We start from the raw sequence: 71,278 nt of genomic DNA, 5'->3' as shown, positions 1-71,278 counted from the left end.
GAGAGGGCCCGGGTGTCCCACTGTCCACAGGGAACAGTGCTGGGGGGTGGGGGGAGTCCGCGTGAGGGGGGAACAGCCACAGCGCCATGGCTGGCTCGACCCGGGAGACGAAGTGTGGTCCTCCCGGGCCAGCAGGTGCCCTGGGCAGTGAATGGCCCTGACTCTGAGATTAGCACCCATGGGCATCGCTCACCGGCCAGGGGGCTGTGCTCCACCTCTCTCGGGGTCGGTGTCCTCAGGGCAAAAATGGGGTTCATCAAAGCACCAGTCCTCTAGGGCAATTCTGAATGAGCCTGAAATAATTCTTCTCAAAGAACGGTGCCCGGTCACACCTGCAAGTCCTCAGTAAATGACCATTTGTAATGAGTGATTGATTTCTTCTTGCTGCTCTCACAAATGACCACAAGCCCAGTGGCTTAAAACAATGAAAATTTATCATCTTACAGCCCTGGGGGTCCTAAAGCAAAGTCCTAAAATCAGAGTGTCTGCAGGGCTGTGCTCCTTCTGGAGACGGCGGAGATGATCTGTTTTCTTGTCCTTTCCAGCCCCCGGGGTTGCCTGATTTCCTTGGCTTGTGGCCTCGTCATTTGCAAAGCCAGCAATGTTGTCATGCGGTCTCCCCTGGGCCCCTCCTCCACTTCTGTCATGGCATCTTCCCCTCTGACTCCGATCTCTGACCCTCTTGCCCCCACTTAGAGCCCACCGTGATTCCACTGGGCTCACGCAAACAACCCAGAAGAATCTCCTCCAGACCCTTCATCACATCTGCAAAGTTCCTTTTTCCATTGAAGTTAGGATTTGTGCAGGTGCCTGACCTTAGGATGTAGGCATGTTCGGGGGGACACTGTCCCGCCAACGACAGAACCCAAGGGGCACACAGTGACTGGAAACTGCTCTAAATTAGGACAATGGTCAGCAGTCGACAAATTCCCGCAGCCCTTCCTTACCCGTCGGCCCACACACGCCGCCATCGTCAGAAACAAGATCCCAACTCACATTTGGTGTCAAACTAGAGAAAACTGATTAAAACCACATCGGTCCTCATGTAAAGCTCTGCCCGACTGCCCGTGGCAGCTTTGTAAAAGCCAAGCCCGGAGGGAGTCCCGATGTCCTGCACCAGGTAAGTGGTTAAACCACCTCCATATCTCCGCCACACATTGTCTGTCTCTCTCAAAAATAAATAAACAAACTTAAAAAAAAGGATTTAAGTGTCCATGCCTCCACATTTGTGAAACGTGGGCACGTGTGAGACCTACCAGGAGTGTTAATAAACCCAACCAAAGTCTGAGGGGCTTGTAGATGCCTGTATTTCTGTCACATGCAACGTGCCTCCCAGGGATTGGGTGGGGGTCCTGCGCTGTGTCCCCTGGGCTGACCCAGGACCCCCTCTCAATTCTGCTGGGATCACCACGCGGGAGAAAAGAAGAGCTCCGTCAGTTGTGTGTGTTCTTGGTTTTTCAGTCATACAGATGCAGCTGATTTTTTAAAATCTTATTTTTCCTAAAAGAATAAAATTTCAGGAGCACCTGAGTGGCTCATTTGGTTAAGCACCAAGTCTTGATTTTGGCTCAGGTCGTGATCTCATGGTTTGTGGGGTCGAGCCCCGCATTGAGCTCTGAGCTGACAGCATAGAGCCTGCTTGGGATTCTCTCTCCCTCCCTCTCTCTCTGCCCCTCCCCTGCTTGCATGCTTTCTCTCTTTCTCTCAAAATAAATAAATACACTTTTTAAAAAAATGAAATGGTTTTATTATTGAATAAGCATTAAAGTCACTGATGACCCACAAAAGCGACATAAAGACAGGAAGGACGTCTCTCACTTTTCGGGAGTCAGACACGAGCCGTTATGTATGTGTGAACTGTCTTTATCCAGAGGAAATGCAGACCAGCCCACACCTTTGCAGGAAGGCACCCAGGACAGACTCCTAGCCGAACGGGGAGACAGACGGGCCACAACCCTCCTCCTTGACGTAAGGGGAAGCGAAGCCTCCAAGGCCTCCGAAGGATATTCCCTGCTGAAAACTCAGCAAGAGACTTCTTTAGAAGATTCGCCTCTAAATCTTTTTAAGGGATTTACATATGTCTGGAAAAGACAGGGGAAGGATTTACAAACGTGAGCTTTCTAAAGGAAATACTGACAGAAAAGGGGGACTCCTTTTCCCTTCTGGCATCAGGAGAAGTTCATTATTATTTTGTTTGTATTTACCCCACCGGAAGCTGCATCACACCAGGAATCATTCGTGGAAAGGGATTCAATGACGATCGAGGCTGTGGGAGCAGTGAGAAAAGATGAACCAGGGGTGCCTGGGGTGGGGGGCTCAGGTGGTGGAGCATCCGACTTTGGCTCAGGTCGTGATCTCTGTTTGTGAGTTTGAGCCCTGCCTTGGGCTCTCTGCTTTGAGCACAGATACTGCTTTGGATCCTCTGTCCTCCTCTCTCTCTGCCCATACCCAGCTCATTCTCTCTCTCTCTCTCTCTCTTTCTCTCGGAAATAAATAAACATGAAAAAGAAAAGAAAGATGCACTCAAATCAGCAATCATCACTCCCCCCCCCCCCCCAGGCTGCGCACGGAGAGAGGGAGCATGTCTAAAACCCATGAGTCCCCCGGAGCGTCTTTTCCTGGCTCTTACAAAAAATAATCCACAACACTGTAAACCTGGGAGCCCCACTCGAGTTACCTATGAGGCATCGGACGGGGGTGAAGCAAAAGGCTTTTTCTGCCCCTGCGGATACGCACCCGGGACGGCGGACGGAGGCCACACCAGAGAGGGGTGGCCTGGACCAGATGCAGACGCCCTCCGTCCTTCCTGAGCCCGCGTGTAGCAGCAGGGAAGCGTCCCCACCCCCGGACCTCCCCCCTTGGGAGACCAAGGGTTCCTCTGCAGCTACGGTGGTCCCAGACCTACTGGAGACACACAAGCTCTGCCAGGAGGCTTCGGGCGAAACCAGGTGACAAGAACGTCTACTTGTATCCTCACTGCTGTCTCGTTTGTGACATAGTTATGGGGACGTGCTGCCCGGTGCTTCTTCCGCTCACATGTCACCATGGGCAGCAGCCCCAAGAATGAGGAACCCACGCTCAGGGCACAAGAGAGCGGCCAAGAGGAAGAAAAATTGGAAGGGATAGTCCAAGTGGGATTTTCTTCTCTTATTCTTTCATTTTAGTTAAATCCAGGTTACCTAACATATAGTGTAGTATTTTTTTGAGTTTATTTATTTTGAGAGAGAGAGAGAGAGAGAGAGAGCAGGGGAGGGGGAGAGAGAGAGGGAGAGAGAGAATCCCACGCAGGCCGCATGCAGGGCTCGAACGCACGAACCATGAGATCATGACCTGGGCTGAAATCAAGAGTCGGACACTTAACCAATTGAGCCACCCAGGCGCCCATACACATACCGTGTAGTCTTGGCTTCAGGAGCAGAACCCAGTGCCCATCCCCCACCTAGCCCATCCCCCATCCACCTCCCCTCCAGCAGCCCTCAGTTTGTTCTCTGTATTTAAGAGTCTCTTAGGGTTTGCCTCTCTCTCTCTGTTTATCTTAGTTTCCCTTCCTGTCCCCTACGTCCATCTGTCGGTCGTGTTTCTTCAATTCCACCCATGCGTGAAATCCTACGGTATTTATCTTTTAACCATGCTTGTTGCCAAACCATTGAAAAATACCAAAAGAAAGGGAAAATGAAACGATTCACTTGCAACCCGGGGATGAGGCTTTGTTTTGCTCCTGAAACTTCAGGCTTCACGTCTAAGATCCTTTCCTATGGCAGAACCAGGGAGCCCACTGAGCTTTCGGTCTTTCCCCCACACCTCCCACCCCCCTACCCCCCGCCCTCCAATTCCCAAACCAGAAAAATCATCAAGTCCAAGTAACTTCAAATGCTTAACTTCCCAAGCTCTCTTCGCATGGCCGGCCGACCACGTGATGCTGTTTCCCTGGCGGTCACGGGCCGCGGGCCCTGGCAGCTGCTGGCCTCAGAATCGGGCTGGTACCCCGCGGCATCCCGTGCCCGACTCTGTATACTCACACAGTCACGCACTCGCTTATCTCTTGAGTTTGAAGCACAATCTCTTTGGAGGGTTGGCAGGCTGCAGGGACAGCCGGTTAATGCCAAGATAATCCAGCCACAATGACAAGAGAACCTTCGGTAGAACGGAAAGCATTGTGCGCACGAAGCGTGGGTTTTGAATGGTAATGAATGCACCAGCGGGAGCCTTTGCAGGGCCCCTCACAGGCCGCACAAAGAAGGCAGCCTCCGTGCGGATGAGGGGGACTTTGCTCCCAGCCGGTGCAGCTGGTAATTAAGGGGCCTTGTTGGAAGGTCTAGATGTTTACGGATGCAGCGGGAAGAGGTGATTGAAGAAAATAAATGAGGAGAGCAAAAGAATATTAAGAACTGCCTCGAAAACCTCTTTGATGTCAACAAAGTTGAAAACACGTCGCTAAAATAGGGCGCCCAATCCTTGGCTGAAGGCACCATTGTAGAAACGTGGCTGAGCTTGACGAGAGCCTACTTTTGTGAGCTTTCGGAGGCGTGTGCGTGTGCATTGTTGACTCGGTAGGTATGTAAATCTGGGCTTAGTGAGGATGTAGACTGCTTATTTTGCAAATGCCCAGACCCAGCATTAACGCCCTCAGAATGGAGAGGTGCCTGCCTAGGATGCTTCCATGGCCCCGGTGAGCGCTCTCTGACGGGAGTTCACTGGCCACTGACAAGCGCACTTAAGGCCAACACATCACCCTCTCCAAAAAATACTGGTCCTTCTGTGAAGTCTGCAATTAGCTCGTTTATTACAGGCAACGCACTGTCCCTTGTGCACATCTTTGTTAAGTGGCAAAGAAGACATCATGATCGCATTACAAGGGCAGGTGAGTTCGGGTGGGCGAGTCGGCCAGGAGAGGCCAGCTTCGTAGAGGCGGTGCGACCCGGTGGCTGAGAGCTAGGATTTTAGTGTAGAACCACCTGGGTTCCAATCCTAGCTTGGTAGCTACTAGCCACACAAACGTGAGCACGTTTGTTCCTCCACCGCTGCTCTCTCTGCCCTACGATGGGGTTGATAAGCAAGAGACTGGACTTAAAAACAGACGTTGGAGAGACCACAGATGCCAAAAGAACTCTGGCCCCCCACGTCCCCAACAGCCAGCCCAGGACGCCACACCCGGCCTGGGCAGCAATCAGCCCGCAGCCGTCAGGACCCAATGTTTATAGCAGCACCTTCGACAAGAGCCAAATTATGAAAAGAACCCAAATGTCCATCAACTGATGAATGGTGGTTCATATACATAATGGAATACTACTTGACAATGAGAAAGAATGAAATCCTGCCACGTTGGCAGCAACGTGGATGGACCTGGAAGGTATTATGCTGAGTGAAATAAGTCAGCCAGAGAAAGAAAGATCGTATGTTTTCACTCATATGTGGATCTTGAGAAACTTAACAGAAGACCATGGAAGAAGGGAAGGGGAAAAAAAGTTACAAACAGAGAGGGAGGGAGGCAAAGCATAAGAGACTCTTAAATACAAGAGAACAAACTGAGGGGAGATGGGGAAAAGTGGGGGATGGGCACTCAGGAGGGCACCTGTGGGGATGAGCACTGGGTGTTGTATGTAAGCGATGAACCACGGGAATCTGCCCCCAAACCAAGAGCACACTTCACACGTTGTATGTTAGCCAATTTGACAATAAATTATAATAAAAAAAATAATTAGTCTCCCCTGTATTCCCCTCCGCCTCACATTCTCTGGAAGCCATGGGCTGACAATTCCGTTTCTGCTTGAAGGAGGGGAAGGGAAACACAAACTAAGCCACAGGAAATTAGCACCTCAGAGTATTATTTCGGGCGCCCACAGGAAAATAGCTTGAGGGCATTTCTACCTTCTGCACAGACATCATCACCCTCAGAGCCAGACCTGCTAACAAGGTTCCTCATGTGGCCTGCTTTTTTATTTATGAAAACAGGGGAACATGTTCCTGTTGGGGGGTGAGTGGCGGGAGTGAGCAGCATGGGGCGGGAGGAGAGGGGGCTTCTCTCCCTGTTATCATGCGACCTTCCTCTAGAATCGGCCAGCCTCAGGATGCTGTCCGCATGTACAGAAATAAATTTCCTCAAATGGGTTTTTTTTGGCCCACGAGATGATAAATTGCATTGCTCGCCTCTGTGCAAATCAGGAATTGAAACGTCGTGGCAAACAAGTACAGATGTCTTGAGGAGCGCCCGTGGGCGCTTGTGAGAAGGGGGGAGGGGGAGACGTGTCCTCAGGAAGGGGCTGGGGTTTGCATGTCTGTGGTGACGGGGCAAATACGGGGAATTTCTTCCTAATAACGTCACCATCACCCAAGCCTGAATTTTTTCACTGATCTGCACACCCTTCCGAAGAGGCTGTCCTGTAATTCTGGTGAAAAGCGATCAATCGAGCTCGTTCCAGGGATGCCCCAAAGAGTCAAACTTCTTCCTTAGAGAACAAACCAAAAATTAGTTTCCAAGTGTTTAGGGGATTTTTTGGGACAAATATAGGTGCCTAAACAATTTTGGAGGAGAACACTGCAGAAATGCCAGGACCCACTGGAAGAGACCACTCAAGACAGAGGGCAGCCGTGCTCCCTGAGGACCGTCTGGTCTATTGCGGGGTCAACACTGATACGTACTGAAATGTTTCCAGGAGTCACCGCATCCCTTAAAGACACGCCCACCTCTTTCACTGCTTTGTCGTTTCTTGGAACTGGTAGGAAATGTGAAAAAGCAATTGATGTGTTGTATGGAAAAACAAACAAGTTAGCGGCTGAACTCAAAGGTCCTTCAACACTGACAGCAAAAGCTTGAATACCATTGCCAGTGTTTTGGGACTTCATAAAATCTAAGGAAAAATTAGATGCTACAGCCAACAATCCCAACGTGTATACACCATATGTATACAAATGTGCATACGTATAAAATATTCAATAGGCAGCACCAACAGGTTAGAGAAAGAGATGATGTTTACAGATGCCCAGCAGGGCCAAACTGGCCAGCTCTCTCTGGAGAAACATGACCCTTGTCAGCCCCCAGACCCCAGGTCACCGTGTCCACACGGTTCAGGATGCGAGCAGCTTTCCAGCCAGGAAGCAGGTGCGTCTGGCCTTTCTGGGGGAAACGGCGAATCCGCTCGGGGACACAAGCTTCTGTCCCATCCCTGGTGCCCACTTTGGTTCCGCAGAGCAGGGCCGTGGATGGCCATCGGGAGGTCACCTTTCGGGGCTCCACCGGCCCTGGCTCCACCCTTCTCTCTGGGTCGGAAGCCTCCGACAGGCTACAGGCTGGTTTCTGCCCTCACCTGGGGGGTGAGCGTGGGCACCTGCACGGGGCAGCCAGCAGTCAACCAGGAGACACGTGTGATCAGACAGCCCCAGGCGAACAGGAGGGCCCAGAGCGTGTTGCCACAGGGACGCAGACAGACAGGGGCCAGGCTTCGCTAGTGACAAAAGTCACCGCCCCACTGTTTCTTCCTGGATTAAAGGAGCCCGTCTGTCTGACCCGTTCACCCGGCAGAGCCGAGGCTGACAGCTCCTCAGGGCTCCGTCCAGTCTGGTCCACCGGTCGCAGCCAGGGACGGGACCTAGGAATGCACTGCTCCAACTGGAAATTTCTTTCCCCACCTCCAGTCCACGGTTCGTCTTTTATCAGCGAGTTTCTTTCCTTTTGAATTGAGAAATTGTAATCTACTTAAAAATTCCAAAGGGAACTTATATAGAAAACGTCCCCACCTCACAACTTACCGGAGGTCATGAGCAAAGTACCCGGGGCGTTAGGGGGTGATGGTACAGGCGAAGGGGAAGAACCAAGGCCTGGAGCTCACCGGGAGCCACGAGCATCCCCGAGGGCATCTCGGGCTGATGGGTGCCCTGCAGGACAGTGGCCTGAGGGGTCTGGTGTCCCCGGCTTGAGAGGCAGCGCTGTGACATTGGTGTGCCCTCGCTGAGCCTTCCTGTCCACCTGGAGAGGGGCTGGGATGCGGGGGTCCATCAACGAGGCCGGCCTGTACTGACATCAGGGCTCACCGGGGCACCGAGCCAGGTTGCCCGTCTAGAAAGCTCTTTCTGCCCTTTCTCCTTACTTCCAAGTCCTTCTCCCTCCTTCGGTGGAAGCTGAAATTGCCAGATACACAACACTGCAGCCGCCTTTAGAGCTGGGACTTGGGACTGTCTCTGATTCTGGCCGGTGGGAGGGAAGGAAGCCTCCTTGGAGCCTCTGGGACTTACTGTCCTCCCAGTAGAGACAGAAACGTGGACAGAGGGTCCCCTCCCTTAGTTCTGTTTGTGCGATGTTGCAGAGGATAAGATGCTTGGAGCAGTGGCAGCCTTCTTGTGACTAAGAGGTAAAGACCTAGACAATCCCACAGAGGCCCATCCACAGGCCTGAGATGACAGAGTCACCAAACCAACCCAGGGACCAAGTGTTTCTCGGTTGCCTCTTTTAGCCAGGCGTCTGTTGTCTGAAAGCAAATGCTGTGCTTTGAAGGTGCGACATGGGCTCTTCCCTTGTGCTCGTGTCTGATCTCGTCGGCTTGGGAGACCCCTCAACGCTACCAGTTCCTCGTGGCCGAAGCCACGCCTTCCTCACGTGCCCGCGGTGTATCAGACCAGCTGAGATCAGTCCTTTCCCTCGGCTGATGGGGGAACAGGCCCGGGCTTCTCCCTGAACAAAGAGCTCACATCTGGCAGGACTCATTTCGAAGGATATTCATTCCCTGGGGCCACTGGTCAGACTCCAGTTTCAGAGAGATCCTCAACACAAGGGAGGGGACTTCGTCGCTTCCTGATGCGGTGAAAGTCCATCCAGAACAGAGACACCCGAATCCCCCCCACCCCCACCCACTGGGACGAAGACGGAGGACAGCTCGGTTTCTGGCATTGTGTGCTCGCCGTGTTCGAGGACAGTCAATCCTGCTGCGGAAAAGAGGAGGACGCGAACGAATGAGGCCGAGAGATGAAACCCACCACGGCCTGTGCCGCTCGTAGGACAAGAGGGGGAGCACTGCGAGCAGAGCATGGAGAGAAACGAGTGGGAGGACCCCACGTGGGCCAAGTATCCGTGAGGCCAGGGAGCAGGAAACGTCCCTGGTGCACTGAGTGGCTAAGGCACCGAAAGGCAACAAATACACACGACACAAAAACCACATGAAACCATAACACTTCGAAGAGAACACGGGAACAGTCTACGTGAGACACAAGACACTCCTTTAGGCTCAGTGGGTTTCTCTCATTTTCACCCAGACGAAGGGAAACGTGCTGGAGCCACGGAGGAGAGGCATTTGCTGGCACGGGACTGAGGCGAGGTCATTTCATTGCAGGGGTGGGACTGGGACAGACGACGTGCGCGAACGATGAGAAGAGGGACGTCCGGAGATAGCAGATCAAAGAGCTGAGACGTGGAGCTGGGGATGTGCCCCTTAGGTGGGGGTCCGTACCACCTGGTTCAGCCAGGCTGGGCGGCTGGGCAGCGTCTACACTCGCGGCTGGTTAACAGTGACCGCGTCCCTCTCGGGTCTGTTCTGGCTCGCACACTACAGGAAGCGATGGCCCTTTGCTCAGAGCACCCGAACGAAGCGACGTCTCCGGAGTTCTGAACACACACGGCTTGGGACTCTGGCAACACGTTCCTTAGAGCCAACGGCCTGCGCCTCCTTCTCGGGTGTTGACATTCTCCAGATCCACCCGGAAGACGGCGTGCAGCCGTCCCCGAAGGGGCCCAGGGGAGGCCAGAGAGGAGTTTCCTCCTGTACGTGTGACGCGGGGGGACGGAGGAAGCACGAGGTGACTCAGGGAGGGTCACGCACTCGGCACAGCTCAGCCTCTTCGGACTCATTACCGTCTGTAGGTAAATGTCAAGGTTCTTTAAAAACTCAGTCCAAGGGCACACGTCAGGAAGGGATTGCTTCGCATTCTGCACATCCTTCTCCACGCAGGAGGCTCTGGGAAGATCTCCTAGAGATTCTTAATGAGGGAAGGCATTGCAGACACAAAGAGGAGGGAGGGAAGGCCAGGGGCACCGGCTGGCGGACGGGGAGGCAGCAAACCGCAGTGACCCGGGAGTAGAACGTATCGCGGCACCCGGCACTCCCAGCTGGATCTCTGCTCCGACTCCTGTGCGTGCGCGCGCGTGCGTGTCCATGCGTGTGTGCGTGCGCGCGCCCGTGTGCGTGGGTGTGCGTGCACGCTTCGTGTCTCTGTGTCTGTCGCCGGGGGGTGGGGCTCCAAATTCACTGCTCTGCAGGCAGCCCTGGGGTGGGAGTCAGAAAGGCTCTCGGACCAGATTACGTCGCTCCGATTACGTGTTTTATTCAGAACACACAGCAGGAGGCGCACCAGGGACACGGGCGTTCGGAGGAATATTATTCGTAAAGAGAGGAAAGAGGACGCGTGTCCACGGCCTGAGCAACGGACAGTTGTGGCCACGCAGCGAGGTCTTGATGCGACTGGGGCGGGTGCTTTTTTGGGATTGTGTGCTTTCGTCTTTGCCTCCGGAACAGGAAGCAGTCGGGTCTCTCTCTGTGTCCTCCGTGGTGACGGTGTGGAGCGTCTTTCCGCGCTCGGTCACGGCTGAGACTCTAGGACGCAGCCCGGCTACGATGGCGACACGCAGGCGTTCACACGTCTCCCTGAGGCAGGATCAGAACTCAGATCTCCGCTTCCTGCGGCTGGTGTTGCCGTGGGACAGTCTCCAGGCTGGCTTCCCGCACGCGTGACCTGAGCCTGTGTCACTGGCCACACCAGGAGCTCGCAGGTCACAGTCGCTGAGGGACTGGCCCGAGCTCCGTGGAGGCGGACGAGGCCATGGCTGGTCGGGGCAGAACGCCCGCTTGGGCAGGGTGGCCGTGAGCGTGCGCACAGAGAGCACGGGCTCGGGGGTGACATAGCTCGGACTCTGCGGGGCCACCCGGAGCCTGTAGGACTTGGGGCGACGTATCTCCTCTCAGCCTGGGTTTCCTCCCACAAAACAGGGAACTGGGGAAAACTCAGACGTTGCCCCGGAAGCCGGTTGTGGGGGTCAGACAACTGAATGGCCCCAAAGCTTAGCCTGCTGGGGACTGCGTCAGTCGGGACCAGCCCAGATCAGAGACACTGTTGTAGGAACACGGGGCCTCGGTTACGCGGGTGCCGGGAGGATGAAAACCCAAACATATCGAGAAGCAGCGACAGATGAGCAGCTGCGGAGAGCGGCTGTCCCCTCGGGGCTGGAGGACAGAGGGAAGAGGGGCTGCCCCCGGTGCCCAGGAGCCAGGCCAGCGCTGGGGGCTGCCCGGGGGGAATCCTGGAGGAGGTGTAACCGCGGCTGGAGATGCCTCCTGAGGCCGAGAGCCTGGTCCCGGTTCTCCCTGCCCCCTGCCCCCTGCCCCCAGCCCCCAGCCCCCAGCACCTCCCCTGGGCCGGTTCCAGCCAGAAGCCACGTGGCAGGGGAGCCTGTGACTCCTTGCGACAAAGAGCCAGGCCAGAGTGGGGGAGGGAGTGGATCACAGAGCGAAAGGGCGTGGCCTCCCCAGCGGAGGAGGGTCACCTACCAACAGGAGTGCTGGGCGCGGGGTCACCCTGTGGGCCCGTGGCTCACAGGGATGTGTGGGTGCACTCTGAGCCCTGCGTCCGTGGTTTCTCGAAGCATTTGTGAGACTTACCATCTGTCTGTCCACCTGAGCTCCCGGCAGATTGCGATCATTCCCTCCTTCAGCTGCTGGAGTCAGATGTCCAATCTGTGGTGTGCAATGGGTGCTCTCTTTCTGGAAGCTTCTGGAACATTCTAGAGCATCTCTCGTTCTGAAAAGTCGCTACAATGTCCCGGAGTGTGCGTCTCTTTCTCTTTTTTAAAAAACGATTCCTGGTCCTAAGTACCTGGTGAGAGCTTTTACCTGGGAACGGATCGTTTCCCGTCTTGCAGAATCTTCTTTAACGCTCCACCTGACGGTCTCCTGTGTCCTCTCTCTGGAACCCGCAGTGACGTGCAGGCTCCCTGACCCCACGCCCCAAACTCGTCATCTGCTCTCACCTCGTTCTGTCCCCGTGTTGCGTGTGGTTGTTTGCTGGGGCCTCCCGTCGTCGAGATGCCGTGAACGTGAACATCTGATGCTGTGCTGTTTTAACTTTCTGCCCCGTTTGCATGTCCCAAAGGCTTTCTGGTTTCCTGGCGGTTCATCTTCACTGACAGAACGGCTTCCGGTTTCGGGGGCTCGAAGGAAACTTCCCGGGTGTTCAGAGATTTCCGGTTCCGGTAGGTGTCTCTGCCCTCAGAGTCTCTGCTGGACGTTTGGTCTTCATCGCGGTCTCTCCTGGGGCGTCTCTGGCGGTCACTCGCATCTCGGGTTGATGAGCTGGAGCGCCGACCGGAGTCCCCGCAGGAAGGACAGGCCTTGACGCCTGGAGGCGGGCTGAGTGCCACCCGCCCGGGCTGTCCCTGCAGCTGCCTCGCGCTCAGCGTCTGTCGTCCGGGCTTTCCTCGGGGCCCCACGGGCCCTCGGAGACGCGCCCCGAAGGGGCCTGCACAGCAGGACGGAGCTCGGGGACGCTGCCTGCACCGTGGGCGGGGGACACTCGCTGCGGCCAGGAGGCCTCCGTGGGACCCCTTTGCAGTGTGGCCCCTCCGCCTCCCCCGGGCCTGGGGACGGAGCCCAGAGCCCCTGGTGCTTCCTCCCCACGGAGTGACCGGGTCCTCCCCCCGGGAGCCAGTGGGGACACTGCCCCGCCTCCTGTGCCGCAGGAACACGGGGTTGGGGGCCTGAGCCCCCAGGGGGCGCCCCCGTTAAGGACACTGTGCTTGTATTTTGGGGGCCCTGGGGCCGGGCTGGGCTGCACCTTCCCCTGGCAGACAGTTACTGTCCTTCCACTTCCCGATTCTCCACGTTTTCTTCCTCAAATCTACCCGCCTGGCTCGCTTTGTCCTTGTGAGCTGGTGTCCCCTTCCTCCCCCTTGTCATGTCTGTAGGCTCCTCACGTGGGGCAGAGCAGGAAGGAGTAAGGTGGGCACGTCCGTGCCACTGCCTGTTTAACCTCAGTCCCGGGTGACAGTGAAGGAGGTCGTGTTAACAGGGGTTTGTCCCCATTGCTCGTCCATCGTCTCCCCGGATCTGTGCTGCACAGATGCTCTAAGGACAGCACCATGCAGGGGTTGGGGCTTCGGTTCCAGAAACATCCAGGTCCAAAGCCTGGCTCCACCCCTTCCTGCCGTGTGACTTTGGATACCTTTCTAACCCTCTCTGTCCTAAGCTTCTCAGCTATAAAAGAGGCACGGACCGAATCAGCTACTCGCAGCTTTCTGTGAGAATGAGAATGTGACGATGTGACGCGGGGGCACCGACACACGAGTGTCCTCATTCCCTTCGCCTCCAGGCGAGAGGAAGCATCCTTCCCGAAGTTTGAGTGACGCAGCTCAATGTGCATCACCAGCCGCACACAGGTGCCGACACCTGGCGAGATCAGGCTGGGTCCTCGGTTCCCGCTTTTTCCTTCTTGTCTCAGCCCCCTACCCCCGTCCCTCCGGCAACACAAGTGAGGGGAGCGGCGTCTTGAGTTTTGTGCTCTTGTTTCCCTGGGCTGGGGTCGCACAATGAATCAGGTGCACGCGCTGGCCCCTGGGATTTTGGCGAGCGGGAACTGCAATGTCCGGCAGGTGGTTGCGGGCGCCACCGTCCAGGAGGCCGGACCAGGTGAGACGCCCTTTCCAGCAGCTCAGGAGGAAAGTGACGGGAGCCCAGGGACATCAGCCAAAGGGGCCGTTAGCGTCTGCTTTGTTAGAAAGACTTCAGATGCTGTGGCCCCACGCCGGGCATTTCTGGGATGACTTCGCCTCGTGTCCTGCCTGTCGTCTGCATCCCGGCCAGGGAGGGACCAGGGAGGAGCGCTCCAGCGGCTGCATGGGGTCGAAGGTCCCGGGTCGTGTGAGGGGCTCCGGGACCCTCCCCGCAGTGAGCTTGATGCTGGGAAGCTCCAGGTTTGGCTGAAATTCCATCCGTCCGATGGACTAGCGTTCAGGAAAGCGTCCCGGTGACTTAGTGCCAGTGACTCTCGGACGCCCTCCCTCTGCCCTTGCTCGTGATTCCTTCTCTCCCCCATCCATCACCGCAGGCGGTCAACGAGGGGTCTGCCGGGTCCCCTCCTCTTCCTGGGGTTCGGCCTCTGAGTGTGTTCAGCGGGGGGAGCCGCAGTGACCGGGACACGGGTCCGGGAGGCAGGCACCCGGTGCGTAGACGGCTGTGGGCACAGGTAGCCGCCCCCCTGCGTGGAAAGCCGGCTGGAAACAGGTGCCCGAGATGTGTAAACAGGGAGCTGGGAGGAGGTAGCCCCAGGGCGAGGAAGGACGTCCGTCAGGAGAGCAGGAACCTGTATGTGACGCGAGGCGAGAGGTGGCCACCGCAGGTGGAGAAAGGGGGTGCCGGGCAGGAGGAGGAGGGAAGTAGGGACAGGCAGGTGACCTGGGCGGGGCCCCCGTGGGAGAGCCGGGGGTGAGGGGTGGGGGATGGTAGGACGGGGTGCTGGGCAGGTGGGTCCCAGCGACCAGCTCAGAGCGTCGCCGGCACCACGGGGATGTCTGTGCCGGGTGGTGACACGAGAGACAGCTGGGGACTGCGGCGGATGATGGCCTGGCTCTGCGGTAAGGGGAGCACGGGGTCAGCAACGCAACACAGGTGCAGTGGGCCACCGGCTTCTGGCTGCTCTGGGCTTTATCCTACAGACCGAAGGAGCCAAGGAGAACGATGCAGGGGACCTCACGTGTTCGTGCTTTCCGTGTTGGCCTTGTACCCGGGAGCAACTTGGGCGCTGACACCTGAGACTGATTTGAGGGCATAGGGAACAAGCACTCGGCGTCCCCGTGAGGCCTGGTCTCTTCGGGTCGGGACAGAGCGACCCCCTAGGGCTCCTGGCAGGCTCCCTCCCAACCCGGATGTTACGTCTGCACTTCAGGGAAAGGCGGACTTCCCAGCCTTCCTGCCAGGTTCATGGCTGTGGTCTCAGAACAGGGTCTCCGGCCCAGATGCCCACGCCCTGGTCCCCGAGGCTGTGAATGTGCTCTCTTGGGCGGGGGGCGGGCAGGAGGGGATTCGCAGGTGTGATTAGTTTAAGGTGCTCGGGCTGGAGGGTTCTGGATCACCCAGGTGAGTCCAGTGTAATCACTAGCGTCCTTATAAGAGGGAGGCCGAGGCCGGAGGCTCACAAGGGGTTGAGATGGTGGGAGAGGAGGTTGCACGTCCGTGGAGCCAGGAGCCTCCAGACCTAGAGAAGAGGGGAAACGGCTTGTCCCTTGACGCTCCGGGAGGAAGGCAGGTTTGCTTTTCAGCCCTGAGACTCTCTCCCACTTCCTGAGCCATAAGGTGACGACCTCTGAAACCCTGTGGCTTATGGGGCCAGTCACAGCAGCCTGAGGAGACATGGAACGGCCTCTGCCCCGGGGCCTGGGTGTCGGGTCAGCCCTCGGGGGGCTAATGCCTGCTCCTCGAGAGAAAGTGGTGTTTTCCACGGGACAGGCCGCTGCCCTCCTGGGTGTAGAAAGGCTTTACGACCTTGCTGCTCTAAGGTTTGTAAGTGTGTTTTGGGGGGGGGGGGGGTCGGACTTGACCCGGGCCGCCTGTCCTGGCCGGTGGCTGCAGGGACAAACGGGAGGACTTCTGCAGGGCTGTGAGGACGCGCCTCCATGGGGGCCCCGAGGAGGGGAGGGAGGAGGAAGCCCAGGCAGGTAAGGGGATGGGAGGGTGTCCCTGCGGGGGAGGGACCCAGACAGGGTTTCGTTCTCCTCTCTCTGCTTCTGTGTGTAAGTCTCCCGGGTGTCTGGGTAACTTTGTGTCTGGGGGATGCTCTCCAGGACGCGTCGTGAATCCCCATTTCCCTGCCGGCGTGTACGGAGCGGGGGCCTGTGTTTCATGGTCCTTCCCTGGCTTCTGGGGGCAGCATTTCTCTGTCTCCCCTGGGAGGTGACTGGGGGCGAGACACCTGAGACCCTGCTCCCCAGATGGCGTCTCTGCTCCTGCCTGTTGTCACCTGGACCCCACCCGGCAGAGGCGGGGGGGGGGGCGGCACTGAGTGATACTCTGAGCAGGTGGGCTCCAGTCCTGCCTCAGGCACCCGCCAGCCACCGCGTGACTCGGGGCTCGTGGCCCGAGTCTTCCTCAGTGTTCCCACCTGTGAAATGGGGCCGACAACAAGGTGCACCTGCTGGGGTGCGTGGGTGTCTGATGCGTGCAGGGTAGACCGTCCCGGGCAGGTACTTGAGGCCGCAGGTGTCTCCCTCACCTCACCGCTGTTCCGCGAGCCCGGGGTCAGGCTGGGCTGTGGCCCCGAGGCTGCCTGCCTGATGCCCGAAAGCTGTTCTGCACCCGGAGAGCGCTCCTGAGGGAGAAGCAGACCCCCAGTTCTGCAGCGGGTGAGGGCTTTGGTGTCCGATGGGTCCGTGTGGGGCTCCGGGCCAGTTTCTAGAATGGTCTGTGCCTCAACTATCTGGAAAGTGGGCATAACAAGGATTGCCTGTAGGAGGTCATGTGAACATGAACTTGGGGTTCCCCGACGGCCCCCACACGGGGTAGGGAACATTGTCCTTGCTGTGGGTGTGGCACAGAGGGAGTGGGGGGCTGGGAAGCCAGGCGGCGTGGGCTCATATCCTTGCTGTAAACCATGCTTGCTGTGTGGACCAGACGAGTCCTGATTTTCCTGTGTCTGGAGCTCTATCCGGAAAATGGAGGGCAGTTATCCTAACTCCCCACAGTTCTCTGTCCTGCCTAATGACCCTCCACAAGCTTGATGGCTCTAACAACCCTAATGTTGCTAATTCTAAGCGTCAGCTCAGTGTGTGGCTGTCCTCTGCAGGGCGGGTCCTGGGGGGGGGGGGGGTGCGAGGAGTTGGCCACTGGCTGCCTCCCGAGCTTGGGCTCCGAGAGTGAACCAGGTGCACGGGGTCGGCCGAGCTGCGGTCTTGAGCTGCAGAATGGAGCCCTGTCCCCTTTGCTGGCTGTCGGCCTGGGGCCCCTCTGTGTCCAGACGCCCCCCTCCCTGCCTGGCTCGTGGCTGCCTTCGAAGCAGGTGGTGGGAGGTGAGCTCCATCTGACTTTCCCTTCTGCCTCCATCTCCCTCCTTTTTATCAAACATGAAACCTCCGAGTTCTCCATAGAAGTAGAAACTCGGTCTTCGAGGATACAGAGCTGTGCCACCATGACCAGCCTAGTGCTTGAGTATCTCCCTTCTGGAACGACCCCCCAGGACCCACTCACGGCTCTCCACGGCCCCCACCTGGGTCCTCCCGAGGGGTTCAGGTCCATTAAGTAGTAACTACCTGCATGTGCAGAGTCCCTTCACGGCGGGACCTAAATGCCTGAATAATTGGGGTCAGGGATGGGGGGTGTTCAGTACTGTGCCCCTCTGCCTCCGGTGGCTGTGGTCCTACCCAGCTGCGGGTGTAGGACGTGGGGACCCGTGCCCGTGGAGAGTGCTCCCGGGCTGGCAGAGGAAGTGCCGGTGAGGGAGCCCCCGTGACCTGGGTTCCAGGCAGCTGACGCAGGTTCACGTAACACCAACCAGGTGTGATTTCCAGCACCATCTTCCACGTGGGGAATGGAGACCCGCCTCCTCCGACGCCCATGTTTCCACGTGGCTAACTCCATCTGCCGCCTCGTTAGCTGATGCCCTTCAGGACCCCTCACGCCCCTCGTTTACTTTGCTGAATCCCTTCTCAGCCTGTACTTCCGTAGGTGGTGTGTCCCCTGCCCCCTGTCCGTGTCCCTTCCCCCTGGAGAAGCGGGCTTAGTGGACTGGTGGGTGGACCACCCTCAGGGCCCCTGCCAGCGGCTGGAGGGAAGAACATCTTCTACGGTTTTAAAACCTAAAATGGTTGCGTTGTGGCTCCTTGGGGGTGGGGGGAGAAACGTGCTCGGTCCTAGAACACCAGCGCCTTGAGAGCGGGGAGGTGTTTGCTCTATTCCCGGAATTTTGGGGCCATGAGGGGGGAGTTACGGAGCAGTGAGGGGCTGGCCTAGGGTTCAAGCCTGGAAAGCAGCCGGGTAACAGGAGCAGCCCGTGTTTCACTACGTCTGGGGTCCCCTGGGCCCCCGAAGCTGGTGGGGGCTGGGGGCACCTGGAGAGCTGCAGAGCACGGGCCCGAAGCCCATCCTGGTCCAGCACGCCCAGTCCTGCCCTGGAGCTGGGTACCGAGGCCCAGGTGCACCTGCTTCGTTCTGACCCCGTGGGCTCCTCAGGCCTGGGCGGGGACGGTGATGGGAATATCAGGAGGGCCAGGCAGTAATCCCTGGGACCTGTGGTAGTCAGGGTTAAAGGGCCAAGGTAATCATGGTGTGAGGACCCTCACCCCAGAGCGGATCCTGAATTCTCCAGCTGGTTGCAGAAGAAGCAAAAGCTGGGAAGCTCAAGCAGGAGGGAGACTTGGGGACCTGGCCTACTGTTGGTGGGGGGTGTGGTCTGATGCAGGCGGGAGCGGGAATGCGGTTGAGGTCTGGGGGAGAAGATGGGCTGCTGGCTGGCACAGGGACTTCATCCCTGCCCCTGTGAAGAGCTGTAATCGGCTGGTGATCACGGCTGGCCTGGACACAGACCCAGAGCTGGCAGGAAGCTGCACAGCCCAGCAGACATGGCCTTCGTGAGACGCTGGGGTGAGCCAGGACCCCCCGGACTCTGAGGGAGGTAATGTGTTGTAACCGGTGAGCCTGTGCTGTTATCTGGGTGACCGAATGTGCCCCTTGGGGGAGGAGCCACAGGGAGGAAGGGACAAAGCCTTGCCGAGGGAGTAGAGGTGGGGGGGGACAGGGTGGTGGGGACGCTGGCCACTGTGGAGGTCATACGGGGTGTGATCAGGGTGGTGGGTACGTGGTGGCTGTGTGCTGGGGAGGGCAGGGATGGGGGCAGGGCTGTGGGCTGTCTGGACACATCCTGTACTTGGGAGGAGGGTGGCTTTGGGGGCTGGGGGCTACTCTAGAGTGCAGTGATGGAATGCTGTCTTCTGTGTCAAGGGGGCTTGTGTGGACTCCCTGCAGGGAACCGTCCCTTGTGGAGCCTAGAATCCCATGAACCCAAGGAACAACCCCCCTCCCCCCTCCCCCCTCCCCCCTCCCCCCTCCCCCCTCCCCCTCCCCCCCCCTCCCCCCTCCCCCCCTCCCCCCTCCCCCCCCCCCTCCCCCCTCCCCCCTCCCCCCCTCCCCCCTCCCCCCTCCCCCCTCCCCCCTCCCCCCTCCCCCCTCCCCCCTCATTTATTTTGCTGTGTTGATGTCTGTGGAAGTGACTCCTACATCCTAGGCACCTAGTTCCTAACAGCCTGAGGACTGGGAACAGTGGGAAGGCCTTCACTTTACTCTTGGGGTGTGTTGGGGGAGGTCACCTGCCGGTGCACCCCTTGGGGCCCTGACCTGGCCGAACCCCCCAGGGGAAAGTACTTTCTGATTGTAAAGTGTCCCCTGCCCAGCTCGAGACAGCCTGTCCCTCCTGTGGAGAGCAAGTGGGGGCCCCAGGGCCCATCTGGGGTGCTGGTGGGGAGGGTCTCGGAGCAAGTCGAGCAGGACTGCAGGGATGAGTGTCTACTGAAGCCTTGTGTGGCATCGTGGCCTCACAAGTGGGGCTCCCATGATACAACCCGTGTGGGTGGGGTTAGGGGTGACTCCAGGCCTGTGGGGGGGGGGCAGCAGCAGACCCTGGACCTGTGTGTGGACTGGATTTTGTGGACGTTAAAGCCCAAGGGCTGGCCTGTCTGGTGCCAGGCTCCAGGACTGTGTGAGGTCCCCTTGGTGAAGCCCAATCTGTGGGCCCCACTAAGCTAGTGTTCCTCGGGGAGACTGGCCATGTTGGGTGGGGGCTGGGCTGGTGCCAGGGTCCGGGGGCCCCCTGGTCCCTGATCTACCTGCACCAGGTGGGATCTCCTCCCTCTGCTGTCTGAAGGGTTACAGATGTCACCTATCTGGCCCCCCCCCCCCCCAGCGGCTGGTGGTGAGAGGGGTCCTTTGCCAGGTGGCTGCTCCCTGTTCTGTCTGGGTCTCTGCTTGGGGTGCCCCCCGCCCCCTGCTGGACTCCTGCTGTGGGGGAAGTGGAGGGGTCTTTCCCTGCCCCCTACCGTTGGCCAAGTAACCCCACAGCAGTGATGGTGGGTGTGTAACTCAAGGGGACCTCGTGCTCTGGGGGCTCCTTGTCTCTGTCAGGGTTTGTGGCTCAGGGGAGACGGCTTCTCTGAATCCGAGATCACCACCCCCTCCCTTAACTGGGCAAGGTCAGTACCCAGGTGCTGGGGGATGTTTGATCAGATGCTGACGATCCTGGCCCCGCTGGAGGGTGGGCACAGCATCTGGACTGAATCAGAGGCAAAAACTGGGTCCTGGGGGCTTGTTTGGAGCTTGAGGCTCCCCCCTCTCCAGCCTTAGTATCTGTTGGCAAGAGTGCCTGTGTGTGAGGCTGGGAAACTGTGCCCCTGTGTGTCCCGGGGGGGGGGGGGGGGGGCTGTGTGTGGCACACTGCAGGGCTGTTACTCGGGATGTCTCCTAGTCCCAGGACCATGGGGTGTATGCTCAGGTCTGTCACAGAGGCTGATGATGATGTGCTGGCTCACATGGTCCTGGAGGCCAGGGGTCCCAGGCTTTGCCTCCTGCCAGCTGCTGATGAGACTGGGCTGGAGAGCCAGTGGGGCCCAGGGTGCAGGTTCCAGGCTTGAATGCCAGGAGCCCTGAGAGGACGAGACTCCAGTCCCAGCTCCACAGCTAGGCAGGGGTGCTTTCCTTCCTGCACATTCTTGTTTCCAGGTCCCGAGCCTGGGGAAGCCTGTGCCTCAGTTGGCCAACTCAGGTGCAGATGCCCCCAGAAATAAAGCCTAACTGGTTCCCTGATCCCTGGTGGGCCAGCCAGGTTGGCACAGGATACTAGGTGCCCTGGCTGTGTCTCAAGGATGCCTTCCCGACCCCCACGAGCTCTTCTGATCTGTGCATCCTCCCAGGATGAATCCCTGCTGTGTGAACGAGGCTCAGCATCCACAGTGGTCTCCCAGGCATCCCCAGGGCTGAGCAGATGAGGTTCTCAGCACAGTGTCTGACGGCTGGCTGTTGTGCAGAAGTGTCTGTTGAGGGACTTCATCTTGGGGGGTGCTAGTGATCTGGGGTCAGAGCAGGAGGAGTCTGGGTGGCTGCTGTACCTGTCTGGCCCAGCTTCCCAGTGGGTAGGGGCGGTGCCCGATTTGGCCTGACTTTCCCAGTTCTGTTACTTTCTGGGCCCCACCTGATGCAGACGTCTCCTGGGGCTGGAGCCTGGCCTCTGACCTCTTAGCGCCCTCCAGTGTGTCCTCTGACCCTAGCTGAGGCTGTTGGCCAGGTTCTGAGTCTGCAGAGGGGAGGGGCTTTGTGCCTGTACAAACTAGTCCCTTCAGTGAGGTGGAGTCTGGGTCTGAAAGACTTACTTTACTCTCCCCACATGACCCGTCAGCGGACCCTACCCCCCACCCCGTTCATCACCTGTCAGCGGACCCTACCCCCCCACCCCGTTCATCACCTGTCAGCGGACCCTACCCCCCCCCACCCCGTTCATCACCTGTCAGCGGACCCTACCCCCCCCACCCCGTTCATCACCTGTCAGCGGACCCTACCCCCCCCACCCCGTTCATCACCTGTCAGCGGACCCTACCCCCCCCACCCCGTTCATCACCTGTCAGCGGACCCTACCCCCCCCACCCCGTTCATCACCTGTCAGCGGACCCTACCCCCCCCACCCCGTTCATCACCTGTCAGCGGACCCTACCCCCCCCACCCCGTTCATCACCTGTCAGCGGACCCTACCCCCCCCACCCCGTTCATCACCTGTCAGCGGACCCTACCCCCCCCACCCCGTTCATCACCTGTCAGCGGACCCTACCCCCCCCACCCCGTTCATCACCTGTCAGCGGACCCTACCCCCCCCACCCCGTTCATCACCTGTCAGCGGACCCTACCCCCCCCACCCCGTTCATCACCTGTCAGCGGACCCTACCCCCCCCACCCCGTTCATCACCTGTCAGCGGACCCTACCCCCCCCACCCCGTTCATCACCTGTCAGCACAAGGGGCAGCAGGACGAGGTTCAGGGGAGACCAGAGAAGCAGACTGGTGTGAACCTATGCATTTCTTTCTTTGGGAGAGACCAGTGAGAGTGGACTGCCCCTCACATGGCAGGAGCAGATTTCCAGAACATTCAGTCCTCCCCTGGACTCTGCTTTGGTGTCGTCTTTCCAGAGTCAGAGGTGCTCAGGGTCAAATCCAAAGCCCTCAGGCATCTAGGGTGGGGTCCTGGGAGATGACGTGCACCAGCTTGTGTCTTATGGGAATTCTGGGGGTTCCTGAATCCTCTGGGCCCTATACCCAGAATGACTTTGGGTCAAACCATATGGTGGCTGGGGCTCAGCTCCCCAAACTCTGTAGGGGACACAGCAGAAATGGTGACCTTGTGATCTTTGTCCTCAAATCAGCTGGCTTTTTCTCCAGCCCCCAGACCTCCAACAGCCCTGCCAGGTAGGGCATAGGAAAGGAGGAGGCTCATTTTCACCCTCCCCTTGGCCCTGAACCGGGTTTGGAACCACCTGTGGCTGGGGAGGCTGGGCAGCTGTGCTCACAGGGCAGGAAGGTCCTGTCTTCTCTCCCTGGGTCTTCAGAGCGGCCCCAGGAGGAAGGAACAGGGGTGTGCTGGGGTTCCCCCCCCCCCCAGATGCCCCCAGGCCTTATGCAGGGTGAGCAGTTGATCAGCTCAACAGGAGGCTAAGTTGTTCTCGTTTTCATGAAGGGTTGACCCAGTGCTGTTAGTGTCCAGTGTGCAATTCTAGCCCTGATGCAGTGACTTTTGCCATTGATGGGTGTGAGAGGATATCTCATTGCGGTTCTGATTTGCATTTCCCTGACAAGTGACGTTCAGTATCTTTTCATGTGTCTATTGCCCATCTGAATGTTCTCTTTGGAGAGATGTCTGCTCACTTCTGCCCAGTTCTCACTGGACTATCTGTATCATGGCGTCGTAGCTCTTCACATGCTTTGCATACTAACCCTTTATCAGATACGTCCTATGCGGACATTCTCTTACATTCTTTAGCTGGTCTTTCAGTTTCGTTGATTGCTTCCTTCACCGGGCAGAAGATGTATTTCCAACAGCTTATTTTTGCTTTTATTTCCCTTGCCTCGGGAGACCTGCCTAGAAAAGCGTTGCTACAGTCAATGTCAGAAAAATGACTTCCTGTGTGCCCTTGTAGGATTTTTATGGTTTCAGGTCTCGCATTTAGGTCTTGGATCCATTTTGAGATTATTTTTGTGTATGGTGTAAGAAAATGTCCAGTTTCATTCTTTTGCTTGTAGCTGTTCAGTTTTCCAACACCATTTGAAGAGACTTTTTCCTATTACGTATTCTTTCCTCTGGTGCCCGAGATTAAATGACCATATAATAGTGTGTTTCTGGGTTTCCTTTGTCGATCTATGTGATCATTTTTGTACCAGTAACCTACCGTCTTGATAAGCATAGTTCTGTGGTAGAACTTGAAATCCGGAGTGTGATCCCTCCAGCTCTGCTTTTCCTTTTCGAGATTGCTTTGGATATTTGGGGTCTTGTGGTTCCATACAAATTCTAGGGTTATTCAAGTCCTTTGAAAAATCCTTGGTATTTGAGGATTGCTTTAAATCTGTAAACTGCGTTGAGTAATAAAGATATCTTAATATTTTCCTAATCTCTAGTCATAGAATGACTTTCCACTTATAGTGTCTTCAGTTTCTCTCATCAGTGTTGTATGGGTTTCACAGTATAGGTCTTTCACTTCTATTAACTTATTCCTGGGTGTCTTATTGGTTTTGGTACAACTATAAACGGGATTTTCTTAAAGGCTTTTAATGTTTTTAACTTATTTTGAGGGGGGTGGAGGGGAGCAGAGAGAGAATCCCAAGCAGGCACCAAGTTGTCAACTTGGAGCCCAATATTGGGCTCGAACCCACAAACCATGAGATCATGACCTGAGCCAAATTTGGATGTTCAACCAATTGAGCCACCCAGAGACCCCTGGGATTGTCTTAATTTCCTGTTGCTTCATTATGGGCATATAGGAATGAACAGCTTTCTCTACGCGGATTTTTGTATCCTGTGATCTTACTGGATTCATCTATGAGTTTTACTAGTTTTTTTGGTAGTCTTTAGGGATTTTGACATAATATCCTGTCGTCTACAAATAGAATTTTTACTTATTTCTAACCTGGATGCTTTTTGTCTGGTTGCTATGGCTAGGACTTCCAGCACTATGCTCAACAGTGGTAACGATGCACATTCTTTTCTTGGTCCTGATCTTGGGTGGGGGGAGAAGCTTAGTTTTTCACCATTGAGTACGACTGTAGCTGTGGGTATTTTAAGGCTTTTTTTTTTTTTTATGCTGAGGTGCATTCCCTCTCCTACTTTACTGAAACAATCGTGATTTTTAATCCTTACTGATGTGATCTGTCACACTGATCTTGTGAATATTGAACCACCCTTGCATTCCCGGAATAAAACCCATGTTATCGTGAATACTTCTTAAAGTAGCATTGGATTTGGTTTAATGTTTGAGGATTTTTGCATCCGTATTCATCAGAGGTAACTGCCTGCATTTCTTTTTCATTTCTTTATCTGGTTTTGGTATGTGGGTAATGCAGGCCTCTTAAAGTGAATTTGGAAGCTCTCCTTTCTGTCTTTCTGGAATAGATCGAGATTTTTGTTAAAACTTTGTTAGGAAGGCATCTGGCCCTGGACTTCTGATTTTTGGGGAGTTTTTTGATTACTGATTCAATTTCATTGCTAGTAGTTGGTCTGTTCAAGTTGTTCCTGATTCAATTTTGAGGGGTTATAGGGGTCTCGGAATTCATCCATTTTTTTTCTAGGTTGTCCAGTTTGGTTTATGTTTTGTAGTATTCTAATCCTTTGAATGTCTGTGGTGGTGAAGGTTATTTCTGTATCCTTTCTGGTTTTGGAGTCCTCTCCTTTTTGAGGAGTTTTGTTAGTTTGTCTTGTCGATCTTTCAAAGAACTAGCTTCTAGTTTCATTGATCTGTTTTTTTTAGTTTCTATATCCTTTTACTGCTCTAATATTTTGGTTTTGACGGTTTTTTGTGTTTTTTTTTTCTCTTTCTAGTTCCTTTACATAAAACTTGGTTGTTTAGGATTTTTCATCTGGAGTTGGCCTGTATTGCTAGAAATTTCCCTCCTAATATGGTTCTTCTACTGCAACCCAGAGATGTGGACCATTGTTCTCATTTTCACTCATCTCTAGTATTTGATTTCTTCTTTGATTTCTCGGTTGACCCATTGTTTAGTAGCATGTTCCTTAACCTCCAGGCATTCGTAGTTTTCCAGATTTTTTTTTTCTTGTGGTTGACCTCTGGTTCAGAGTGTTGTGGTCAGAAAAGATGCTTGTTATGGCTTTGATCTTGAACTTGCTGAGGCTTGTTTTGTGGCCTAATATATGTGATCTAGAGAATGTTCCATGGGCACCTGAAAAGGTGTTTTAGGATGAGAGGTTCTGAATATATCCATCTGGTCTAAGGTGTCCTTCCAAGTCACGGTTTCCTTGTTACTTTTCTGTTTGGATGGACCTGCCTACTCATGCAAGGGGGTGTTAAAGCCCCTTGCTATTATCCTGTTACTACCTATTACTTTGTTAACTGCTTTAAGGACTTGGGTGCATAAATATCTCAATCGTGTCTTGATTGTCCCCTTGATTCTCTCATGTCCTTCCTCTTGCTACTGTCTGTGTTAATGTCCATTTTGTCTGATGTAAGTATTACTACCCTGACTTTTCTTTTGACATCTGTTCGTGTGATCATTCTCCCAACTCCTTTTCAGTCTGCAGGTGTCTTTAGGTCTAAAATGAGTCTCTTGTAAGCAGCATATGGATGGGTCGTTTTGGTCCACGCTGTCACCCTAGGTCTTCCAAGAAGAGCCATGTAGTCCATTTACTACTTTCAAAGTAATTATTGATAGAGCTGTTTGTTGCCATCTTATTTGATAGGTGGTTTTTTTCTGTCTTGTTCTCTTTACTTTCTCTGGTGATTGATGTGCATTCCTCTTTATTTTTGCATACGTATTAGTGGGTTTTGATTCATGGCTACCATTAGGTTTGTACATAACCCCTTCATATTGCCACCTGTATGAAGTTGATGGCTGCTTAAGTTTGAGCCCATTCATGACTCCTCCCCATGTTTTAGGTACAGCGTCCTGCTCTACAGTCTCTTATTTTGTGAGTCCCTTGACTGATTTTTTTTTTTTTTAACAAATAATTCCTACTGCTTTTGCACCTCCTACTTTCCTTACTCTTGCCTGTGGTGCTTCCTTTCCACTTAGAGTCCCCTGTAGTATTTCTTGTAGGGCTGGATTAGTGGCCAAGAATTCCTTTAACTTCTGTTTGTCTGGAGGACTCGATCTTTCCTTCTACTCTGAATGATAGTCTCTCTGGATAGAGCGTCCTTGGCTGCAGATTTTCCCTTTCGGCCCTTTGAATATATCCTGCCACTCCTTCAGACCTGCAAAATTTCTGCTGGAAAGACTGCTTATGGCCTTATGGGGTTTCCTTTGTATGTAATAGCTTGTTTTTGCTGCATTTCAACTTCCCACTATTCTTTGCCACCTTAATGACCTGTCTTGGCATGGACCTTCTTGAGTTGATTTTGTTGGGGGTTCTGTGTGCCTCCTGGATCTGATCTTCTTTCCCCAGATTTGGGAAGTTTTCAGCTGTTTCTTCAAATACATCTTTCTGCTCCCTTTTCTCCTTCTGGGATCCCTACAGTGCAAATATCCTATGTGGTGGTGCTGGGTTCCCTGAGTCGATCATCCTTTTGCATAATTTTCTCCAGTTTGATTTTTCTGGCTCCACTTCTGACTATTCTGTCCCTGGATCTGACTTGTTCCTCTGCTTCATCTAGTCCATCTAGTGTGTTTTCAATATCCTTTGTGTTCATCTGATTGGTTCTTTTATTTCTTTGTTGAGGGTTTCATTGAGGTCCTGAGCCTTTCATAAAGTCCAGCGAGCATCTTTATGATCATTACTTTAAATTCCCTGGCAGACAGGCAGGTACACCTCTGTGGTTCTGCCACGGTTAAGTGTCCGACTTCAGCTCAGGTAATCTCATCTGTGCACTTGATCTCTCCATGTTGGTCTCTGTGCTTCTGTGCTGACAGCTCAGAGCCTGGAGCCTGCCTCAGCTTCTGTGTCTCCCTCTCTCTCTGCTCCACCCCTGCTCTCACTCTGTCTCAAAAATAAACCTATTTAAAAAATCTAATCCCTCTGGCAGGCACATTCTATCCGTTTCACTTAGGTCTCTTGCTGTGACTCTGTCCTTCCCCCCCCCCCCCCCCATTTGCAGCACCATCCTCTCCTGATTCCTTTTGTCTAACTCTGGAACATTGCCAGCTAGGTCTCCTGCTTGTGAAGGTGGCAGCCTCTGAAGAAGTCCTGGACCACCCTCCAATGCAGTGTCTCCTGTTCTCTAGAACTTGGTGCTTCAGGGGTGTCTCCTGTATGGGTTGTGTGCACCCTGGCCCCTTATTTCTGTAGTCCTCTGCAACAGCTGTCTTTGCCTGTTGTGGGCAGTGTTTGGTCTCTGTGTGGCATTAGTTGCCGGTCCGGGGACACCTTGACCCCCAGTTGAGCAGATGGTGCATTTACCTTAGATTGCAGTAGCCATAAGCTGAGGGTGCTTGGCTGATGGTGGTCCCTGAGATTCTCTGATCGTGTGTGGAGCCTGCAGTCAGACCAGTCGTCTGCCCTTAGCCCAGTGATAGGGCCTCTATCTGGGGGTGTGTGTGGTTCTTTCCCCTCTCCTGAGGAGTCCTGATGGAGAGCTGTGGCTCCTGTGGGAACTGCTTGTGCCCTGCTGGGCCCAGGGCACCACCCTTCAAATGTTCTGGCCAAGAGCTTGTTGCAGAGACCCAGATTTGCCAAAGCAGTGGTGAGCTGGTGCTGGGGGGTGGGGAAGGTTGATGTAGCAAGTTTGTACCCTGCGAGAGGGACCCTCAGTGCCTGAACTGGAGGGGTGGGATGGTGAATGCACAGAGTTGGGGGTAAGGTGGTGGTGCCAGCCAGTTAGGTAGCGACTCCTGCAGGTGGCCCAGTGGTAAATCTGGGACAGGGGCACGAGATGTTGGCCAGCTCCTCTGTTCTTGGAAGAAATCCCTAGCGATTTCTGTCCCTCCAGGACCTGCTCAGAGACCATTAAACTCTCCTTCCCATGTGCCTCAGGTCCCTGTCACACTACTGCTTCTGTCCTCGTTCTCCAAGGGCTGTTGTGCTGCCTCATCAAGGGCATGGGCTCCGTCTCCTCACCTACCTGCTCTCCCAGAGCTGAACCCCCTGGTTTTTAAAAACTCCAGGTTTTATGTCCTGGCGGCTGTAAGAACTCACAAAATTCTGCACCCTCCCTATCAAAGTCACCTGTTTGGGGAGGCTGCATGGGGGAAAAAACCAATCCCCTGTGTGGGCCTCTGTACTTCTCTGTGCCGACAGCATCCCTCCCAAGGACAGTCCCATGAGTCCTTTCGGTTCCCAACCACATCTCCACCCCTCCTGCCCTCCTCCATGTGACCTCTTCTCCACGTTCAGTTGTGGAGTGCATTCTGCCACTCTTGAGGTCATTTTATGGGGTGCTTACACTCATGTGGATGTTACCTTGTTTGCCTGGGATGAGGTGAGCCTATGGTTCTCCTGCTCCACCGTTTTCCCTGGAAGTCCTTGATTTTATTTAATTCCATGTAAATGAAAGTAGTGAGCCAAAGAATAACTTGATTATTATTTCACTCTGCACACTTACCCTCTAGGGGTAATCCATTGTCTGTCCATACTGCCCTAAATGGCCAAATCTCATTCTTTTTTATGGCATTGTGTTTATACCATATCTTATCCATTCATCTATGGAAGGATACTTGGTTTTCTCCCAGATCATGGCTATGGTAAATGCTGCAGTAAACCTAGGGTTGCATCCTTTTGAACTTGTTTTATCTTCTTTGAATACCTAGTGGAATTACACATCACCTGGCATTGTATTTTCATTTTTTAAAGGGACCTGCATATTGTCTTCCACAGTGGCTAAACCAACTTCCCTTCCTACCAAAAATGCACAAGGATTCCTTTTTCTCTGCATCCTCGCTGACACTTCATTGTCTTGATTCTAGCCATTGGGGGGCGTAAAGAGATCTCTCATTATGGTTTAAACGTGCATTTCCCTGGTCAGAGATGGTGAGTATGTTTTCACGTGTCTGGCCATCTGTATGGCCTCTTCAAAGAAATGTGTCTCCATATTATCTGCCTATTTTCTAATAGGAGATATATAATTTTTTTTGGTGTTGTAGAAGTTCTCCATATAGTTTAGGTATTAACCCTTCACCAGCTATGTCTTCTGCAAATCTCTCCTCCCGTTCAGTAGGTTGTCTTGTCAATGGTTTCCTTTGTGCAAAAGCTTTTTGTTTTGGTGTTGTCTCAACAGTTTATATTTGCCTTTTATTTCTCTTGCCTGAGGAGGAACATCTAGAAAACCATTGCTTAGGCTCATGTCCGAGCACTTCCTGCCTGTTTCCTAGGAGTCTGGTGGATTTAGGTATACATTCCATCTTGAGGTGGTCTTTGGGATAAGGAGGTGGTCCACCTTCATTTTTCTCATGTGTAACTGTCCAGTATTCCCAGCACCATTTGTTGAAGGGACTGTTGTCTTCCCATTGGATATTCTTGTCTCCTGGGTTCTCTGCTCTGTACTATTGGTCTAAGCATCTATTTTTGTCCCCCCACCATACGGCTTTCATTTACAACTGCTTTGTGTAGCAAATTTTAATCTGGGATTATGAGAAGTCCAGCTTAGCTTTTGCTAAGATTACTTTGGCTATTTGGTAGCTTTTGTGGTTCCATCCAAACTTTAGTGTCCTAATTCGTGAAAAATCCTATCCTTATTTGGAAAGGGATAGTTTAGGCATTATGGGCACTTAAATAGTCTTCCAGCCCATGTGTATGGAACATCTTTTCATTTGTGTCCTTCTCAGTTTCCTCAATGTTCTACAGTTTTCGGTGAACTAGGCACTAGGTTATGCTTGTTCCTAGTTTATTCTTGGCCAACTGTAAATGGACTTAATTTGTTATATTTTTGTACAGAAACAGATTTCTGTATTTTGTAGCCTTCAACTTGACTGAATTCTTCTATTCGACTGGTTTCTGGTGGAGTTTTTAGTTTCCTCTGTATAGTATCCTGTTCTCTGCAGAGAATAACTTTAACCTACTTACCAACTGGGATGCATTTTTATTTTTTGTTATGGCTAGGACTTCCAGTACCATGTTGAATAAAAGTGGGAAGAGTGCACATCCTTGGCCTTTTCCTGATCTTGGAGGGGGAGCTTGTTTTTTCTATTGAATATATTAGCTGTGGGTTTGTCGCATTATGTTGAGCTATGTTCCCCCTAGACTCATGTTGAGAATTTTTATCATGAACAGATGTTGAATTTTGTCCAATGCTTTTTCTGCATAGGTCGATCATGATTTTTATCCTTTGCTTTGATTGGTATTGTTGATTTGCGAATAGTGAATCGACCTTGCATCTCTAGAGTAAAACCCACTTGGTCATGACAAATGATTCCTCTATTGCTGGATGCAGTTGATTTCACATTTTCTTGGGGACTTTTGCTTCTATGTTCATCAGGAATGTTGACCTGTGGGTTTGTTATGTAGTATTCTTGGTTTTGGTATCAGGGCAATCCTGACCACCTAGAATGTATCTGGAAGCATGCTTTCCTGTTCAACTACTCGGAATAGCCATTGGCTCTTAATATTTGGGAGAACTCATTTGTGAATCCATCTGGTCCTGGACATTTGCTTGGGAGGTTTTAAACGCTGGTTCAACTTTGTTACTTGCAATTGGTCTGTTCAGATTTACTATTTCTTCCTGATTCACTTTTAGAAGATCTGTTGCTAGGAATTTCTCCATTTCTTCTAGGTTGTCTAAGTTGTATAAATTGTCATAATCTCTCCTTTTATATTTCTGTGGTGTCTGTACTTTGATATTATTTGGGTCCCCTTTAAGGAGTGTTGTATTTTTATCATTTTTCTTTTTAAAACCCAGCTCTTGGTTTCATTGATCTTTTCTATTTTTAGTCCTATCATTTCTGCTCTGAGCTTTATTTCCTTCTAGCTTTGTGCTCCCCCCCCCCCCACGCACACACACACTTCTGTAGGTGTAATATTAAACTCGAGATATTTGAGATAGGCCTGTCTCATCTGTGCTTCTTTTAGAACACTTTCACAGGATCAGATTTTGGACCATTGTTTTCAGTTCTATATTTTTCATATTTCCATGTATTTGATTTCTCCCATTAGTTTAGTAGCATGCTTAGCCTCCATGTGGTTTTTTTTTCCCAATTTTCTTGTAATTTCTAGTTTCCTGCCATTGTGATGGGAAAAGATGCTGGATATAATTTCAGTTGTCTTAAAATTGAGACTTGTTTTGTGGCCGAACGGGATGTATCCTAGAGAATGTTCCATGTGCATTCAATAAGGTGTCTTCTGGTTTTGGATGGAATGTTCTGTAGAGATCTGTTAAGTATTTTTGGTCTAATGTGCTGTTCAAAGACCGTCTCCTTATTGATATTCTGCCCAAATGATCTATCCACTCATGTGAGATGTTAACCTCCCCTCCTACTATATTACTGTCAACTTCTTCCTTTGTTATAATATTCACTTAGGTATTGAGGTGCTCCAATGTTGGGTACATAGATATTTACAACTGTTACAAGGCTTCTAAATTTTGTGGTATCAGAATGAAAAGTACAGTGGTGGTGAATTTTCCCCTGGGGTAGTTGGACATTAGGCTGTGTATCTGTATTTCATGTGCAATGAAGTAGGATGTGAAAAATACCTTCATCAGCTCCAAAACCACTCCTTTGGAGTTCTGTGGGCCTGAATGAAACTTACTGTAATAATTGCACATGGAGACTAATTGTTCAGAGAAGTCTGCTGAAATTCGAAGTCTTCTTCTACCTGCCCTTTAACTGCACTTCTGAAGCATCCTGCGTTTTGTCAAGCTGTGAAGACTTTCTCTAGTGTCTCCAGGATGTTATAGCCACATTATAAGACTATTTCTGTGCCTACCTGCTTCACGTGATGTTTACTCAGCTGTAAAAGAATTTTTCCCATCCGTGGGCCTCTTCTTCCAGCTCTGAAACGTCGATAGTAAGATGGTCTGCTGGCTGCTGGTCCTGCTCTGTAACTTGAATTGTTTGTCCCTCCAGTCGGGGACTGGAGTTCCAGAAGGTGCAGGGAACCCTACTCCTTCCTTCTGTCCATCCACACCTGGACCACCTTCTGCCCACCTAGCTGCGCACTCTCCGGGAGAAAGCATTCTTCAAACAGTGGCAAGCTACGGACTCTGGCTGAATGAGCCTGGTGCCGAAGCAAATGCGCACTGGAGATGGTTTTAATTTGAATGGGAGCGAAGCCGTGATCTTCCTGCTCCGGTGACCAACACTGGACTTTGCCGGCTGTGTGGCACTCTGAGCCAGGCATTCGTTGGGGGTATACGTAACCTGAAGGGGAAATGGGGTCTTAAGAGCTGCCCCGAGAATTCCTCTGTACTAGGTATGAAACTCACGCCGGGTCACCTGTGGAAAATAACCTCTATTTTCAAGGAACTCTGTTGAATTTAAGCTCCGATTGTCCAAAGCGGCAGAAGAATTTTTGTCAGTTCCTGCCTCCCCCTGCCTCCCCCCATAGGTGGCTGCCGCTGCTGCCCCCAGTATCTTAGTTATGGTATATTCCGTGTGTGTGTGTGTGTGTGTGTGTGTGTGTGTGTGTGTGTGTGTCCTTTCCCCCAGTCCCCCACCCTGCCAGTCACCACAGAAGAGCAAAAGAGTGCTCCCAGGAGTCTTAAATGGCTAGACCTCCCCCTTGCTCCCTGCAGCAGTCCTTCCTTGCAGTCCTGATGCCCAGGCCAAAGTGGTGTGGCCCCTACATCCCCAACCGCAGAGGGCAGGGCAGCTGGAAATGTTTAGTGCCCAGTTCCAGTGGCCCTCATACAGTGCTGCCCCCCCACCTGGTGTTAAGTGAAAGGTGCTAGGGGATCGGAGGGTGGTGGGGGAGGAGGAAGCAGGTGGGTTGTAGGGCATCTGTACATAGTGATGTGACCTGGCTCCGAATCTGCAATGGAGCTTACCAGAAAGACTTTGCATGACATCAGATTAATTTTCTCACTGAAACCAGCAACGGGGTTGGATCTGGCATCATGAATGATGGGGTCCCGAGCAGTGCCAGCCCATGTGGACAGGCTGCTGGCATCTTGGGCTCTCCTTCCTTGGAACTGCTTTTGCTCTGTAAGAGACCCACTTTGATTGCACAAGTGGAGATGTATTCCTGGGCGCTGGAGGGGGGGAGCAGTGAGGATTCTTGGCTTCCTCCCAACCATCTGTTCCAGCAGCTTCCTGAGCAGCCCAGAGCAGACCCCACTGGTTCTCAAAAGCAACACGGGGCTCCTGCCACAGAATATCTGGGATTTTTTTCACGGGGACAGTCCAGATGCATCTAACAGGGCTTATGGAATTTGTCCCCATTCCTGTGCTTCCTGATGTGGGTGTTTGGTTTCACCTATCCAGAGACCCCTGTGCTGATTTTTTAAAGGACCTGTGAATATCTCTGGGTACCCATGTGATGGTAATCCTTGGTTTTATCCACACTAGAGTAGGCTGTCTTCTATGTTGGGAGAAATGGTGTCCTTACCCCCCACTGTGCCAGCCCCTCCTGAGACACTGAAGGGAAATGCAATTTGAGAAAAGGCCATTCATTAGATGCTTGCATCCAGGCTCAGGTGAGAGAAATGTCCTAGAAAGTATCGAATAGTCCTTGAGAAGGTTGAAGACAAAACCCAGCTGTACCAATCAGGGTCTCAGAAGGAAATTGTAGGTCATCCTTAAACTATCACAGTGATGTGGGAAGGCTTGAAGAGATCGAGAACACCCAGGGCTTCCCTCTCCTTGGCCAGATGTAGCAAGTGGGGGAGCATGTGGGGATCGGTGCCCGGGGGAAGCACAGCCTCGGAAGGGCAGTCTGGAAGTACTATGGTCTTGTCTAGAGATGCACAGAGCATGCCAAACCTGGCATCTGGGGCAGAAGTTGGGCATAAATACTCTTCCCTATCTCTACCCTCCTCTGTTCTGGTGAGACCAGAGAGTCTCTTAGACTAGGAGGACAAGGGAGCCTGTGTGATACGATATACCCAACTGGGGGCATGGACTTGGTGTCTCCAGTCTTGATGGAGCCATAGTGTGACCCGGGGCAAGAACTAAGGGGGAGAGGCACAGCCCCATGTGTATCCCGGGCCCAGAACCCAAGAAGGGAGAACCCCTTGCAGGCTGGGGTGCTCTGCACAGATGTCCTGCATGACGTGGGGCTGGATAAGAGACCTGGATGAGAGGAAACCGTCTCCTGGGACCCGGTCTCCCTTTCACACCTAATAATCCTAGTCCCCCTAGTTGCCTGGTAGGGGCGGAGCTTCTCTTCCCTCGCAGAACTGCTCTTCCAGGGTGCATGTTATTGGCCACCAGCGTCCTAGGCTCCCAAACTGAGAACACGACCACATCTTAGGGGCCCTACATCCAACTGGCTGCAGAAAGCGGTTTTTCAGCTTCCAACCTCTCCTCGTTCTTTTAAGTTTGTTAATTTTGAGAGCGTGTGCAAGTGGGGAAGGGGGGCAGAGGGGAGGATCCCAAGCAGAGTCTATACCACCAGCGCAGAGCCCCACGCAGAGGTCAAACCCGCTAACTGGGAGATCATGACCTCAGTGGAAGTCTGCTGCTTAACTGACTGAGCCACCCATGCTCAGTCGTTCTTTAGTTCCTGGACTATGGGAGGGTTTCCTAAGAGTGGGTTTTTGTTTTTGGTTTTTTTTTTGTTTTGTTTTTTTTTTTGTGTGGTTTTTTTTTTTTTTTTTTTTTTTTTTTTTTTTTTTTTTTTTTTTTTTTGCCTCTGTTCCTTTTCACCTTGTTGGTTCATTAGGGGACAACCAGAACAAGGTCACAAAAGGAAGATCTGCTCATGTGACTTCATTCTGGTCAAGAATGGCTCCCTGTTCTCCACCTAGACTAGCCCTAACTTCCAGCTTGTGCCCCATGCCCCCTGAAAACTGTCCTTGTAGGTCTCCTCTGTTCAGAGCTACGGGCAGTTTCCTATTCTCCCTGGAGTCTCCCATGCCTGCTTTATGCTGATAGTTCAACACCAGTGCTCTTGAATCACGCTGCCCGAGGTGGATTCCGAGCTGCCCCTTATGCTGGCTGCATGATTGGAGTCACTGAATCTTTGTCTGAAATCTTCATCTGCCAAAGGGGGATGATGACGGCCCTGGTTGTAGGGCTGCTTTGGGGGTTAATGGCGTAATGCATGCAGGGCACCCTGGACTTGTCCAATGTATTGTCATTATTTGAATAGGCATCATGTCTACACATTGAGGAACACCCTTGGTGTTGGCTTCTCTCAATCCCTCTCTGTTGCCCGAGTCCTGTCCCCTGCTCCTGCCTCGGTAGGTGTCTTGCTGCTGAAGCTCTTCCAACACTCCCCTGGTAGTACGATGGTAATGGGTCTGTCTCCTCTGGTAGGCTTCCCTGGGCTGTACGAAGACAGGCACGGTGTCTCTTATGTTTCGTGTCCCTGGTGCTTGGGGGGGGGGGGGGGGGAAGGCCCTTGAAACTATAAATCCTATCAAATGCCTGCCTTGAACAGAGGTGGGTTGTGTTGAATCTAGCCCTTGAAGGGTTTTTAGGTGTGGAAATGTCCTGTGTTCCTTTAGTGTCTTAGAATCTCAGAGATGGGCGGGACCTGGACCAGATTCCCTGACTTTGGGATAAACCTTTCTCCAAGTCACAAAGAGGGGGCATGGTGAAGGACAGAGGAATTGTAGCATCACGAGGAAGACAACTCGGGCATTGATGAAATTGGAATTCTGACCTCAGACCTGGGTTTGCACCTGCATGACCCACTGGTTTGCTAAGGATGCTGAACAAGTGACTTGATCTCCCAGCTTCACTCTATTCATTACAAAGGGAGATAAAAACCTGCTTTGGAGGATTGTTGCGGTGGCTAGATCAGGTAATCAAAGTGCTTAACATCCTGGTTGGAGAAGGGAAAGTGCTCAGTTAAACCTGGACCTCATCAGCTGGGATGAAGAGCTGTTTTGGGCAGGGGAAGGGAGGAGTTGGAACGAGGCAGTGCGTGGAAAACCCGGTTCTGGAATATCAGCTGAGCAGTTTGGACTCCCATCTCGTGGAGGGGGATGTCCAAAAGACCTGCATCAGAATCTTGTTGGGCTGTCCTATAAAATCATGTGCTTTCTGGAGCCCTACCCGGAAGCTTCTGAAGGAGAACCTCTTGAGGTCGGCGCAGGAACTGGCAAACTTGATGACCTCTCCTGGCCATTTTGGCGGATATTGTAACTTAACAGTTCTTGCTAAAAGCATCGAGCAGCACGAACCATAGAAAACATGGGAAGATGTTCCTAGGAATGCTTTAGGGGACCAAGCCACATGCTCCCAGGTCTCAGAAGAAGGAATAGAAACAAGGAGCCTGGTCAACAGAACGGACCAAATGAATGGAAACAAGGAGCCCGGCTAACAGAATGGACAAACTCCAGGTGCTGAAGCTGAAATCTGAATCCCAAGAATCCTGGGGAAAGAGTGGATGCTTCACTGTTACCCTGAGCAGCTGGGTCTTTTAACTTGCCATTGATGACACCTATTCAGGGAGTCGTCCCCAGCAGCTCACTCTCAGTTCACAGCATTCTCTCACTTAGAACTCACTTTGACGTGCAGAGAATCTGCCTCCGTTAAGCTGGATTTCATCTTTGTGAACCGTGTCAATCTCTTTGTCTATATGTGTTCTTGATCCCTCATGACTATTGGCTTTTACCTCGTGTACTCCTATGAAAGTTAGCTGGTTTGCCCTGAGTTCTGATTTTAAAACTGTGCTGGCTCCTGCCTCTTTAGCTTTCCAAGGTGAAAGTTATTGGAGGAAACTCCTGGGGCTCAGTTTGCACAGAACAGTGAGTTTGATATTTGGGGGAGGGGGGGAATACATGACCTAAAGGGAGCATTTCTTTAAAGCCATGTCTTTCTGCCCGTTGAAATTTATGTTCAAGGTTAACTGTGTCATGGTCTGATATAATGTTTGAACAATGACTTTCTGATTGCTTGAAAAACAAGTAAAATGTTGTCTGGTGTTTAGATTGAACACATCTTGATGTTTGGTAAAAAGTCATTTCTTCCTATATTTAGCTTGTAATTCTAGTCAGTGTAATCAGTGAGACTGCTGTTATTTTACTTAAAAAAAAAAAAAATAATAAAAAGGAACAAAACAGGAAGAGGTGGGTATAAGGGGTCCCGAAGGTCTCTAAATGGAAAAGGATGGAAAGCCACGTGGGGTGCTCTGTGGTGGTGGAGTAGGCTGAATGTGGGCAGAGCCTGAGTCTCAAACTTTCGGAGCAGGACCAGTAACCACTGTGGGGCTCTAAGTGGTCTTCCTCAAATGCGGAGGACTTCTTCCTGCATCTGGAAAGGGACATCTGAGAAGGGCGATGTGTTCTATAGACTCGGTGCCTGGTGGATTCCATCACATTCCATGCATCTTCCCTCTGCCCCTTCCTCCTCTGAGCAGAGAATCTGCTGTTGGGATGGGGTTCCTATTCAGGAGGGAGGTGACTTGTGTGTTTCTCCCTCAAGTGGTGGGGCCAGCGTCCCAAGCGTGGGAATCCTCAGCCTCAGAAGTTACCAGAAGGTGACCTGTAAGTAACATGTAGTTGTGAAATGGCGTTTTGATATATGGACACTTTAGTACTCACACCCATCTTGCTATAGTCCTTTTGTGTATGTGTGTTTCTTAGGTAATTATTTTTATATCAGCTTAAAAGCTCTTAAATTCTAGTTAACATGGTGTAAAAGTAGTTTCAGGTATACAACATATGGATTCAACACTTCTGTACGTCACCCAGTGCTCGTCATGACAAGTGGACACTTGAATCCCTATCACATATTCCCCCCCACCCCGTGACCATCAGTTGTGTATAATTAGCGTTTCCTGGTTTGCCCCTCAGTTTTTTTTCCTTTGCTCATTTGTTCTGTTACATTCCATGTGAATGAAATCCTCTGGTATTTGTCCTTTCTGACTGATTTTTATGGGGCATTATTCTCTAACTCCATCTGTGCTGTTGCAAATGGCAGGATTTCATTCGTTTTTATGGCTGACTAATACTCTGTTGTGTATACCATATATACCCATCTTCTTTATCCATTCATCTATTGATGGACACTTGGGCTGTTTCCATAATTTACCTATCCTATGCTTAAAGGTGCTTGTATCTCTTTAATCAGTATTTTCATATTCTTTCAATAAAGGCCCAGTAGTGCCATGCTTGGATCATAGGGTAGTTCTATTTTTAACTTTCTGAGGAACTTCCATCCTCTGTTCTAGAGTGGCTGCCCCGGTTTGCATTCCCACCAACAATGCAAGAGGGTTCTCCTTTCTCCACATCCTCTCCAATACCTGTTGCTTCTTGGGGTTTTGATTTTAGCTATTCTGATGGGTAGTCTTTTCATTTCCTTGATGAGTGATGAGAATTTTTTCACATGTCTGTTGCCCATCTTGAAGTAATTAGAAGTGTTCACGTCTTCCCATTTAATTGGATTATTCATTTTTGCAATGTCCTATAGTTTTGTTTGGATAGTCTTTGTTAGATGTTAGATATTTCTTTTGCAGACCTCTTCTCCCATTATTTAGGTTACCTTCTAATCTTTTGTTTGCTATGCAGAAGCTTTTGTCTTGATGTAGTCCTAACAGTTTGTCTCCTTATGTCAAGAGACTTATCTAGAAAGCAGTTGCCATGGCCAATGTTGAAGGGGTTGCTGCCTGTGTTCTAGGATTTTGGTGGTTTCCTGTCTCACATTTAGGTCTTTAATCCATCTTGGTGTACGTATGTGTGTGTGTAATAAAAGTGGTCCAGTTGCATTCATTTGCATACTGGCCAGTTTTCCCAGTACCATTTCTTTGTCAAAGAGATCTTCTTTTTCCCATTGGATATTCTTTCATCATTTGTTGAAGGTTAATTGACCACATAGTTGTGGGTTTATTTCTGCATTTTCTATTGTTTTATTGATACACATGTCTATTTCTCTGCCAATACCTTACTATTTTGATCACTACAGCTTACAGTAATGTAACTTGAAGTCCAAAATCGTGATGCCTCCAGACTTATTTTTCTTTTGCCAGGTTGCTTTGGCTGTTAAGGGTCTTTTCTGGCTCCATACAAAGTTTTGCTTTGGGAATATATTAAGATGTCCATACTCCCCAATCTATGAGCATGAAAGGTCTTTCCATTTCCGTGTTGTCTTCAATGTCTTTCATCAGTGTTGTACAGTTTTCAGACTACATATCTTTCACCTCTTCGGTCGGGTTTAGCCCTAGATGTTTTCTTGTTCTTGGAGTAGTTGTAAATGTGATTGACTCCTTAATTTCACTTTCAGCCACTTTATATAAATGCAAGTTTTTGGCACAGTGATTTTTTGGTATCCTCTGACTTCACTAAACTGGTCAGTTCTGGCAGCTCTTTGGTTGAGTCTTTAGGGTTTTCTATGTAGAGTATCCTGTCCTCTGCAAATAGTACGAGTTTCACTGCTTCCTTGTTGGCCTCCATGACTTGTGTTGCCTGACTGCTGTGGCTAGGACTTCCACTACTGTGTTGAAGAAAAGTGGTAAAAGGGGACATCCCTCTTGTGCTCCTGCATCAAAGGAAAAGCTGTTTTTCCCCATTTAAAACATTGGCTGTTTTTCGTATAAGGCCTTTATTATGTTGAGGCATGTTCCCTCTAAACCCACTTTGTTGAAGGTTTTTATCATGAATGGATGTTGTACTTTGTTAAATGCTTTTTCTGCATCTATTGAAATGATCATGTGGTTTTTGCCTGTCTCTTGCTGATGTGATGTATCCTGTTTTACAAAGATCCAATCGCCCTTGCAACCTGGGAATAAATCCCACCTGATCACCGTGAATGATTTTTTTTTTTTTTTAATGGATGGTTGAATTCGGTTTGCTCGTACTGAGAATTTCTGCATTCTATTCATCAGGGATTATTGGCCTATAGCTCTCATTATTAGTGGTGTCTTTGTTTTTGGTACTAAGATAATGCTGGCGCCTAGAATGACTTTGGAAGTTTTTCTTTTCTATTTTTTGGAAGAGTTTGAGAACGATAAGTATTAACTCGTTAAATACTTGATAGAATTCTCCTGTGAAGCCATCTGGTCCTGGACTTCTATTTGGGAGGTTTTTTGTCTTTGTTTTTGTTTTTTTTTTTTTCTAATTGCTAGTTCAATTTCATTGCTGGTAAGTGTACTGTTCAAATTTTCTATCCGATTGAATTTTAGTAGGTTATATGTTTCAAGGAATTTATTTCTTCTAGGCTGTCCAATTTGTTGGTGTATAAGTTATATTATCCTATTTCTGTGATGTTGGTTTTTTATCACTTCTCATTTTAGTCCTTTTTTTTAATGAGTCTTGCTAGATGTTTATCACTTGATTTTTTTTTTTTTTTTCAAAGAACCAGCTCCTGGTTTCATTAATATGTTCTATTTTTTTGTTTCAGTATCCTTTATTTCTGTTCTAATCTTTATTCCTTTTGCTGGCTTTCAGCTTCATTCTTTTTCTAGCTCCTCTAAGTGTAATGTTAGGTGGGGTTTTCTTTTGTTTTTTGGTTTTGGATTTTTTTCTTCTTGAGGTAGACTTGTATTGCTATATACTTCCCTCTTAGGACCACTTTTGCTGTGTCCCAAAGATTTTGGACTTTTTCATTTTCATTTTTTCATGTTTTTAAATTTCTTGGATTTCCAGGTTGACTCATTCATGGTTTAGTAGCATGTTGTTTCACTTCGGTGTTTGTGATCTTTTCAGATTTTTGTTGTTGTGGTTGACTTCTAGTTTCATTGCCTTATGTTCAGAAAAGGTACATGGTAGGACTTCAGTCTTTTGTATTTGTTTATGCCTGTTTTGTGACCTAACATGATGGGTTCTAGAGAATATCCCGTGTATACTTGAAAAGAATGTGTGTTCTTCTGCTTTAGGATGAGATGTTCTGAATAGATCTGTTAAATCCATCTGGTCCAGTGTGTCCTTAAAAGCCAAGGTTTTTCTTTTTCTTGACCATTAGATCTGTCCACTGATGTAAGTTGAGTGTTAAAGTCCGTTAATATTGTACTATCAATTAGTTCCTTTATGTTATCAATTGTTTTATATATTTTCATGTTAGCATGTTGGGTGCATAGATATTCACAATTGTTCTATCTTGGGTTGTCTCCTTTAATATATGCCCTTTTTCTTGTTACAGGCTTTGTTTTAAAGTCTGTTTTCTGATCTAAGTATTGCTACTCTGGCTTCACTTTGACATCCCTTTGCATAATATTTCTCCATGAGTCGCTGGTGAGCAGCATATTGAAGTCTTTTTTTTTTTTTTTTAACCCATTATGACATCTATGTCTTCTGATGAGTGTGTTTAGTCCATTTACATTCAAAGCAATCTGTATTGCCATTTTATTTTGTGGTTGTTTCTGGAGATTTTCTCTGGTCTTTTATGATTTGCTGATATTCTTTAGTGGTATATTTGAATTTCTTTCTATTTGCATGTTGGTGGTTTTTGATATGTGGTTGCCACTAGGGTTGTATACTGCCTCTTCCTATAAATAGCAGCCTATATTAAGTTCATGGTCATTCAAGTTTGAACTCCTTCTTTTCTCATGTTTTGGATACATGTTGTATTTTATATCCTGTTTTGAGTATTTGATTTTCATAGAACATTTTTACTGCTTTTGTGTCCCTTTATACTGTCACTTTTGGTATGTCTATTCTCCTCAAAGAGTCCCCTTTAATATTTCTTGCAGGGCTGGTTTAGTGGTTATGAACTCCTTTAGTTTTTGAGAAACTTGATCTTCTATTCTGAATGACTGGATATCTACCCCTACTGGGCAGAGTATTCTTGGTGCAGATTTTTTCCCTTCACTTTGAATATATATTATGCCACTCCCTTCTGGTCTGCCAAGTTTCTGTTGAGAAATCTTCAGCTAGCCTTACTGGTTTTCCCTTAGAAGTTAATGATGACTCCTGTCTTGCTGGTTTTAACTTTTTCATCACTAGATTTTGCAAATTTAATTAGATGTATTGGTTGGCCTGTTTCAGTTGATTTTTTGACGGGAATTCTCTGTGCCTCCTGGATCTAGATGTCTGTTTCCTTCCCCAGATGAGGGAACTTTGCAACTATTCTTTCCTCAAACTTTCTGCCTGCATTTCTCTCTGCTCCTTCTTATAATATGAATGTTACTATGTTTGGTGGAGTCCCTTAGTTCCCTAAGTCTATTCTCACGTTGGTTAATTCTTCTTTCTCTTTTGTTCAGCTTCATTGCTTTCCATTACTTTGTCTTCTAGGTCACTAATTCATTCCTGTTTCTTCCAGCCTAATATTGATTGAATCAAGTAGGTTTCCAATCTCATTGCACTCTTCATTTCTGATTCTTTTAAAAGTCTTCAGACTTGGTGGTAAGGGTCTCACTGAGTCTTCTGTTCTCAAACCTAGTTGAGTATACTTCCACTTTAAATTCTCCATCAGGAGGCTCCTGGGTGGCTCAGTTGAGCGTCCAACTTCGGCTCACGTCATGATCTTGCAGCTCGTGAGTTTGAGCCCCGTGTCAGACTCTGTGCTGACAGCTCAGAGCCTGGAGCCTGCTTCAGATTCTGCATCTCCCTCACTCTCTGCCCCACCCCTGCTTGTGCTCTGTCTTTCAAAAATGCATAAACATAAACCTCTTAAATTCTCCATCAGGCATGTTACTTCTATCTGTCTTGCTTTAGGTACTTGGCTGTGGCCTTCTCTTGTTTTGTTCATTTGGGATAAATTCCTCTGTCTTCTCGTTTTGTCTAAGTCTCTGTCGCCGCCTCTCTGTTAGAAAAGTCAGTTATGTTTCCTGTTCCTGAAAGTAACGACCTTCTGAAGACGAGTTCATGTAGTGCCCAAGGCCTCACGATTCAGGGAGCATCCCTGGTGTCTGCTACGTGCACTCTGCTGTTGTGTTGCAGCTGCTCTATCCTTCAGACCAGTTGCCTGCAGAGGCTTTATGCTGTGAGCAGTACTTGGTCCCCGGCCTGAATGTGGTGAGTTTTAGCTAGGTGTGCTCTGGTCTGCTTGTGAAATGGGTCCTGCCAACCCCTCCGTTGAAATGAGGCCATGCAAATGTCTCTGTCCAGAAGATGTGATGTGAGCAGGGGTTTGGTGGTCTTCTAGGGGAGAGGCCCAAGAAAGGGCAGTTTCTCCAGGGGGCACGAGGGGGGGAGAGGGGTGATGTAAGCAAGTCAGGCTGCTTGTGTGGGTGCTGTGCTGCTTCCTGCAGGGGGCACTGTGTGTATTCTGAGGGGTGGGAGAGGGAAATGATGCCAGCCAGCTCCTTTGTTCCCAGAGAGCTGTCTCTCTGAACTCTGCGCCTCAGGTACACACTGAACAAATAATCTCCCCTGCCCTGTGTGTCCCAGGGACTCTTCAGATCGGTTTCCATACTATCTGCTCCCAGGTTGTTTGCCTGCCTTTTCTACAGAAGCAGAGCAGTGTCCTCTAGGCTCTATCCCAGCCAAACCTGCTGACCTATGAAACCCCAAGCTTGAAGCCCTGCTAGTTGCAAAAACTCTGGAAACTCTTCCCTTCTCACTTTCTGAACCAGTGTCTTTAGAGAAATGTTCTTCTTGTGCATTCCCCTGTGTGCTCCCCTCCCTCCCTCCCTCTGATCCCATCCCTCTCTCTTCCTCCTCCCCTTCTCTGTGACCATGGCTCTCTGCTCAATTGTCACCATCCCTTCCTTCCCTAAACCATTCTATATGCTTCCTACATTTTTTTTTTGTTGTAGCCTCTTCTCTCCCTCTATTTGTAGAGTTTATTCTGTCAATCTTCAAGTAAATTTCTGGGGGTACTGAGGATGATTTGATCATTATCTAGTTGGGATTGTGAAACAAGAGCCTAGGTTCCACCTACTCTGCCACCATCTTTCTGCTCCTCATGGTCTTTTCTTTCATCACTTTGTTAGGGAAGAGTCAGGAATGGGAAGCTGGCCATCGGGTGCTGGCTGGCCTCCATGGTCCTCCTAGAAGGGGATTTACATTTTCAGGAAATCTGCAAGCCAGTGAGGCCTTTGGTAGCTTGAGATCCACCATCTTGGGAGTATTTACACCATGAAATGGGCATGCCATTGGAAAGGAATACTCTAACTTCTGGATTTCCAGTCCAGCTCTCAGGATGATGGAGTCTTTCACAGATAATGCTGTAGGACATCTCCTAGATGAAGGAAAGGACAATCCAGAGCTTAGGTGCTTAGTGGGTCCCTGAGAAAGGACACCTCATTGTTCACAGGACACAAATCCAACTCCTAGGAATTGGCAGATCTGAGAAGGAAGCTGTGTGTGTCTTTTCCTGGATATAAAGCATTGCAGGTGTAGGACCCCAGGGTAGAAATGGCTGTGTGGTATTAGGTGGGTTAGGCAGCTCTCCAAGCCCCAGGGTGGCTGAGGGAAGTGGAACGGTTAGCCAGCCTCCTACCCACATACAAATACAAGTGTTATCAGGGTGATCACACTGAAGAGGGCGAATTTGTCAGGGAGCTAATTCCACAGCCTGGTGTGGAGCATGAGGGAATCCCAGGGACCGAGCAGGAACCCAGGCAGGTGACTGTAGAGCTGCCCTTCTCCTGTAGCCCAGAGGGTCAAGGGCAGGTAGGTAGAGGCTATCAGAGTCTGAGGGGGGGAGAGGTCCCCTTGTGAGGAACAGTGAGTTCTGGGGGACCATGGCCAGATGAGGGACCTTTGCAGAGAAAGCCAGAGGAAGAACAATCCAGAACGCCCTCTCCTTTCCTCCCTCCTCCAGCCAAGGCTGCTTATTGACCAAACAAAGTCATGGAGCCTGTTTCTGAAATCACATTGGTGCCTGATGACACACAGCAGGTAGAGAAGGATTGGGGGGGGGCATTTTTTTTTTTCCAAATACAAAAGGTACATTCTTTCAAAAACCAAGGTCTCTGCAAACTTAGAGGAGCACAATAGGTATAATACTCAATTTTCTTCTACCTTGTGTTCAGTCCACATTAGTGAGTGCTTAAAAGACTTTGTAAAAGTAATAGTAAAGATAGTAATGCACTGTACCCAAAATAGTGATTTCTAAGAAAAATAGGAAGTTTAGTATGGAGTCTTTTTTCTTGACCTACTAAAATAATTCAATTAACCTTTTAAATGTTATGATACATCTCCTAGGCCTAGAATATAGCAACTATCAATGAATAGAACATAAATACTTTAAGCTGAATTGCACATTCTTTGTATAAAAGACCCTGGCTTTTTTCAAAATAGTTTACTCAGCCATCGAAACGAATGAGATTTTGCCAATTGCAATGATGTGGGTGGAGCTAGAATGTATTATGCTAAGCAAAATAAGTCAATGATAAATACCATATGATTTCACTCGTGCAATTTTAGAAACAAAACAGATGAACATACGGGAAGGGGGTGGGGAGAAAAAAGTGGGGAAACAAACCATAAGAGACACTTAAAGACACACAACAGAGTTGATGAGGGAGATGGGGGGATGGGCTAAATGGATGCATGGTACTGAGGGAGAGAGGGTGCCTGCTGTGATGAGCCCTGGGTATTGTACATAAGTGATGAATCACTGAATTCTGAAACCAATATTGCACTGTTAACTAGAATTTTTTTTAATTTACTAAAGAAATAATGCATTAAGGGAAAAGTTTGAATTTTATCAAAGACAATTTTCTCCTAATTTGTCTCTGATCTTTAAATATCAGTTTCCCATGGCCACGGTGGTATGTGGGCAATAGTCTTGAATTCCTGGGAACTAAGTGACAGATGGACCAGTTACTGGGCAGGAAGGGCCTTTTAGGAAAAGAATGGGAACAACCTAGACAAGGGCTGTAAAGAGAACCTTCTGTGACCAAGGAAACGGTCCCTGTCCACGCTGTCCAATATGGCGGCCACCAGCCCCATGTGGGCTTTGGAAACCAGGAATTGAGTTTAAATGTATCAAATCTTAGTACCCGTGGGTGGCTAGTGGCTGTGGAATTAGCACAGACTTAGAGCAACCTGCCAGCCCTGATGTCCCTGGGCTGGAGCCCCCCAAGTTCTACCTCGGCAGAGCCTCTGGGCCAGGTGATGGCCACATGGCCAAGATTGTACACCTACTTCCTAAAACTCCCACAGGTCTGAGAAAGCAGGGCAGACCCTAAAATAGCCATGACTGACAGAAGACCTGTTGTGCAGTCTGGCAAATGCCTTGCATATATGGGTTTCTATAATCTAGTAAACCTCATGATGTGGGTGCTAGTATCCCCAAATTACAGGTGAGGAAACAGTCTTGGGGGAAGCCTCTTGCCCAAGGCCACCCGAATTTACTGAGACAGGATGGAGGCTCAGAACAAATTGGGACTCTAGAAGCATAGATTTGTGCTGTGGCTGCCTGAGCGGGTGGCTGTGGTTTCTCCTGGCCCTGTGAGGACTGTGGTTCCTCCTTTCTGTGGGGGTGTTCCGACCCCAAAGGTACCATGGGGTTCAGTCCCCTCCATCGGGTGGCTGGCAGTCTTGCTGGTGTGGCAGATGGGCTCACAGTGAGGCGGGCTTAAGCCTGAAGCAAAGTGATGACTCTCAAGGGACATCAGGTGACCAGGGAAAGGCTGGTAGCAGCCCCTTGAGGTCAGCACCCCTGGTGGTGCCTTAGAGGAAATGCGGGCCGTTCCTCCAGCCTCTGAGGGAATTTCTGGGGGTGGCGGAGGAAGTAGAAAGGTGCACACACTCAATGGGGGTCCAGGCCCCTTACAGTGCACTGTGGACTGGCTGGGCCATCCTGGATAAAAGAGCATCTCTGAGCCTCCGTTTACCCCTTGAGAGGGGTGGTAGAAGTTCTTCTATGGGTGATCATGAGGGTAAAAGATCATTTTGGGGAACAACATGGAAAAGCTAAGGAAACCAGGCAGCATACCATCTCTGGAGTCTTACACTTCCAAGCTGGTTGTGGCACCACAGCTCGGCTGCACCCCAACACCATTGCTTGATCCTCATGTGTTCACGTCCTCCCTTTGCTTGTGTTCTGTGTTCCTAGAGGGTAGGGGTGGGCTGCGGGATCCAGGCTTCCTCTGGTCACTATGCATCTGAACCCTCAGGGACTAGGGGGTGAATCGTGCGGGAACTCCACCAGGCGACCTTGCAGCAGAGGGAAGGTTGGGACCTTCCTGTATCCTGTTTCCCTGAGACAGATGGTGGAGTCGTGATGCAATCTGGCTGGGCTTTGGGTCCCAAAGGGGTGGATTGCTGCCTGGTCTGTGTGGACATAAATACCAAAGGTAGTATGAAGGAGGAGATTCAAAGAAAGAGTCTCTGATCTCAGGCTTGAGTCTCTTTCTCTTGCTGGAAAGGGTGGGGGCATCGTGATGGAGCACAGCTGTGGGCTGAGACGTCGTCTCTGATGCTTCTTGAGCTGTGACAGTCACTGTGGGGTGGTGGTGAGCTCAAATTCCCATGGCCGGAGTCTCCTGGGACTCCCCCATAATCGCCCCTCCCTCAGTCGGAGTTTCAGGTGCGTCTCTAGTGCGTTGAATGAGTCAAAAGTTGGATCCACTATGTTTTCAAGGAGAGGGAGGGATGGGCTTCCGAGCAGCCCCAGGTCTGGAGGCAGGAAGAGTGTGAATCCTTTGGCCGCGGTAGGTTTTGCTCCGCTGTTAACAGCATCCTCTCAACAGCAAGGATCCCTCTCAAGTAAACCGTGTGTTTTGGAAGAATTCGGATCCCAGGCTGCTTCTGCAAGGTCTTCAACGTCTCTGCTCCCAAAGGGAAAGTAACGAAAATACTGGTTTTCTTGTTTTGTGGTTTAAATGATCGTGGCTGCCCTGAGACTGAGGATTAAGTAAAACTGATTCAAGTCCTTATTTGAATTAATCCAACTCAACCTTGTTGTTATGCCAGTAAACACTAATGAACTTTTGTGGGATGGTATTGGCATATGTGTTCTCTACCCTTTGTGAGTGTGCACACCACATATAACTTTGTACGTACACAGAATAAGTTTACCAGAAGTTACAAACCATATGAAGTTTTCAAGTGCAACGTTGGCTCCTTTTAACTATATAGGCTAAACTTAGAACCCTCCTTTTCAAAAATAGTAGGTCTGTGCCTCAAAGTAAGTTGCCATAAAACAGAGATGCCCCAAACCAATCTTGAAACATTCCAAAGTTTTTAACCAACAGACTGAGGAGTTCTTGCAAAAAGCTCAAAATTAGAAGTATTCTAGTTAAAACGTTAGGAACAGGTGAGGCTTGGTGTCACAGTCAAGCATGATGAAAAATCCAGCATTGGGATCATGTGCAACATGTTCAAATTTGCTGTGTGACATTTCCCCTCTACAGGTGAACATAGCAATGCAGACAGATGTGGGTTTGTATCCTATGTGGACATCACTCAACACCCACATCTAATGAGCCCAGTACTCTGTGTGGACAGTAAGTCACTTGAGTCTTGGGTGGAAAGTCCCTTCCACACATTCTGCATTTCTTGTCTGTTGGGTGTTGTCCCAACAGGTTGCTGGTGAAGCCACTGGTTCTGTTTCTTCCCTCGTCTGTGGGAGTCTGTATAGTCAAATGACTCAAGGGGGTTCTAGTATTTCTCTAACACCCCAATCACCTCTCAAATGTGCTCTAAACATTTCCATCATACACCAAGAATTGTTTCACTGAGGTCAGAAAGATCATCTTTGTGTTTGGAAGGTGTGGGTTCAAGACAACTTGTTTTCCAGCCGTGTGATCCTGCACATTTCACATGAACTCTGATTTTTCTCATCAGTGAAGAGGAGAAAGAGAACACCTTAGCCAGATTCAGGGCCGAATGGCCACACACCTGTAAGGCCTTGGTCTGGTGGCTGAGTCCCATGTTCAGGGCTTAGGCTCCTCGACCATGAGAACCAGGCACACGGTGACACGAAGGAGGTAGGGCAGTGAAATTCCTGTCTCCTACCAACCAGGGGCAGGAGTTGCAGAGGCACTGTGATGTCCCACGGGGACCTAGTTCTTCTGTCTGGTGGCTATGTGTCCTCACTGTCCTAGGTGAAGATGACCCAGTTCAGTACAAGACCTATAAAGGGTTCACATCCTATGGACCTGAGACCTGAGGACCTGATTATCTTGCCTGCACATCTACCTGCAAGGGGGCTGGAGGAGGTCGACTTCATTCTGTGGAGCTACGAGTCCAGAGCGGGAAGGGTAAGGAAATGGAATCAGTAATTACAGTAGAAACATGTGGGGCACAGTGATTCCTACCGAGGTCCCTTCATTCTTTCATTTTTGCTCAATTACATCCAAGTCAGTGTAGAGTGCAATGACTTCAGGAGCAGAATCCAGGGATTCACCCCCTACATGTGACACCCAGTGCTGATCCCAAGTGTCCTCCCTAATGCCCCTCACCCATTTAGCCCATCCCCCCACCCACAATGCCTCCAGCCCCCCTCTGTTCATATTTGAGTCTCTTCTGTCCCCCTCCCTGTTTATATTTTTGCTTCCCTTCCCTCGTGTTCATCCGTTTTGTATCTGATTCCACACGAGTGAAGTCCTATGGTGTTGGTCTTTCTCTGACTGATTTCACCTTGCATAATACCCTCCAGTTCTGTCTACGTAGTTGCAAATGGCAAGATTTCATTCTTTTTGATTGCTGAGTAATACTCCAGTGTGTGTGTGTGTGTGTGTGTGTGTGTGTGTGTGTGTGTGTGTGTGTATGTATATGTATATATGTGCCACATCATCTTTATCCATTCATCTGTCTATGGACAGTTGGGCTCTTTCCATACTTTGGCTATTGTTGATAGTGCTGCTATAGACATGGGAGTGTGGTGTCCCTTCGAAACAGCACCCCTGTATCCTGTGGATAAATGCCTAGTAGTGCAATTGCTGGGTCATAGGGAGTTTTTAATTTTTCAAGAAGCCTCTATACCGTTCTCCAGAGTGGCTGCCCCAGTGTGCAGTCCCACCAGCCCAAGCCCCCTTCGTTCCCCAGCATCTTGCTCCATCCAAAAAAAGGCAAGTTGATCCGATAATCTTTAAGAGGCCCCTGCAGGTCTTAGCACTCGATGTGTGTATAAGGACTTGATTGCTTTTCTTTCTGAAACCTAACTACAGATTCTGCTCCCCAAACCCTGAAGATGTCCTGGTGGCTTTAATTTTGGGGGGAGAATGGAGACCAGGAAGCTTGATAGCAGGTGATACATAAAATTGGTCTTGACCCTGAGTGAGCACTCTGTTGGTCACAGGCGCCTACCAGCTGTTGCCACAAACCCTGAGCCTTTCCCAGGGGGTTGTGGAGACACGAGCTTAGCACCACTTTGGAGCAGCTGTTGGGGACACCTTCAGCTCCCATACTGGTTAGTCGGGCGCGTTTCTCCCACTCTCCTAGCAGCATTGAGACCCTGTGTACATTTGAGATCCTGGGGAGCTCTGAGATGTACTTCACCAGTGTTATCTTCACTCTGTTCTGGAATCAGCCCCGAGTCTGAGCAGGTGCTGGGAGTGCCAGAGAGGTCCCCGAGAGCCTGCCTTGCCCAGGTCAGCCAGCACACAGGTGACTGCTGGGAGCAGCCCCCACGCTGCACTGGGGACTTGAGACGCGACATCTGTATGTCAGAGAAAGCACACACAGTCCTCAAACCTGAACTCCTTCAGGAGAATGAGTATTGGGGAAAAAGGACCTGACTGCAAGTGACCTGAGGACTGGACCCCGTCTCTTCTCCCATGATCCATGTGAGCTATGACCGTGTGAGCATGGGAGGTGCCTCAACAGGGCCTGGTCCAGATCCTAACTGCCTCGCAAAGTGACATTGGGTTAAGGGCTCTCAAGACTGTTATGAAGGCGAGGACCAGCCCAGCAAGACTAGTCCCAACCACCACCATCAAAGGGACAAAGGAGGTGGCTCCCCCCATGGCTTTGAGGCTCTCTGGGTGGAGGGGGAAGGTGCAGATAAACTTTCTGAGAAACCATTTGGTTTCTGAAAGAATCCCCTGGCCATCTGGTTTATTCCTTCCTGTAGACAATTAAGGTGAGTGAACCGTGGTGATTCTGATCTGTTTCCAGCTGCGTGTGAGGCACCACATTAAAAAAAAGTGACAACTGTTATCTTCCTGCGGCCTTAGGAAGATGAGCAGATCATGATTTGAGGGGGTGTTTAGCTCAAGGGACTTGTCGACACGTGTTTCCCCTGAAAAGACCCTGTTTATAGTCTGGAGATGGATGCAGGGTGGCTCTGACCACTCAGTGACAGGGCCCTGGGTGAGTGTCTGAGTTCTCTAAGACCTTCCTCATGGTCACAAGATGGCTGCAATTGCTCACGAATCACCTTCTCACATGACCGTGTCCAAAGAGTGCTCTTTTCACCTTTGCCCCTTTGCATGAGGGGTGAAACATGAGCACCAGCAACCCTCAGCAAACTTTCCCTCCCATGTCACTGGTGTGGATGGATCCATGTGGTGCCCTTGCTGCAAGGGACAATGGGAAACTGGGCATCCAGGAAGGGGAACGGTGCTGCCGTGGGTGTTAGGACAACAGTGATGTACTCCCGGAGGCCCTGGCACATTGGGGTCAACACTGGGTGCCTTAAGGCAGGGAGGAGGAGGGAGGATGGCTACTGAAGGAAACTGTTTCGGCCAGAGCTAATATTCTGGGTGAGAAACAGAGCCAAGGAACAGGAGGTTCTGGGTGTGTTGTAAAACCTTCCCTTCCATTTCTCACTATAAATGCTTGTAAATATTCAAGCCTCCCGGATAAAGTGCGAGGAGCAAGCACATCGCCATAACCTAGATTCTGCCCTCGTGAATATTTTATGTGCATTTCCTCCCCCGCGTGTGCTCAGCAATCCCTGGGCGTCCCCAGCTCCGTGCAGAAACTTCACTGAATGCTCTTAAAACCCGAGATCATTCAGCTAATCAACATAGCACGTCCCTGTCACCTGACTCAAAATCTCCAGTGTGACATAGGGTCTGTGTCCAATTCCCCTTCTAGCTGTTCTTAACCAGGATCGAGTGGAGACCCCTGCCTTCCCCTCTGTCTCTCTGTGCCGCCCCCACCGCTGGCTCAGGCCCCCTTGCACTAGGGCCCAATTCATCTTTAGATGCTTGTCTTCAGATTCTTCTCCTTCTGAAGCCTCTGCTCTCCCACTGGAAGAATCCGGTCTCCCCAGGAGCTTTCCAGAATTGGATTTAGCTTGGTGGGTGCTGCTCACGGCTTGTCCTTCAAACACCTGCTCCTGGACGTCTGGGCCCAGGCCCCTTGTCAGTCTGCGCCTTCCCCTTTCCATGGTGTTCCTCTGGTATAGACCTCCTCCCTGTCCGTCAAAGTCACCTTGTCTAGTTGCAGGGGCTGGTCTCCCCCTAGAGCCAACCCCACAGCTTGCCTGTCTCCATGCTGTGCAGTCTGATGGAGGTTTTATTGGCGAATCGGGTGCAGGTCGTGGATCTGAGGAGGTGTCTCCAGATCAGGAGTGAGGGGGCAGGTAGGGTGAGGTGAGGGGGAAGAGGTGATAGGATGATGCATTTTCAATGCAGCCTCCCTGCACGGTGGGGGCGTGACTCTGCTGGGGGCTTAGAGGCCTGTACCTTGCTAATATGTTGTCGAGAATGCCTGTATGTGTGTCAGGGATGTTAACCTTAATCTTCAAATATTTTTTCATCGTGCTACGTGTACTTTTTAATCCCCTTCCCCTGTCTCTCCGTTCTCTTCCCTCTATGTCCCTCTTTTAACCAGCCATTCTTTACAGTCAGCGTCTGGCTTTATTTCTGTCTTTGCTTCTTAAATTCCACATAGGAGTGAAATCATCTGGTATTTGTCTTTTTCGGAATGACTTATTTCACTTAGCATTATACTCTCTAGCTCCATTCGTTTGCAAATGGCAAGATTTAAGTCTCGTGGCTGAATGATATTCATCGTATACATACATCTATTGGTGGACACTTGGGGTGTTTCCGTAATTGGCCGTCGTAAGTAATGCTGTGATAAACACAGGGGTGTGTGTGTTCCTCTATGTTAGCGCCTTTGTCCTCTTTGGGTAAAGCCTCGGTGTGACTACTGCATCGTAGGGTAGGTCCATTTTTAACTTTTCAGGAACCTCCATACTGTTTTCCACAGTGGCTATGCCAGTTGATGTTTCTGCCAACAGTGCACGAGGGTTCCTGTCTCTCTGCATCCTCACCCACACCTGTTGTTTGTGGTTTTGATTTTAGCCATTCTGATAGGTGTGAGGTGACCTCTCATTGTGGTTTTGATTTGCGTTTCCCTCATGATGTTAGATTCTCGCGTGTCTGCTGGCCCTGTATGCGTTTTTGGAAAACGTCTGTTCATGTCTCTTGCCCAGTTTTAAATTGGACTATTTGCGTGTTGTAATAGTTCTTCATATATTTCGGTACTGATCCTTAAATGGATGTCATTTGCTAGTCTCTGCTTCCATTCAATTAGGTTGCCTTTTACTTTTGTTGCCTGTTTTCTTTTGGCTGTAGTTCCCGATAGCTCACTTTTGCTTCTGTTTCTCTTGCCTTGGGGGACACATCTAGAGAACTCATTGCTATGGCCAATGTCCGATTACTGCCTGTGCTCTCCTTAAGGATTTTTATGGTTTCAGGTCTCATTTTCAGGTCTTTTTTTTTTTTTAATGTTTATTTTTTTAATATATGAAATTTACTGTCAAATTGGTTTCCATACAAAACCCAGTGCTCATCCCAAAAGGTGCCCTCCTCAATACCCATCACCCACCCTACCCTCCCTCCCACCCCCCATCAACCCTCAGTTCTCAGTTTTTAACAGTCTCTTATGCTTTGGCTCTCTCCCACTCTAACCTTTTTTTTTTTTTTCTTCCCCTCCCCCATGGGTTTCTGTTACGTTTCTCAGGATCCACATAAGAGTGAAACCATATGGTATCTGTCTTTCTCTGTATGGCTTATTTCACTTAGCATCACACTCTCCAGTTCCATCCATGTTGCTACAAAAGGCCATATTTCATTTTTTTCTCATTGCCACATAGTATTCCATTGTGTATATAAACCACAATTTCTTTATCCATTCATCAGTTGATGGACATTTAGGCTCTTTCCATAATTTGGCTATTGTTGAGAGCTGCTATAAACATTGGGGTACAAGTGCCCCTATGCGTCAGCACTCCTGTATCCCTTGGATAAATTCCTAGCAGTGCTATTGCTGGGTCGTAGGGTAGGTCTATTTTTAATTTTCTGAGGAACCTCCACACTGCTTTCCAGAGTGGCTGTACCAATTTGCATTCCCACCAACAGTGCAAGAGGGTTCCCGTTTCTGCACATCCTCTCCAGCATCTATGGTCTCCTGATTTGTTCATTTTGGCCACTCTGACTGGCATGAGGTGAAATCTGAGTGTGGTTTTGATTTGTATTTCCCTGATAAGGAGCGACATTGAACATCTTTTCATGTGCCTGTTGGCCATCTAGATGTTTTCTGCCTATTTCTTCACTGGGTTATTTGTTTTTTGGGGGTGGAGTTTGGTGAGCTCTTTATAGATTTTGGAGAGTAGCCCTTTGTCCGGTATGTCATTTGCAAATATCTTTTCCCATTCCGTTGGTTGCCTTTTAGTTTTGTTGGTTGTTTCCTTTGCTGTGCAGAAGCTTTTTATCTTTATAAGGTCCCAGTAATTCACTTTTGCTTTTAATTCCCTTGCCTTTGGGGATGTGTCGAGTAAGAGATTGCTACGGCTGAAGTCAGAGAGGTCTTTTCCTGCTTTCTCCTCTAGGGTTTTGATGGTTTCCTGTCTCACATTCAGGTCCTTTATCCATTTTGAGTTTATTTTTGTGAATGGTGTGAGAAAGTGGTCTAGTTTCAACCTTCTGCATGTTGCTGTCCAGTTCTCCCAGCACCATTTATTAAAGAGACTGTCTTTTTTCCATTGGATGTTCTTTCCTGCTTTGTCAAAGATGAGTTGGCCATACGTTTGTGGGTCGAGTTCTGAGGTTTCTATTCTATTCCATTGGTCTATGTGTCTGTTTTTATGCCAATACCATGTTGTCTTGATGACTACAGCTTTGTAGTAGAGGCTAAAGTCTGGGATTGTGATGCCTCCTGCTTTGGTGGTCTTCTTCAAAATTACTTGGGCTATTCGGGGCCTTTTGTGGTTCCATATGAATTTTAGGATTGTTTGTTCTAGTTTCGAGAAGAATGCTGGTGCAATTTTGATTGGGATTGCATTGAATGTGTAGATAGCTTTGGGTAGTGTTGACATTTTGACAATATTTATTCTTCCAATCCATGAGCAGGAAATGTTTTTCCATTTCTTTATATCTTCTTCAATTACCTTCATAAGCTTTCTATAGTTTTCAGCATACAGATCTTTTACCTCTTTGGTTAGATTTATTCCTAGGTATTTTATGCTTCTTGGTGCAATTGTGAATGGGATCAGTTTCTTTGTCTTTCTGTTGCTTCATTGTTAGTGTATAAGAATGCAACTGATTCCTGTACATTGATTTTGTATCCTGCAACTTTGCTGAATTCATGTATCAGTTCTAGCAGACTTTTGGTGGAGTCTATCGGATTTTCCATGTATAATATCATGTCATCTGCAAAAAGTGAAAGCTTGACTTCATCTTTGCCAATTTTGATGCCTTTGATTTCCTTTTGTTGTCTGCTGAAGCTAGAACTTCCAGCACTATGTTAAACAACAGCGGTGAGAGTGGGCATCCCTGTTGTGTTCCTGATCTCTGGGAAAAAGCTCTCAGTTTTCCCCTGTTGAAGATGATGTTAGCTGTGGGCTTTTCATAAATGGCTTTTATGATCTTTAAGTATGTTTCTTCTATCCTGACTTTCTCAAGGGTTTTTATTAAGAAAGGGTGCTGAATTTTGTCAAAGGCCTTTTCTGCATCGATTGACAGGATCATATGGTTCTTTTTTTTTTTTTTTTTTTTTTTTTTTTTGTTAATGTGATGTATCACGTTGATTGATTTGTGAATGTTGAACCAGCCCTGCATCCCAGGAATGAATCCCACTTGATCATGGTGAATAATTCTTTTTATGTGCTGTTGAATTCGATTTGCTAGTATCTTATTGAGAATTTTTGCATCCATATTCATCAGGGGTATTGGCCTGTAGTTCTCTCTTTTTTTTTTTTTTTTTTTTTTTTTTTTTTACTGGGTCTCTGGTTTAGGAATCAAAGTAATACTGGCTTCATAGAATGAGTCTGGAAGTTTTCCTTCCCTGTCTATTTCTTGGAATAGCTTGAGAAGGATAGGTATTATCTCTGCTTTAAACGAGTGGTAGAAGTCCCCTGGGAAGCCATCTGGTCCTGGACTCTTATTTGTTGGGAGATTTTTGATATAACTGATTCAATTTCTTTGCTGGTTATGGGTCTGTTCAAGCTTTCTATTTCCTCCTGATTGAGTTTTGGAAGAGTATGGGTGTTTAGGAATTTGTCCATTTGTTCCAGGTTGTCCAGTTTGTTGGCATATAATTTTTCATAGTATTCCCTGATAATTGTTTGTATCTCTGAGGGATTGGTTGTAATAATTCCATTTTCATTCATGATTTTATCTATTTGGGTCATCTCCCTTTTCTTTTTGAGAAGCCTGGCTAGAGGTTTATCAATTTTATTTTTTCAAAAAACCAACTCTTGGTTTCGTTAATCTGCTCTACCGTTTTTTTAGATTCTATATTGTTTATTTCTGCTCTGATCTTTATTATTTCTCTTCTTCTGCTGGGTTTAGGGTGTCTTTGCTGTTCTGCTTCTATTTCCTTTAGGTGTGCTGTTAGATTTTGTATTTGGGATTTTTCTTGTTTCTTGAGATAGGCCTGGATTGCAATGTATTTTCCTCTCAGGACTGCTGTATTTTCATTTTCGTTTGTTTCCATATATTTTTTAATTTCTTCTCTAATTGCCTGGTTGACCCACTCATTCGTTAGTAGGGTGTTCTTTAACCTCCATGCTTTTGGAGGTTTTCCAGACTTTTTCCTGTGGTTGATTTCAAGCTTCATAGCAATGTGGTCTGAAAGTATGAATGGTATAATTTCAATTCTTGTATACTTATGAAGGGCTGTTTTGTGACCCAGTATATGATCTATCTTGGAGAATGGTCCATGTGCACTCGAGAAGAAAGTACATTCTGCTGCTTTGGGATGCAGAGTTCTAAACATATCTGTCAAGTCCATCTGATCCAATGTATCATTCAGGGCCCTTGTTTCTTTATTGACCATGTGTCTAGATGATCTATCCATTTCTGTAAGTGGAGTGTTAAAGTCCCCTGCAATTACCACATTCTTATCAATAAGGTTGCTTATGTTTATGAGTAATTGTTTTATATATCTGGGGGCTCCGGTATTCGGCACATAGACATTTATAATTGTTAGCTCTTCCTGGTGGATAGACCCTGTAATTATTATATAATGCCCTTCTTCATCTCTTGTTACAGCCTTTAATGTCTAGTTTGTCTGATAGAAGTATGGCTACTCCAGCTTTCTTTTGGCCTCCAGTAGCATGATAAATAGTTCTCCATCCCCTCACTCTCAATCTAAAGGTGTCCTCAGATCTAAAATGAGTCTCTTGTAGACAGCAAATAGATGGGTCTTGTTTTTTTATCCATTCGATACCCTATGTCTTTTGGTTGGCACATTTAATCCATTTACATTCAGTGTTATTATAGAAAGATACGGGTTTAGAGTCATTGTGATGTCTGGATGTTTTATGCTTGTAGTGATGTCTCTGGTACTTTGTCTCACAGGATCCCCCTTAGGATCTCTTGTAGGGCTGGTTTAGTGGTGATGAATTCCTTCAGTTTTTGTTTGGGAAGACCTTTATCTCTCCTTCTATTCTAAATGACAGACTTGCTGGATAAAGGATTCTCGGCTGCATATTTTTTCTGTTTAGCACACTGAAGATATTGTTCCAAGCCTTTCTGGCCTGCCAAGTTTCAAAGGAGAGATCAGTCATGAGTCTTATAGGTCTCCCTTTATATGTGAGGGCACGTTTATCCCTTGCTGCTTTCAGGATTTTCTCTTTATCCTTGTATTTTGCCAGTTTCACTATGATATGTCGTGCAGAAGATCAATTCAAGTTACGTCTGAAGGGAGTTCTCTGTGCCTCTTGGATTTCAATGCCTTTTTCCTTCCCCAGTTCAGGGAAGTTCTCAGCTATAATTTCTTCAAGTACCCCTTCAGCACCTTTCCCTCTCTCTTCCTCCTCTGGGATACCAATTATGCGTATATTATTTCTTTTTAGTGTATCACTTCTCTAATTTTCCCCTCATACTCCTGGATTTTATCTCTTCCTCTCAGCTTCCTCTTTTTCCATAACTTTATCTTCTAGTTCACCTATTCTCTCCTCTGCCTCTTCAATCCGAGCTGTCGTCGTTTCCATTTTGTTTTGCATTTCGTCTAAAGTGCTTTCAGCTCCTTGTGACTGTTCCTTAGTCCCTTGATCTCTGTGGCAAGAGATTCTCTGCTGTCCTCTATACTGTTTTCAAGCCCAGCGATTAATTTTATGACTATTGTTCTAAATTCACTTTCTGTTATATTATTTAAATCCTTTTTTGATCAGTTCATTAGCTGTTATTTCCTGGAGATTCTTCTGAGGGGAATTCTTCCATTTGGTCATTTTGGAGAGTCCCTGGAGTGGTGAGGACCTGCAGGGCACTTCCCCTGTGCTGTGGTGTATACCTGGAGTTGGTGGGCGGGGCTGCAGTCCGACCTGATGTCTGCCCCCAGCCCACCGCTGGGGCCACAGTCAGACTGGTGTGTGCCTTCTCTTCCCCTCTCCTAGGGGCGGGATTCACTGTGGGGTGGTGTGGCCTGTCTGGGCTACTTGCACACTGCCAGGCTTGTGTTGCTGGGGATCTGGCGTATTAGCTGGGGTGGGTAGGCAAGGTGCACGGGGGCAGGAGGGGCAGGCTTAGCTTGCTTCTCCTTAGGTGATCTGCTTCAGGAGGGGCCCTGTGGCAGTGGGAGGGAGTCAGATCCACTGCCAGAGGTTTGGCTCCGCAGAAGCACAGAGTTGGGTGTTTGCGCAGAGCGAGCAAGTTCCTTGGCAGGAACTGGTTCTCTTTGGGATTTTGGCTGGGAGATGGGCGGGGGAGATGGCGCTGGTGAGCGCCTTTGTTCCCCACCAAACTGAGCTCTGTCGTCTGGGGGCTCAGCAGCTCTCCCTCCCTTTGTCCTCCAGCCTTCCCGCTTTCTGAGCAGAGCTGTTAACTTATGACCTCCCAGATGCTAAGTCGCGCTTGCTGTTGGAACACAGTCCGTCCGGCCCCTCCACTTTTGCCTGCCAGACTCGGGGACTCTGGCCGGCGAGCCGCCCCTCTGCCCCGGCTCCCTCCCGCCAGTCCCTGGAGCGCGCACCGCCTCTCCACCCTTCCTACCCTCTTCCGTGGGCCTCTCGTCTGCGCTTGGCTCCGGAGACTCCGTTCTGTTAATCCTCTGGCGGTTTTCTGGGTTATTTAGGCAGGTGTAGGTGGAATCTACGTGATCGGCAGGATGCGCGGTGAGCCCAGTGTCCTCCTACGCTGCCATCTTCCCTCCCTCTCTCCACATTCAGGTCTTTAATCCATTTTGAGGTTATTACAAATGGTGTAAGAATGTGGCCCAGTTTCCTTCTTTTGGATGTAACTGACCATTTCCCAGTACCATTTGTTGAAGAGAGTGTCTTTCCAGTTGTATATTTTATCATCCTTTGTTGAAGATCAGTTGAGCATATGGTTGGGTTTATTTCCGGATTCTATCCCACTGATCTGTGTGTCTGTTTTATTTGAAGTCTTTTATGGTTCCATCGTTTTAGTCCTGTGAAAAATGTTGTTGGTATTTCGATAGGGATTGCGTTAAATGCATCGATTGATTGGGGTAACAGACATTTTAACAGTATTCTGCCAATCCATGAGCATGGAACGTCTTTCCATTTCTTTGTGTCCTCCTCAGTCGTCCTCATCCATGTTCATGGTTTTCAGGATACAGGGCTTTTCACCTCTTTGGTTAAGTTTCTTCCTAGATATTTTGTTTCTGGTGCAATTGTAAATGGGATTATTTGCTTGATTTCACTTTCTGCTGCTTCATTCTTAGCGTATGGGAATGCAACTGATTTCTGTATGGTGATTTTCTATCCTGTGACTTTACTGAATTTATCAGTTCCAGTAGTTTCTTGGTGATCTTTTAGGGTTTTCTCTGTGTAGTATCACCTACAGATAGTGGAATGTTGACTTTACCAATTTGGATGCCTTTTATTTTTTCGTCTAACTTCTGTGGCTAGGACTTCCAGTACTATATTGAATAAAAGTGGTGAAATTGGCCATTATTATTTTGTTACCTTAGAGGAAAAGTTCTCCGTCTTTCTCCTTTGAGGATGCTATTAATTGTGGGTTTTTCATAGAAGGCCTTTATTATGTTGAGGTATGTTCCCTCTAAAACTAGTTTGAGGGTTTTTATCAGAATGGAGGTTGTACTTTGTCAAATGCTTTTTCCGCATCTCTTGAAGTGTTTCTTTTCCTTTCTCCTGTTGATATGATGTATCATGTTGATTGTTTTTGCGAACATTCAACCACACTTGCATCCCAAGAATAAATCCCGCTTGATCACAGTGAATGATTTTTTAAAAATGTATTGTTGGATTCATTTTGCTAGTATTTTGTTGAATATTTTTGGATCTGTTCATCAGAAACATCAGCCACTGGTTCTTCTGTGATGTTCTTCTCTTGTTTCGGTATCGGGGTGATCCAGCTTCATAGAATGAATTTGGCTGTTTTTCTTCCTCTTAATTTTTGGAGTAGTTTGAGAAGCCTAGGTAGTAACTCTTTAAATGTTTGTAGAATTCTGTGAAGAGGTCTGGTACTGGACTTTTGTTTGGGAGCTTTTGAGTTACTGATTCAATTTCACCAGTTCAAATTTTGTTCCTGTTTCAGTTTTGGTAGGTTCTATTTCTATGAATGTATCCATTTCTTCTAATTATTCATAATGTTATGTTACATTTTGTATTTATGTGCTGTTGTCTCCCCCTTTTTCATTAGTGACTTTTCCAATTTTGATGTGTTCTCTCTCCCTGGCTAAGAGGTTTATCAATTTTGTTGAACTTTTCAAAGAACCAGCCCTTGGTTTCACTGATCTGCTCTCTGCTGGGTTTGGGCTTTGTTCTTTTTTCAGTTCCTTTAAGTATAAGTTTAGATCGAGATTTTTCTTCTTGAGGTATGCCTGTATTGCTATAAACTTCCCTTTTAGAACTGCTTGTGTTGCATCCCAAAGATTATTGGACCATCATGTTTTCATTTTCATTTGTTTGCATGTAAGATTTAATGTTTTCTTTGATTTCATGGTTGACTCCTTCACTGCTGGTAACCTGTCATTTAACCTCTGCGTACTTGTCAATGGAGTACTATGTGGCAATGAGAAAGAATGAAATATGGCCCTTTTGTAGCAATGTGAATGGAAATGGAGAGTGTGATGCTAAGTGAAATAAGCCATACAGAGAAAGACAGATACCATATGTTTTCACTCTTATGTGGATCCTGAGAAACTGAACAGAAACCCATGGGGGAGGGGAAGGAAAAAAAAAAAAAGGTTAGGGTGGGAGAGAGCCAAAGCATAAGAGACTCTTAAAAACTGAAAACAAACTGAGGGTTGATGGGGGTGGGAGGGAGGGGAGTGTGGGTGATGGATATTGAGGAGGGCACCTTTCGGGATGAGCACACTGGGTGTTGTATGGAAACCAATTTGACAATAAATTTCATATATTGGGGGGAAAAAAAAAAACCTCTGTGTACTTGTGCTTCTTGTGGTCAGCTTCTAGCTTTAATAGTGTTCAGTAAAGATACATGGTATGACTTAGATCTTCTTTGAATTTGTTGAGACTTGTTTTATGACCTAATACGTGATCTATTCTGGAGAATGTGCACTTGAGAAGAATGTGTATTCTTTTAGGATGTAACTTTCTGAATATATGTTAAATCCATGTGGTTTAGTGTGTCCTCCAAAGCCACTGTTTCCTTGCTGATTTCCTATTTGGATGGTCTGTCCATTGATGTAAGTGGGGTGTTAAAGTCCCCTACTATTATATTTATTACTTATTTCCTTTGTTATTAACTGTCTTATGTATTTAGGTGCTTCCATGCTAGGTGCGTAAATATTTACAATATTTATATCTTGGATTGTCACCTTTGTTATTATATAATGTTCTTTTTCTCATGTTACAATCTTGTAAAGATTTTAGTCCAAGATAAGTACTGTTTTCTTTTGACCTCTGTTTTTGTGATAAATGCTCTCTATTCCCTCACTTCCAAGTCTGCAGGCATCTTCTGAAATGAGCTTCTTGTAGGAAGCATGTAGCTGGGTCTGGTTTATCTGCTGTCACCCGCTGTCTCTTGATGGGAGCATTTAGTTCATTTACATTCAAAGTAATTATTAATATGTATTTGTCATTTTGATACTTGTTTTGCAGTTTTTGTAGTTCTCTGATCTTTCATGGTTTGTTGGCTTTCTTTAGTGATATGCTTTTTATTTTTTTTGCATATCAGTGGGCTTTGATTCATGGCTATCATTCAGTTGGTACAGAACCCCTTCCACAATTAGTCTATATTAATTTGATGGCCACTTAAGTTTGAACCCATCCCTTACCCCTCTGACCCCCCACATCTAACCTATATGGTGTCCTATTTTATGAATCCCTTGACTGATTTTTACAGAAATACTTTCACTGCTGTTGTTTTCTTTACTTTTTATAGTCTTCCTTTATGGTCTTTCCACTCAGTCCCCTTTAATATTTCCTGTAGGAATGGATAAGTGGTCATGAATGCCTTTCATTTTTGCTTGGGAAACTCTTTTCTATCCTGAATGATGGCCTTGCTGGATAGAGTATTCTTGGCTGCAGATTTTTCCCTTTCAGCACTTTGAATATATCCTGCTGTTCCCTTTGGCTCTGTCAAGTTTTTGCTGAAAAATTGGATGGCCTCATGGGGTTTCCCCTGTATGTAAATGTCTTTTTCCCTGACTGCTTTAAAGTTTTCTTTATCACTACTTTTTGTTGTCTTAATTACTGTGTGCCTTGATGTCGAACTCCTCGGGTTGATTTTGGGAGTCTCTGTGCCTCCTGACTCTGGAGAGGTTTCCTTCCCCAGATTAGGGAAGTTTTCAGCTATTTCTTCAAAACTTCTACCCCTTTTCTCCTGGGATCCCTATAATGCGAGTGCTACCATGCTTCATGGAGGCACTGCGGTCCCCAAGATTATCCTCATTTTGCAGATTTTTCCCTCTCATTTGCCTAGCTTAATTTCCATTACTTTGTCCTCAGGTCATTAATTCATTCCCCTCCTTCCTCTAGACTTTTTTATTCACCTTATTCCATCAAGTGCAGTTTTAATTTATTGTGCTCATCATCTCTGGTTCTTTTTTTTTTTTTTTTTTTTTTTTTTTTTTTTTTTTAAGGTCTCACTGATGTCCTTCAGTCCTTAAGTCTAGTGAATATTTTTACAATCATTATTTAAACGGTCTCAGGTCTGTTTCACTTAGGGCTCTTGCTGTGGTTTGGTCCTGTTCTTTTGTTTGGCAGATATTCGGTCTCCTCATTTTGTCTGTGTGGTAGGAAAGTCAGCTATGTGTTCTGTGATTGAAAGTAATGGCCTTATGGAGAAGAGGTCCTGGAGTGCCCTGCAGTGTCCCCTGTTCACCAGCACCTGGCCCTTCAGGCATGTCGTGTGTGTGCACACGTGTGCCCTGTTGAGCCCTGGCTGCTGCAGAGGCTCTCCTCACCTGTTGTGGACCATGTTTGGTGCCTGGACGGGTGGGGGTGTTTTTACAAGTTGTGCGCTGGCCTGCTTGCGAAATGACCCCTGTCATTGCCACCCGAACTGAGGTCCTGCCAAACGCAGGGGTTCAAGAAGAGGTGTTGGTCAGGTTTGCACTAGTCTTCTGCAAAAGGGGCCCCGTGGTGTTGGGAATGAGGCAAGTGTGACTGGAAAAGGGAGATCCCAAATATGGGGGGCAGGGCTTGGTGTAAGCAAGCTAGGCCTCTAGTGGGCACTGCGCTGGTCCCTGTACATAGTCACGTTTAGAGTGGGGGACGGGGCCTGCCAGCTCCTTCGTTCCTGGAGGGGCTTCTCTGTGACCCCTGTCTCTGCAGGCTGTGCTCTGAGATGAGTGAATAACTCTACCTTCCATCTGCCCCCTGACATTTGTCAAACTGCTGCTTCTGTGCTCTGTCTTCATGGGCTGTTTGTTGTCTGATCTCCTGAAGGGTGGGGACTCAGCTTCCTAATGTCTTCGTAAAATTACAGGTTTCAATTCCCACTGGTTGGAAGAACTTAGGAAATCTAGCCTCCCTCACTTTCAAAGCCATAAGTGAAGGTGATTTGACTTCCCCACGTGGGCTCCTCAGTGTGATGGTCTGTCCTTCACCCTTCTCGGTGCCACAGGCTCCGTCTCTGTCTGTACCATGGATGGCCATGGTGCCTTTCACTCCCGAACTGCCTCTTCCGCTTCCCTTCCTCCTTACCTTTACTCATGGGGTTTGTTCAGCAGCTCTTGGATCATGTTCTCTGTCAATTATACACATGTGAGCATCTAGTTGTATCCAAGGCACAAGGTGACCTTAGGGTCCTCCTACTCTATCTTCCAGGCCTCCTTCCATAGTCTTGGTTTCAGAAATCTGTTTTGTGTGATGTAGAATTGTTCCCCCAGCTTTTTATTTCCATTTGCATGAAATCTTTCTCTCAGCCTTTGCTTTCAGTCCCTCTCTTCACATGACATGAGTATTTTGTAGGCAGTATAGAGGGTTCTGTTTTTTAATTTTTAAATGTTATATTTGAGACAGAGCATGAGCAGAGAGAAGGGGCAGAGAGAGGGAGAGAAGGAGACAGAGAATCCGAAGTAGGCTCCAGGCTCTGAGCTGTCAGCAAAGAGCCCAACGTGGGGCTCGAACTCCTAAACTGTGAGATTATGACCTGAACTGAAGTCAGATGCTTAACTGACTGAGCCACCCAGGCGCCTCTAGATGGGTCTGTTTTTTGATCCATTCAGCCACCCTAGTCTTTTAAAGCATTTAGTTCACTTACATTTAAAGTAATGATTGAGGGGTGCCTGGGTGGCTCAGTCGGTTAAGCATCCGACGCCAGCTCAGGTCACGATCTCGTGGTTCGCGAGTTCGAGCCCCGTGTCGGGCTCTGGGCTGATGGCTCAGAGCCTGAAGCCTGCTTCTGATTCTGTGTCTCCCTCTCTCTCTGCCCCTCCCCTGTTGATGCTGTGTCTGTCTCTGTCTCAAAAATAAATAAACGTTAAAAGGAAAAAAAAAAAAAAACTTCTAAAGTAATGATTGATATGTCCTTACTGCCTTTAAAAAAAAAAATTCTGGTTTTTGTAGTTCTCTTCTTTGTGATTTAATGACTTGAGTGTTATGCTTGGGTTCCTGAATTTTGGTCTATATCTTACAGATGTTTGGTCTGTGGTCACCATGCAGTCCATCTAGAACATCCTAGGTATACAGCAGTCTATACTGAGTTAATGGTTACCAATGTTCAAGTGTGTCGTAAAAGCACCACATTTTTACTCTTCTTACCTCACCCCGTTTGTTTTACATCTTTGTGTGTCCCTTGATCTAATTATGGGTCTGGATGACTTGACTTTATTGGCCGTTTAACCTTCAGACTAGCTGTGTAGGTGGTGTGTGTGTTCCTTCCCTATGTTTACTTTCACCAGTGAGATGTTTCTTTTGTAATATTATGGCCTTCTATTTCTCTCTAGTTCCTTTAACATTTCTTGCAGAGCCAGTTTAGCGGTGGTGAACTCCTTTACCTGTTGCTGGTCTCCTGTCTCCTTCAATTCTGAGTGATAATCTGGCTGGGTATTCTTGATTGCAAGTTTTCCTTTAGGCACTTTGAATATATCCTGCCATTCCTTCTGGACTGCAAAGTTTCTGCTGAAAAAACCAGCTGATAGTCTTATGGGTGGCTCCTTGTCCTGTAACCAGTTTTTCTCTTGCTGCTTTTAAGATTTTCTTTATTGATACTTTGATTCCAGTGTCTCTCTGAGGGTCTCCTCTCACTTGAGACTCTCTGCTTTGGGATGCAGATGTCTGTTGCCTTCACCAGGTTAAGGAACTCTCCAGCCTTTATTTCTTCAGATAGGTTTTCTGTCCCTTTTTCTCCCCTCCTTGTGGGAGCCCTAAAATGTAAATGTTAGTATACTTGAGGTTGTCCGGCAGGCCCCTTAAACTATTGTTTTAAAATTCTTTTTTATTCCAGTTGTGTGATTTCCATGAGCCTATCTTCCAGATCAGTGACTCATTCTTCTGCATCATCTAATCTGTTGGTTCCCTTTGGTTTCCATTTTCATTATTGTATTCTTCAGCTCAGATTGGTTGGTCTTATTCTTTGTTGAAGTTCTCCGTGTAATTCTTCCGAGTTCAATGAGGCTTTCATTATCACCACTTTGAACTCTTTATCTGGTAGGTTGATGATCTCCATTTCACTTAGTTCTTTTTCTGAGGTTTTGTCATCTTCTGGAACATAATTGTCTCATTTTGCCTGTTTGTTTCTATTATGGAGATGGGTTACACCTCCAGGTCTTGAAAAAGTGGGTTTATGCAGAAAAAGTGGGTTTATGTCCTGTGGGGTATAAACCCCTGGCCTCCCAGGTGCTCCAGGGATGTCCTCTGTAGGGACTGCATGCATCCTCCTGTTGTGGCTGGGCTATGAGTGGTGCAGACTCACTGGCATGCAGGTCTATCCCTCAGTATGGCTGCAATAGCTGTAGGCAACCTGGCGGGTGGGGCAGGCATCCAGTGCAGCTGGCTAGGAGGTCCAGTTGTGACTCCTACAGGTGCTTGAGGGTGTGGGGCCAGCCCCCTGGGCAGAGAGCACTGGTGCCAAATGAGGCTGCCTAGCCAGGGTGGCAGGGGCCCACCTGGGACCGTCTATAATTCTCAATGCATCCATGATGGATGTTCAGTGAGCTCCCCAGTGTCACTTTGATGAATTTGTTTTCAGCGTATCAGTCAGGGCTCAACGAGAAAACCAGAAGCATAAAGAGACCTACGTTAGGATGGTTTTTTGTGAGAAATTAGCTTGCATGATGGCTGGTGGGGGAGGCAGAGGATGGCTAGGTAAATGTGAAATCCATAGGCAAGATGCCAGGCAGGGCATGACCTGAAGCTGCCATTCCCAAGCAGAATTTCTTGGTCTTCAGGGAAGTCAGCTCCCTTCTTGAGCATGATTATAGCTCAGAACCCTGACTGGTACCCATGACATTTAGTAGGGAGCTGAATCTCCTAGGAAGAGAAGAGGCCACGCTGAAGCCACGCAGAGTGAGAAATGAAAGGGCCCCATCTTCATGGCTGCATGGTCCCCACTTAGCTCTACACCTCCTGTTCTTGATGCAACACTCTCAGCAGTAGGGTAAAGGTTGGTCTCCTGCCCCACAGGACGGGGAGATAACTGCTCTGAACCTCAGTCCCTAAATCTATAGAAGCTGGTTTTGATACTTTCCATGTTGCTTTTCTAGCCCATCTGCCTCTTGTCCCTTGATTTTAAACTGTTCTCTGTGCTTTTTAGGATCTACCGCCAATATCTACTGTCCCACAAATGCGGGGACCTCCTTCTCACCTCCAGTTTTGTATATTGCTGTCCTTCTGCCTGGAACACCAGCCCTCCCCCCTCCATTTGGCCAATTCCTTCTTGGCTTCTAAATAGGAGATCTTTCTTGATCTTGAGTGCTGATGACCCTGCCCCAAGTTCACCGTTTGCTCCTAAGTCCTAGTGGGCACCACCATGCTGGGTGATGGGGATTCTTGCTCTAAGGGGCTAACTGTTCACCGTCTGTCTCTTCCCCTTCAGAACTACTCCTTAAACTGCAGTGCATCGGGCTGAGAGAAACTTACTCTCATGGCTGATCAGACGTTTACGTGTCTACTGGAGTATGATGGGAAGACACAGCTCTGCTCCAGAATCTTTTGAGGATTTCCCCTGGAGTGGGAGACTTGGCAGGGTCCCACGCAGCTGACACTTGGGCCAACTGTTGCTGCCTTCTGGTCTAGGAAAGAGCTCAGTTTTACAGGAGTTAAAAAAAAATGTGCTGATTCTTCAATAATGTTGGCTCATATGGTGACTTCATGTTTTACATCCCCATTCTAGGGTTTACACTGCAAAGAACTGGAAACAAGTGTGCAGGTTTATACATGAATGGTTCAGAGCAGCACTGCTCACAGGAACCAAATGGTAGAACTCAAATGCTCATCAAGAGATGAACGAACACATGGTCTGTCCAGACAGTGGAATAGGATTCTGAAAACAAAGTATTGACACATTAGTGTTTGATGAAATAAGAAATAAAAGGGCATATATCCTAGGATTCCATTTGCACAAAATGTCCAGAGTAGACCAAACCGTAGGCAAGTGGCTTCCAGGGAAACCATGTGGAGTCATTGCTTAGTGGGTACGGGTTTCTCTTGGAGCCATGAGAATATTCTGGAACTAGATGGTGGGGATGATGGTCCTACAACATCACGAATGCACTAAATGTCATGAATGGTGAATTTTGTGTATTGTGCCACAAATGGGAGGTGGCCCCCCTGCTCTCCATCACTGTGATGTCTGGTACTCGGTGTCACAAAACCTCAGCATGTTCTGAAAGTTGTAGAAAGCCTAGGGGGTCACCTGCCCAGTGCGATGGTACAGTTTTTGAAAGGTTTTTAAAGAATATTTGGTATTCTCTAAGCCCTCCTATCTGATAACCCTACTTTACTATTTGCTAGAGGCTTTAGTTCATAAATGCAAATCTAACCCCTTCTCCTAGTCTGCTTCGGGGCTCTACCAAAATCCCATGAACTTGGATGACCAGCAGACCTTTATGTCTCCCAGTGCTGGAGGGTGGGGTGTCCATGTCCAGAGAACTTGGGTCTTGTGAGGGCAGCGTGCCTGGCTTGCAGATGGCCACTTTCTTGCTGTGTTGTTGCAGAGAGAGCTCCTCTCCCCCAGGGGGGCACTAATCCCATGGCATGAGGACCTTCCCCTCCTGACCTGATTACCTCCCAAAGGTCCACCTCCTAATACCTCAACCTTGGGGGGATTAAGTCTCGATACCAGTTTTGAGGGGCAGGGGGAACACCGTCTGTGGCACACGGGCCTGGAAACACCACCCTTTCAAGTTTTTCTCCCCAAGAATCTTAAGGACAGATATTTTCCGGCAGGTAGCGGTGAATTTGATCACGCAGAGGTGTGATGCCCCAGAGGGACACTCCAGGGCCTTTATCTCTTGTTTGGGTTGTGGTCAGAAGCCAGGAATGGGTTTGGAGTTCACCCGAAACCAAGCACAAAGGGGGTCAGGGAGGCTGCTCCATCAACTTCTTGAATTTGAGTCTGCGTTTACATTTTCGATGGGACGTTGTTTTCAGGATGATCTAGGTTTTACCTGCTGGTCTTTCCTCTGCCCTTGTTTTCACACAGCAAGGTAAATACTTGCCAGTAGAACCCGAGCCACAATGCTGAAGTCTGCGATATGGTGCCCACGGAGGAGAGGGTGTTTTTACCCGGAAAAGATCTTCCCACGGCACCATTAGGATAGCGAGGACTCTACCCTCCCCTTCCTGTCCACAGATGGGGAACGGATCATGGAATCGAGTCTCAGAAACCAGAGGGTTTTTTTGTTTTAGGCTTCAGTTTCAAAACTTGGCAGTGACCCCTGATCTGAACTAATGCAAGCCTCTGATGGGCTTTGTCCTGGTTGGAGGATGGCCGCGTTTTCTTATAGTAAGAAGCAAGTGTTGGATTGTGGGGTGCTGCCCCATGCCTCACAGAAGACAGGATCAGAGAGCACGTACGCCTTCTACATTCCTGGACATTCTTGGGTGGTGAAAGATCTGGCCCAAAAGTTTGAGGAGGAGGTCTGCGGGTCTATATTCTGCAGCGTCTGTCTATGAGGTCTGGTGCTTAAATAACCACACGCATTGGCTATTCCCATCTAATGCTGTGCACCTGTGTTCCAGAAAGTCTTTAGGAATCGAGTGACCTTCAATCCTACTTGATGTTCTGAGCTCACACCTGGGCTAGGGCTCCGAGGATGGGGCGAGAGCATTTGCATGTGGCATCTAGCCCAGGGGGCACGTGAGACCCTATTCTCACCGTGATGGGGACCCCAGATCAGGAATTGGATGAAACCACTCCAGGGGTAGAGCCTGAATTCTCTGCTTTTCCCCGCCTGTCCCTGCCATCCTATTTTATGCTTAAAGTGCCTGCTTGTACCCCAGCTCCTCACAGGGGCTGTGGGAATCCCTGTGTGGACAGCGGAACCCACGAGAAAGGACCTGTCCCTACCTGCCAGGAGGAGCCCTTCCCAGCCTCGGGAAACCTTTGTAGCATCACAGCACCTTTTCAACCATGCATCTTATATTGACAAGGGAGATTTTCTCGCGTGGATCGGAATAAATTGAAAGTCTCTGATGGGGGCGCCTGGGTGGCTCGGTCGGTTAAGCGGCAGACTTCAGCCCAGGTCATGATCTCGCGGTCCACGAGTTTGAGCCCCGCGTCGGGCTCTGTGCTGGCAGCTCAGAGCCTGGAGCCTGTTTCAGATTGTGTCTCCCTCTCTCTGACCCTCCCCTGTTCATGCTTTGTCTCTCTGTCTCAAAAATAAACGCTAAAAAAAAAAAAGTCTATGATGGTGTCAGGCACCCAGATGTATGTTCGTGAGCCACCAGCCCGTGTGAGCTGCCTTGTCACCTGCACTCCAGGAGGCCCCTCTCCAGATCCTCTTGTAGGAAGGGACCAGGCTGGATTCCCACTGTGCGAATCTACAGCAAGGTGCTGGCCCTTCTCTGCCCTGCCCCTTGGGAATCTGAAAATCTAGGAGGAACACCAGGCAGAGGCTTGGGGCTTCCCTACTCCCCCATGGTTTATATTCCAGCCACATTCCTTAAACAGAAAGCCATATTCAGTGGGGCTTCCTACCCCCCACCCTGCCCCCGCACTGCCCCACTTAAAACTAAGGCAAACTTTCTCCAAATAGCCACTCTGATACGCTATCCTTCTGCATGGCCCAAAATGTTTTATAATTTCTTTTCAGTGGACTTCAATAGCTTGGCTGATTTGTATTATATGCTTGTCTTCTAGGGGGACCTTAAGTACGGTTAAAGTTCAGGCAATCCAATAAAACCTAGGGGGATGCTGAGGAAGACCAGGCTTCTCGAACAGAAGCTCATTCTGGGGGTGGGACTTTGTAGGTCCATCCAGGAGCTGCCGGAGGGGTCAGTGGGTTCGATTTGCTTCTGTGA

This window comes from Panthera tigris, chromosome D3 (genome assembly GCF_018350195.1).
Source record: "Panthera tigris isolate Pti1 chromosome D3, P.tigris_Pti1_mat1.1, whole genome shotgun sequence".
Taxonomy (NCBI): domain Eukaryota; kingdom Metazoa; phylum Chordata; class Mammalia; order Carnivora; family Felidae; genus Panthera; species Panthera tigris.
Note: the sequence above shows the minus strand (reverse complement) of the source record.